This window comes from Perna viridis, chromosome 12 (assembly GCF_037379345.1).
Source record: "Perna viridis isolate PV_CMFRI_1.1 ecotype Kerala chromosome 12, ASM3737934v1, whole genome shotgun sequence".
Taxonomy (NCBI): domain Eukaryota; kingdom Metazoa; phylum Mollusca; class Bivalvia; order Mytilida; family Mytilidae; genus Perna; species Perna viridis.
This window is the reverse complement of record NC_142456.1, coordinates 100,727-172,815: the sequence shown is the minus strand read 5'-3', so window position 1 is coordinate 172,815 and position 72,089 is coordinate 100,727. Positions and strand designations below refer to the sequence as shown.

General features: G+C 33.4%; 2 pseudogenes; one reads left to right on the top strand and one right to left on the bottom strand.

Annotated features, from left to right (window-relative positions):
* Positions 1–45,728: 45,728 nt before the first annotated feature.
* On the top strand, positions 45,729–47,326 carry LOC148600664 (uncharacterized; annotated as a pseudogene).
* A 445-nt stretch (positions 47,327–47,771) lies between these two features.
* On the bottom strand, positions 47,772–50,683 carry LOC148600663 (uncharacterized; annotated as a pseudogene).
* Between the last annotated feature and the right edge of the window lie 21,406 nt (positions 50,684–72,089).

Genomic DNA, 72,089 nt, shown 5'->3' with positions numbered 1-72,089 from the left:
GAATTGAGAATTAATTTGAACCCTTAACGTTACAAATTATCTAAATAGAAATAAAGGGAACTAAGGTAATAGCGGTAATCAAAAGAATGTAACCCAGGGACAAAGACCAGAAATGGAAAACAGACATACACAACAAAGAACATAAAGTAACTGAAATCATACATACAAAGTAATAAAAGCAAATGAGCAACTCGGACTCCACTGAAAAACTGGGAGCATGAACCAGGTGCACCGGTAGGGTATTTAAAGCATAAATTAGTATTGGTTTGTCTAGTGTTGCTTTTAATGGTGTATTTATATCACTCTGTGTTTTTGATTATTTTGCTTCATTTCTACTCTTAATCATTTGCTTAATTTTTGCACTATCCTTTTCATTAATAGTTCTTGTTTTATTTGATATATTACGCCTAATTTATATCATAAAAACGCCCCTTGTAGTCACTTACGTCATTGAATTGGATATAAATTGATTCAAAATCGACGATGACCCAAGCCATATGAATTTGATTTAGCCATATGATCACGTAACCGTGCTTCGTCATTGGTTCTTATTTCATAGATCGAGTGGTTGAAATGCTTGGGGCTTCTACACGTTTCACATGATTTTTACAACTGGGAGTGAAAATTTTGAAAGATTCGGTTTGCCAGCGAATATATACCTACAGTTCTATCAATTTAAACAACTATATTTCAATTTCAAAGTTATGGTTACTGCAAAGCTGAGAGAAAACCCTTGTGTTACTTATTGATATAACAGACCAAAGTAATAAAATACGGCACACATCGTCAATTGACACAAATCTTCTATACCTATTATGTACACAAAAATGTGAATCTTATAAAGATCAATAATACTCCTACCAGGGTTACACGTTGATAAAATACTATATTAAAACATACTATTCTAACAAAATCTACTTTTAGAATGTGTTTATATTTTTCTGTCAAATTTGTGTTACTTGAGTATTCATATGTTTTCTTTTAATTGGATGGTATCTACTTCAAAAATATATAAAAAAAATACATGCAAGTCAATCATAATAATAAATTATTGGTCATTATTAAACATATTCATTAAAAGAAATTGTCGAAATAAAGAACAGGTTTAAAAATATTAACAGAATAATAAGTTAATTGTAACATTTTAGAACATCGATAACAACATGAAAACGATTAAGATAAGTACGGCCTTACTGAAAAACAGAAGTCGTCAGTCAGCAAGAAAACAGAAAGTTTGTTTATAAATATACACATACTTTATTGTACTAATACCAAAAATACAAAAATACAAAAACAAAATCAAAACAAACAGAAAAAATCTAATAGCATTAACCACTTATAACACAGCGGTTAAATACTATAGCTCCAAAGAATTACCAATACATGCATCATGGAAGACACATCACACGCGCAATCACAATACTCAACAAAAACAAAACACAATCCGATATAATCTATAAACGAATTATCAATGTCTCTATTCTTGATTTTCACATTTTTTTAACGAATGAAAACATGGGTAGGTAACGCTCAAACAATTTTCAAAATTTTATACATGTATAAGTTATGAAAGTCATCATAAAAAAATATTTATATATGAAATATAAGCAACGCAATAAAGTCCCTGATCAAAAGCTTAAAGAAAAAACCATTCCAATTGTTTATTGAACGATGTATTTCGGTCTACTTTTAGTCTTTTGTAATCTACATAAAATAATAGAAAATTTAAAACTAAATTATTTTGAAAATACACAGCGTAACAATTTTGCAAGAAAAACGAATCACACCGAAAACAACAAGTTACTGACATTTAGTTCCACAATAAAAATTAAAAAAAATGTTCAGCTGAATATAAATATTAACTGCATGAAAAAGAGCATGAATAGCTTTTAGATATATACAATGTATCTTCCTGGAATATCGTTGTAATGCTTGACCACCGAATGTAATCAAAACTATTAATTCAAACTTATTTTTCGTGAATGTTTTAGATATGAACTTGACCACCAATGAAATCACAAAATTACTTACCATTCATATCATGTATAATAAAATAAAGGGCTTGGCAGAAATGGAAATGTGATAAACTCTTCAAGATTTTAAGTATATTTTAAATTAACTTGTTTGCAATCTCTACTCTAAAGGTCTTACTTATGAATTGATAACAACCATCGTTTATGGAGCATGTTTATAGAACATTTGAACAAAAGTATTAGAAGTTTTACTATATGAATTTTAAGAATAGTTTTTGCATTTACCTAAATACGTCTAAATTAACTATGCAAAATTAAATCATAGTAACAGCATTCAAAAGATCAATTTATCTTCAGTTCATACTTCTTTATTTCTCACGCCCGTAGAGAACCAACAGAAAAATAGTGAGTACATATGTTTTATTTGGTAGTAATACAGCAGAATTGTCGAAAAACAGTTTTGTATGGAAAAAAAAACCATTTGTTTATAAATACAAATACTTTACGTGAAAAATACATTAATGTAAAACAGTAAAATAGCAATTAGGTAATATGACAGAAAGCAGTTATTAATCTTTTTTTGCGTTATTAACTTGAAACACATTAGTTCACAGTAAAGTGTAAGTAGTGCGAAACTAATGTCCAGAACTATATCTGGTATACAGAATCGGAAATGAAGTGATTAAATTCATTTGTTAAATGGTCCATAAACATGATTACAATGAAGGGAAATAATATATTTCATACTAAAATGATTTTATTTAATAAACAAGAACTATGATTTAGCGAATACAACTTTTTTGTACCAGCTGTAAATAGACATTCAGCAAACACTTTTTTTTTTTAAATATTATCAAACACTCGAATAGCCTTCCAATAGGTTTACAAAAAAAATCATTTACATTAAAAAGTTACAGATTTTCTCTTTAAAACAATGAAGATGCTTTTTGTGATTTATGTACTATATCGTACAGGTGACGTACTTTATATTTTATACTTTGTACACCTGGATAAAATAGATCGAAATATATTTTAATGATGCACTCAATCAGTCAAGGGAAGGTAACGCAAACATTATTTGTCATTTTCGTCTACCCAGGACTTGACTTTTTATGAGCAACTCGGCTGGTGTTTCTAGAAAAGCAGAGGACGCTTACCCTACCGATGCACCTGGTTCATGCTCCCAGGTTTTAGTGGAGTCCGAGTTGCTAATTTGCTTTTGTTACTTTGTATGTAGGATTTTAGTTACTTTATGTTTTTTGTTGTATATGTCTGTTTTCAATGTCTGGTCTTTGTCCCTGGATTACATTCTTTTGATTACCGCTATAACCTCAGTTTTCTTGATTACTCTTTCAAATGTAAAATTGACAAAATATGGTAAATAATGTCCTATCACACACACACACACCCTTTTTCGAGGAACTCCCACTGGAACCCTCCTTTTCAAAGTGTGGAACATCCCCTGCAGAGGATATTGCATAACAATCATCAGCGTTGCACATACTCAAACGTCATAAGACATAAATATTGTGGCATCATGCATGTATATGTATGCACATGCACTTGCTTCCATGCAAAGTTCATGGTTCACAGTTTATGTATTGTCAAATTTATTAAGAAATCCAACCTTGTTATGAACCCCCATCCCATTTTTTTGTTTGAGAATTTTTGATTCATGGTTAAATCTTTATCATTGTATTTGAAGTCCAAGAAACATAAAGACGAATGGAAAAAATATGTATGATTTTTGTATGTACAAAAATAAATCTCAAAACTTAATGGTAGACTCTTTAATTTGAGTCTGTTGATTCAACAGCCCGGAAACTAGACAAATTGCCCGGAAACTAATGCAACTAGTACCACTAATAGTTTAAATATGTGAAAAATTGTAATTCAAATTTATATTACGAAGCTCGTGTTGCAGATCGAATTCAGAACGTTGTGTATATTTTATTTGTTATTCAGTACAGAATATTTAGATATACATAGTAATATTCTACAGTATCTTATTATTTCTTTATCACTGCAAATGTATTATATTGCAACCAGTTTTAGGGGCATTTTTGTTCAATGATTAAATAGTCAATATTTGTCAGAAAAAGTGTTATTTTTTACATTATTAAAATTCTATACATGTGATCTTTACATGTAACTTGTTTCTAATGTCTACAATGAACGATTTTAATTAAATTACTTATCAAAGTGTATTGGGGTTAGTTGATCTTTGACCCTCATCTAATTAATGCAAAATTACCAAAAAACTTTACCACTTTTCAGTTAGAAATGAATGATATACAAAAACTACATTGATATATCTTTCCATAGATATACGATGTAGCCGTATACCCTCTAGGCCCATTTCAGTTCGAGAAATCTTTAGCCGTCCGCTGCACTATAGTTAAAATAGGTCATCAAGTAACTCAAAATAAAAAAAAATATGAATAAAAATGTAACAAAGTAACGCATATGTATATTACAATAACAGATAGTCTGTTCTTGAGTATACAACTTTTTAATTTCTTCTCTCAGCTGCAGGAAGAGATTTACATATAAATAGGAAAATAGACAAACGAAGAAAAGACCAGAGTGTTGAAAATGTAACTAGGTTATTACAACACGCAGGCAAATACACATTATAATTATCTCAGAAATATATAATTTGACCTTTCCTTGCAAAAATACCTCTATTCAGATGTTTTACGTGTGCTTAAGAAATGTTAAAAGTTAAACTTTTTGAACGTTTGCCAGATAATTTACATGATCATATTCTATATCCTAAAATATTGTCAAAGACATGACATATTTAGGATTGCCAAACAAATATTGATATACAATGGAGTGCAATATGATAAATGAGAATACACAGACGTGGCATTTTCAACCATTTTTGCATATTGTCAGGGCCTAATGAATTTTGTCTTCAATAGAGATGCATATCATAGTAAAGGGATCAAACCTAATATAACGAGAATAGGTATAGTGTATATTACAAAGGGACAATAACACAATTAGGATGAAAATGTCAGTCCAAAACAACACATTGATCTTCACTGAATGACAAGGACACCCTCATACCAAAGGACTGGCTGCAGTTGGCCCAAAAGATCAATATATACAGGTACGGGGAAAGAGTTGCCCCTATATATATTAAAGTAAAATAAAAAGAAACCTGAGGTAAAAAGAAACAAGACAAGAAATTCCTGACTTGAGACAAACGCAAACAAATGCGACGGAGTTAATTTATTTGGGCGTAATTACAATCCTCCCTTCAAGTCTGGCCACTGTGAAAAATTAAACAAATTAACACACCTGGAATTCAGTCTAAAAAGTCTGAGTCCCTTGCTACAACGGAAATGAAGAAACTGAATATAATTTACAAAAATATGCAAACTATTTTTTACTAGCAGTTAACAGAAATTACAGATCCAGACCAGTTTAAACCTTCAAAAAGTGATGCCCCATCATATGCTTGATAAATCCTAATTCTTCCAATGCGGGGTCGAGAACCACACTTCGTCAAAGTCAAACAATAAGGACACAACGATTAGCTTTCCCAAAAACTGGTTTTAATTTCCCATTCATACCACTAAAATGCTACCCACTAACCATTTGACAACAATATCATGACTATATCTCTTACGAATGAGTCTATTCGATAGTTCAGTTAACTTATTGGGTAAGTATCTCAGCATATCATATCTCACAGTTCTGTCAAAATTGCCAAAATGGTATACATATCAATTCTAAATGATCAACATCAAATGTAACACTGTCGTTATGTATGATTATTTTGAAGGGGAACAATATATTTCTTATAAAAATAATTTTGTCTTTAAATGAAGAAATATATGATTCTATCTATTTTAAGACGTCAAATTGAAAGTTTAAATAACATTGACAGGTTATTTTAATGATGTCCTCTCTCAGTCAAGGGGAGGTAACACCAACATTATTTGTGCTGATAATGTTTTAAATGTCATTAAAATATTATAACAATTTCTCTAATTTATGCCAATCTATCAATTGCAATCATATTCATATAAATCTAACCATTTCATTCCAATTTTTCAAAAGGGATATCCCTGAAAACAAATATTTAATAAATGCATGATCTAACTTTTTTAGTAGAAAAATATAAATTATCTGATTAAAGAAAATGTATCTATAAAACATGAGTTTGATTTTAACATTATGCAGACTAAAACAGAATGATCATTTTTTAATTGTAAAGATGTATATAAAAAAAGCTTAATTGACATTTGAACTGAAAACTTGTGAAAAAGTACACGATTCAGTTGCGATGAGTCATCAATTAATTCAAAAGACAAGTTATCAATGCAAATTGTAGCCATATTGACAAAGTAGATCATTTGTAAATTCCTACAACAGATTGGCTCTCCTGAAATATAAAACATTATCATTTCTCCCATTTGCAGTGAGTTTGTTGATTTACAGAAAAGGATAACCACACAATGAAGAAAAGACTAGGATTTTGAATGTGTTAGTAGTTTTTATACCACTCAGGCAAAAATACCTTTCCTTGCAAAATTATTACTATTCAGATGTTGTTTCATGAGTTGTAGAAATTCTAAATGTGAAACTGTTTGAATATCTGCGAGAAATGTAACATGATAAAATTTTATAACACAAAGCATATGTCAAAGGCATAATGCACCTTCATGTTTGCCTGATATATGTTTATATACAATTTAGCACAATATGTATCTATTGTATCATGAATGATAACTCATACATTTAAATGTATCTTGACATTTCAACTATCAGAATCATATGCACTAAATAAGTGTTTGCTATGAGAATACGCATCGTTTTACAAATTGTTTTGCATATTGTTAGGGACTATTTCATTTCATCTTCCTTTGTTATATATCATAGTTAAGGGATCCAACCTAATATAACGATGATGTGTATGGTGAATATGCCAAGGAAACAACAACGCCATCGGGATGAAAATGTCATCCTAAGACCACCACAGGTCTTCAATGAACGACGTGGTCTTCAATAACCGACAAAAAACTCTCAACCACAGGGCAGACTGAAGTTTGCCTCAGAACATAATTATACACAGGAACATCAAAAATAGTTGCACCTATATACTCAAGTAACATATAAATAATCTAAAGGAGAAAACGAAACTAGGCAAACAGTGGAGGAAACTTCTGATTATCTAACGGAAGAAGTTAAGGTAGTTGCCTAAGTTGAATCTTTAATAAATGTATAGAAGAATTTGTTATTAGTAGAAACAATTTCTGTCATTTCAACACATAACTTGTAACTATGATACATGATTTAGATTTTTAAAACATGCGGACTAAAACTGAATGATATGGTCGTTTTAAATTGTAAAGCTATCTCAAACAAATGGCTTAAATGGACTCTTGAAAAAATATTGGGAGAAAGTACACGAGTTAGTTAAGACGAGTCACCATGTAATCAAAAGAAAAGTCATAACAAAAGAATAGTAAGACATATCGACGGATTATCACATTTGTAAATTAAAACAACAGACAATCTGTCCTGAAGTACGATACACTAACCCGTTCTCTCATTTGCACTGAGTTGGTGAATGCACATCCTACATGACAGAAAAGGATAACAATGGAATGAAGCAAAGACTAGAATTCCGGATAGGTTAGTAGTTTTTTATGACACTCATGCAGACAAACGTTATAAATCTTTTTACAGAAATATATATGTTTTACGTTTCTTTGCAAAAAATATCACTGTTCAAATGTTGTTACATATGCTGCAGAAATACTTAATGTGAAACTGTTAATTTAATTAATTGAATCAAATTCTATATTTCAAAATATCTGTCAAAGGCATCTTCTGTTTTGCCGGACATATGTTTATATACAATGTAGTGAAATCTGCATTTATTAAATAAATAATTTCGGCGGGTGTTTCTAGAAAGCAGAGGACGCTTATTCTACCGGTGCACCTGATCCATGCTCCAGTTGTTAGTGGAGTCTGAGTTGCTCATTTGCTTTTGTTACTTTGTATGTATGATTTTAGTTACATTATGTTCTTTGTTGCGTTTGTCTGTTATCCATATCTGGTCTTTGTCCCTGGATTACATTCTTTTGATTACCGCTATAACATTGGTTCCTTTGATTTTTCTTACAAATGATGCCGGTATGATGAATATACCAAGGAGACAATATCTCCATCGGGATGAAAATGCTAGGCAAAAGCCAATCATTGGTCTCCAATACACGACTCCCACAACATTAGAATACACTGGTGCAGCGAAAGAGTTGTCTATGTATATCCAAGTAACATAAAAATAATCTAAAGGTAAAAATGAAACAAGACAAACAGAGGCCAAACTTTCCTACTTTTTAAAGGATTACTGCTGAAGTCTGAGTTTTATCAAAATAATTTGCTTTTAGTAGAATAAAAATCTGTGTTATTTAGATATAGGAAATGTATTTATAAAACATGATTTAGATTTTTACATCATGCAGACTAAAATGAATGGTATGGTCATTTTTATTTCTTAAGTCAATTATAAAAATATGGTTAAAATAGACTCTCGAAAAATAAATACTGGGAAAAAGTACACGATTTGGTAAAGATGAGTCATCAAGTTACCCGTAAGAAAAGTTATTTATACGAATTTTAAAACATATTGAGACAGAGTTACAGATTTGAAACTTCTTATAACAGATAGTCTGTCCTGATGTATAAAACATAAACCCCTTCTCTCATCAGAAGTGAGTTTGTCGATTTACAAGAAGTCACGATGACTTAAGTTGCAAATCAACAAACTTAATATCTGGATTAGAATGCAACTTATGTGGTTTAATATATGTCGGAGAAACACAAGAACGATTAAACAAAAGAATGTGCGGTCATCGTTCGGGAATTAACACCACCAAATTCCCGACAGTTTATCAACACTTTAATCAACAAGATCATTCAGTTCTCTCCATGAAAGTTCGTATTTTAGAAAAAAATTTACCATCCTACGAACAGTCCCGTTCTAAGTAAAGAGAGGAGTATTGGATACGCAGACTAGGTACTGCAATACCTTACGGATGCAATGACAACATCAAAATTATAGGAAACCTTTCAAGCCAACATAACAATAACATAAATGTGATGAATTTATTTGACAAAAATCCAAGACGGGAAAGGAGTCATGGCCATCGCCACTATACGTCACCTAAGTTACATGATGTCTCCATAGTTGGTCTCCTTCCTTTCATACAAAAACCTCTTGGACTTCATCACATTAGAACCAAACTTTATTCTATACCTCTCACTCTACTACACTCCCTTTACAAAACAAGTCTTGACACTTCTGTTTCTGACCCCACTTCATCATTATACAGACTTGTTGCCATCATTTTGGATATTGGTTTCCACAGACTCTTTAAACCAGTTTGTGTGAAAAGTCAAGATGAAGAAAAACGATCATTTCTTCCACTACCGTTTGTCAACAAAGATATAGATGCAATTAATTTGGCTAACATCCTCCATCACAAAAACGTTACCAACAAAATTCCCCCATATTTCAAAGACAAATCCATACCAATTATTTCATATTCCTATACTTCACCCATAGCATCCAAAATTTTCAATTATAAAAGGCTACTGCAGAACCTCGAGATTGAGGACTTCAAGGCTAAACCACCTGACTGTTCTTGCAAAACCTCTCCATTCAAGTATGGTCCTCCTGGTCACGTCGTTACGGGAGATTTAACCATTATCGAAAACGAATCTCTACGTGATATCCTTTCTAAAGGTCCCAAGTACCGTGAACCACGCTCCATAAATTGGAATTATAACTTTAAAGTTCTTATGGATGCCGTCGAGGACTATGCAAGAAAACAGATAGCACGAGAACAAGAAGACATTGATTCTCTGTCAGAGTGGTTAAAGGCCGTGATGTCTTTAATTTTGAAACGAATGAAAATTTTAAGTAGGTCAATGAGTGCCAAGGCTACATCAGTTTTCAAAGACCCCGATGTAGCAAAAACATTGTCTACTATACATGACAAATATGTTGTCGTACCAGCAGACAAAGCCCAAAACAACATTGTTTTTGTCTGCTAAACGTTTTATATCCAATGTTTATTATCAGAGGTAGACGTAGAAAATAATAGCAGTGATACGACCTATACTGCTACCATTCTCTCCAAAGAAGAGATTGTGGAAACCCATAAATCTGTGCTATCCTCTTTTGGTCTCTCTACCAAGGACGATGGTTGTGATTTACCGTCTATGTACTGGATTCCTAAACTTCACAAGAATCCATACAAACAACGTTTCATAGCTGGATCTGCAAAATGTACCACCAAACCTCTTTCAAAACTTTTAACTTCTATACTCACAACTATCAAAGAGGGTCTGCAGTCCTACCACAACACTTGTTACTCCCGTAGTGGTATTAATTCAATGTGGATCCTGAAAAATTCGAAAGATCTTTTCGAGACAATCAGTTCAAGACTATTATCTAAATATAATAGCATTAAAACCTATGATTTTTCAACACTGTATTCTTCTATTCCTTATACTCAGTTAAAATCCCGACTTAAAAACATTATACATCGTTGTTTTTCCAAAAAACAATGGTACATCTAAATACAAATATATAGTTCTTGGTAGAGATTCCTCATACTTTGTAAGAAATAATTCCGAATCATCTTCCAAATATACAGAGGAAGATGTTTACAAAATGTTGGAATTTTTAATCGACAACATATTTGTCCAATGGGAACAAATTGTGCTCCTTTACTTGCTGACCTATTTCTTCACTCTTATGAGGCTGACTTTATAGCTGATTTGATCAGAAAGAAAGAATATCGTTGGGCTAGATCCTTCAATCTCAGTTCAGCTATATAGATGACGTATTATCTTTAAACAATCCTAATTTCGGGGATTTGATACATCGCATCTACCCAAAAGAACTTGAGATAAAGGATACTACAGACACTGTGAAGTCAGCCTCATATCTTGATCTACAGTTAGAAATCGATGGTAAGGGAAAACTATTGACCAAACTTTACGACAAACGTGATGACTTTTCATTCAGAATTGTAAACTTTCCTTTCATCTGTGGCAACATCCCTTCGGCTCCTGCGTATGGAGTGTTCATATCACAACTCATACGTTATGCCAGAGCTTGCCGAAACTACGCAGACTTTTTGTATTGCGCTAGAACTCTAACAAATAGGCTTCTGGAACAGGGTTATGTTGCTACAAGATTGAAGTCATTACTACAGAAGTTTTATGGTCGTCATCATGAACTCGTGGATCGTTATGATGTATCCATCAGCACCATGAAAACTGATTTATTCAACGGGTCATAGTTCACCTTTCCTCGTTTGTCTACCCCGGACTTGACCTTTTATGAGCAACTCGGTGGGTGTTTCTAGAAAAGCAGAGGACGCTTACCCTACCGGTGCACCTGGTCCATGCTCCCAGTTTGTATGTATGATTTTAGTTACTTTATGTTCTTTGTTGTGTATGTCTGTTTTCCATGTCTGGTCTTTGTCCCTGGATTACATTCTTTTGATTACCGCTATAACCTTGGTTCCCTTGATTACTCTTACAGAACAGGGCAGACAATGATAACAACAGAATAAAGAAAAGACTTAAAATTTGAATAGGTAAGTAGTTGAACAACACTCAGGAAAGCACACATTATAGTTGTTTTCACAGAAATATATACGTTTTCTACATTTTCTTGCAAAACTGTGACTATTCAAATGTCGTTACATGTGCCGTAGAAATGCTAAACATTAAACTGTTTGAATGTGATATGATCATATTCTCTCAAAACATCTGTCAAAAGCATAATGCGTATTGCCGAACATAGTAATTCTTACAACAGTCTGTCTTGAAATATAAAACAATGCCCCTTTCTCATATGTGCAGTAAATTAGTCGATTTATATTCCACAGGACAGAGATAACAGTAGAATGAAGAATAGACAAGAATTTTAATAGGTTAGTAATTTTAAATTGACTCTGGCAAACAAGCAATTTATATTTCTTACACAAATATACAATTTTTGACCTCTCCTTGCCGTGCAAATATATCACTATTCAGATGTTGTTACATGTGCTGTAGAAATGCTAAACGGGAAACTGTTTAAATGTCTACGATAAAATTTACATAATCATATTCTATAACTCAAAAACTCAGTCAAAGGCATTAGGCATATCTAGGGTTTCGGAATGTATTTTATATACAATACAAAGCAATATGTATTTATTAGAATTTGTCAAAGGCATAAGGCGCCGTCTGTATTCACTGACATATGTTATATACAATGTAGCATACTATGTACTTATTATTTCACGAATGATACGTCATAACTTCCAATGAATCTGTATAATTCTATAAGAATCGTATGTACTAAATAATGATTTGTTTGCTATGTGGATGAGAATACGCATCGTTTTTCAAATAATTTTGCATATTGTTAGAGGCTATTGAATTAGGTCTTCTTTAGATATATATCGAAGTGAGGGGATCCAACCTAATATTATGAGAATATGTATTGTGATATGCCAAAGTGGACGACAACGCCAACGGGGTGTATATGTCAGTACAAGGCCACGTATCGGTCAATGACCGACGAGGAAATCCTCACACCACAGGGCAGGCTGCAGTTGGCCCCACAAAATTAATATATACAGGTACAGGGAAAGAGTTGCCCATATATACTCAAATTAAATAGACATGAACTGAAGGTAAACCAGGAACAAGCCATAGAGATGCAGGAAATTCCTGACTTAGGACAAACGCAAACAAAAAATGCTGCGGGGTAGGTACTTTGGCGTGATTACAACCATACTCCCTAAACGTCTGGCCACTGTGAAAATATCACACAATTTAACACACCTGAAAATCAGTCCAAAAAGGTCTGAGTCCCTTGCTACAACGATAATAAAGAAACTGAATATAAATTACACAAATGTACAAACATTTTTTACACGCAGTTAACTGAAATGCCGGTCCAGATCTTGAAAAAGTTATGTCCCCACACTAGTAGCCGACATTTTTACTGAATCGGCCATTTCCTACTTAACATCTACTGAAAACTCTTGTCAAATTTAATTTCGGTAGTTTCAGTGCCTTTTCAGTGGAAATTCAGTGCAAATTCAGTATCTGTCGTTAAGAGTTGTCAAGAGCAATTTCAGTAAATTCAGTAGCTTCACTCAACATCCATTCAGTAGTGTTAAGAGTATTCAGTATTTTCTGTCAAGGGAAAACAAGTATACGTCTAGTATTGTTAAGTGCATAAAATTTCAACAGACTTAAAATATATTTATACTAGAATTATACATTAAATCAGATTGAGTTACACCCTTTATTATATGTATTTTAAAGTGGAAATTTAAAGTGTAGTTACTAAGGGTCTCGTAATGACGGCTAAATTTGATGGGCTCTAAATCATAATAATTTTTCTGATTTTCTTTATCACAGTAAGATAAATATATAAATAAATAAACTAACAAATTAATAAATGAAGAAAACTTATTAATATTCATTAGTAATAAAATGATTAAAATTGTAATTTAGGGAAAAAAATAGAATATTTATGAGAACAAAAACAATTGAGCTAAATGAATATTTTGAAAATGTCAACAGCTCCGTAGACCTATGGAAGCCTATAATAATAAAATCTATATAAATAATTCAGTAGTTGTTTTTTTTTACAAGAGAGCTGATTTTTTTTAATTAAGTCATTTTAAAAAAGTTACACCAGACGTTTATTATTTAAATCAAAGGGGCAATATATATGAAATGGATTATTATAAAAGAAAATTATAGAATAATAAGGTTACATTTATTTGGATGTTATCGACCTCCTAGCATAAATATAAATTTAAGGCAAAAAAATGTCCATAAGTTCTAAAAAAAATCTGCTTGTCTTATATGAATGTGAAAAAAATGTGTGAGAAACTCAGCCAGACTTAAACAATCATCTTTGTCATATATAGTAACGTTTGGTAAAATGTGCTATTTAGATGTTCTTTATTTCAAAAACGCGATTCACCCCCGTATTAATCATTTCAGTGAACACGCCCTGGGGATACATTTGCGTATATAGGGGACAGGCGGAACAATAATCAAACGTGTCAACTTTCCATTAATTAAATCACAACCCTGTTAATTAGTCTGACGGTGATATTAAATGTATCGAAGCACCTTCTTTTATCTCAATGAAAAAGAAAAAAAAAGACATTGAAAATGTCTAGACATATTCTTTTTTTTCGTATTGGATCTATTTTCCTTAGGTGCTGATTAGATACATGTACAATGTAATAATAAACGCTGGGTTACTTGGAATATTTCATCTTCTTAAAAATTGCTTTAAAAAAAGGTGTGAAGGCATCCATTTAGTTAACCTAATACATTTTCCCCAGTCAAGTCTGAGTGTGAAGTTGCGTTTCATTTTTCAAACGAAAATAAACTCTCAAAATGTAAATACTTCCATTAAATAGAACTAAATCAATTATTATTTTATTATAATTGGACATTTAACTACATGTATGTTGTGGGGCACCGTCTTTGACTCTTCTAATTCCGTGATAATTTTCGGATTAAATGTGCAGATTATAGCTTTAATTCCTTTCCATGGAAACCTCTGAGCCCCTTTTTCAAATACCCCCGTTCCGCCCCGGAAGGTATCTTGAAAAAGAATCTGAAGAGTCCTGGGTACACACAGAACTAGATGAAAGCAATCAATTGACTAGATACCTGTATGTGACGTTCATCATTATGCTTGAAAAATATTAATATACGAGTAATAAGTAACGCTATGTAGACAATATACCGTAAAACCGCTACGGTACGTGGCAGAGTGCTTACGGTCCGCGAAATCACAATATATATACCTATTACTTTAATCTCATATGAGATTAACATGGTGACGTTTAAAATGATAATGTTATACCATTGGCCTTCAATTTTGTTACAGATCTATGGTGATATATCATGTTCCTATAAAAGATTAATTTAAAAAAAAAATAATTCTCTTCTTTTCTCTTATTTTTGTGTTTTTATGTTGTGTATGTTTTATTTATCTATTAATTTTTAATTAACAAAAAGTACAAAAGAAATGAGTAGGTTACAATCCAGAATAATCATATGTTTAAAGTCAACAAATACTATCAACTCCGGTAAAGAAACAAAAATATAATTCAGGCCTTAAACTAAAGATATGAGATGGGAGATGCATACCCAACGTAGGAGAAGAAAGGAAGTACGGACGGATGGAAGGACGAACATCCCATCACTGTATTTCCTCACTTGCAAGTTGGGGTATAAAACGATCTACAAACATCTGACCATTTACTAATATGGTTTAACTTCCCTTAGCAGAAAGAACGAGGACGACTTCCCCATTCGAACAGACCCTTCTCTGAACTAGACGTACAGTTAAAATAAAGGAAGTTGACAATTTCGCTTGCACCGAAAACAATATTGTGCCTGGCTAGGTTGGCAGAAAGAACGAGAACGACTTTACCAATTGAACAGCCCTGCTCTGAACTAGTCGTACATTAAAAAAAAAGGAAGTTGACAATCTCGCTTGCACCGAAAGCAATGTGCCTGGCTAGGTATTTATAAAGATATATAATAAACAAGTTTTACGGGACGTATATTCAAAATCTGTAGCGGATGTTTCACGTGTGGTGTTTAGATGCAAAACTTTGCATGATAACGCAAAAATTAATAATAATAAACTGTGTAGTTGACGCTAATACGCCTCCGTGGTTACATGTTTGACATCTGCCTACACTAAAGGTTTGTGAAATATCTTACTTTTTGTCCAGTAAGAAAATGTTGAATCGATGTTGCAACTTGTTAACACAAAACCGATCATCCTAATAACCTGAATTGTAAGCGGATTCCTTCTATGGTTTATAAGCTTGTCATTTTAAAAAACGGTAGTTTAGGGGGACTACTAAGATTTTAAGTGAACATGTCTTTTGTGTTTATTGATTTCATCAAGGAGTTAGTACCATGGGAGTATAGAGGTTAAAAATGTCTTTTCTTACATAGTATAGTTATTGACCTTTAATAAATTAATAGGGACTTTGTGTATATACATGTATTTGTGTAATAAATTGTCAATGTGACGCTGATGCACATTTTTATTAAACTGTGTTTCTATATATAAGTCTTTTTCATATTACACGTATGTTTTATTTCTAAATTTAAGGCGATCATTTAAAGATTGTCAACATATTATAATCAAAGTACTCGTGTACTGAATCAATATCGATTGTTTGAATTTTTTCGCCTCAAATAATCGTCAAATTGCAAAAATATTGGATAAAGGCAGGGATAAAAGGAAATTTCAGGAATCGAATGCAAACGTTTAACTAAACACAAGCCTATGTGAATTCCAACAACACATTCAACTTACTGCACAATTGGACTACAAACTACAAATAGGCCTTTCCATGTTTATAAATTTTCAAGTCGAAATTCAACATAAAGATCTCCGGGTCGAAACTATTTGTCAAATCATTCAAACTTCAGCCACAGTCATAGAAATAAAGCATCCCCTTAGATACATGTCTTTCTCAACTCTCTATATGTCTCAGTTGATAAGCCATATGTAAACGTAAGGAAATTTTATCCTAATCACCATCATCGGTCAACCTACTCTCAGACCAATAAAGCAGAGGACGCATGGGGTCTGGGATTAGGTCAACGGCAATGTTACAGGAATCATACATCGGTACATATACAAGAATGCACTACATACAAACCCCAGCGCGCTAATTAATTATGAATATGAAAGATACATGTGATGTACCTCCGTAGCCAGTTGTTTCAAAGGCTGAGTTCTGCCACCAACATCCGTTGGGTGTCTACTAACAGCCAAATATACCCCCAACCCAGGTAAGGGGCGGACGTGAGAGATCCGAAAATCGTTCAAGACTTACAGGTTCTGACACGAGTATTTATTAAAGATCTTATAGATCGCTTCCGCGACTGTGAAAAATTCTAAAATGACGTCCTTAACAGGTTTTGATATCATAACTGTGATTGATTTTCAATTGCCATATGAGCAGCACGCGACTTATTAGGTGTGGCTTTGGGCGTGGCTTGTGTGCTTGTAAATTACTGTCCAATTTAATCATGTAAACAAACACACGTATCATTCCGATGTTGTTCAATTGTTTTCATTCCTTTCAGTAGCTTAAATGAACATCAGATTTATACTTAATATTTGATATAGGTATTAAACATTATGTTTTAGAAAAACTATAATAAACATTTGTTAATGAATGGAACATTGTACATGTCCATGTGTGAATACTGTGACATTATAATGCAAATGACCATTGCCATATCTAACAACGTTCTACTTAATTCGCCTTTTACTTCATTAAAAATACAAAGCAAAGTTTCACTAACGACCATTTCAACTGACATAGCTAGCGTAAAGTGTGCAAATGATAAAATGGAATTTCCGTGATTTATTTCTTAATTCTGCCTTTTGACGAGTGAAGCACAACGAAACGAGTGATAAAACAAATTCTGACACGTTTATAGGTTATATACCCTACATATTGAGTATGGCTTTATAGGTATGCAAGAATTAAAACCATATTTCATATGTGTGGAAATGCGCTTTCTAAATCAAGGATCTTTCCTTTGATGTTATACATGCATAAAAACATTAAAACTTTTCTAAAAAAACTTTTTTTTCAAAATTGAACATTAATTAATGGTACTGTATTTTTTATAAAAAAAGATGTGCGGAAATGAGTCAAAACCATGTGACACAGGTGTTACATATAATTGGAGAATTTATTAGGCCTTAGTTTTCGAAAGTGACATTACTCAGCATGATTACTTTTAGGAAAATACACGTACAATGTGTACTAGAATAAATTAAGCGAGTGTACATGTTATTGCTCTATATTCTTGCAAGTCTTTCATTAAAACAAAGACAGACAAATGAATGGAAAACAATACGATTTTGATAAAGAACATTTTAGTATACAAGTTGGGGTCAAAGTAATTGTTTTGTTTTATGTCGGTTTTAGATTATTTCATTATATAATTGTCGGAAGTTGCTGTTATAGTATACCGTTTTATACACAAGAATATGAAGAAAAACCCTTGTCTGACCTTTCCCTATATAAAAGTGCCCCCCATCCCCGCAATTAAAATTAGTAGGTTGTAAGAAGATGGAATTATAATGGGAATAATTACACTTCATGAAACAGAACACCAGTTTGAATGCGTTATACGGAAAATGGTTTGAACTCAGTATGTATTACATGTACATGCAACGGTGTACTTGAAGCAGGGTGTTATTATAAACCTAACTGGTTTCACTTTCGATTGCAATTAGAAATAACATGCAGTCCGACCTCTTATATAGACCTAGAACAAGAAGTGATTTTAAAATCATGATTGTACGAAGGAGTTTGATATATGCCATATTGACATAGATTTAATGATTCCTGCACAAGCCACATATTAAACTAGCCCGACTGTGGTCGGCTCGTATTTTCCCGAGGGGTACATACATCAGAAAACCCAGATTGGTAGCTCGTTTTTTTTATTTTGTTTGATATTGAAATATGACTCAATCCCGATAGATTAGCACTGAATTATGCTAGTCGAAACAATTCAGTCGAGCAAAGAACTTTTAAGATGTGCGACACACGATCAGCTGAGGATGAGATTTATTTCGTTATCATTGTCCGATACTCGGACAGAGGCAACACACTTTTTGATGATATTCTAGTGACTTTCTGACACTGAAAAATTGTGTGAGTATAAGCAGTACTAACTTGTGGCAAACTTCATCACAGAGAGTTATTGCAGAAGAACTGTAATCTCTTGATAATTCAAATATTTTCTTTTTTGTAATTTTAAGTTGAAAACGTATCACTCTTACAAAACATGTATTCAAGTTCGAATTAAAAGTCTCAGTTTTAAAATGTACAAGTATTTATATTTTCAACATGATAGTGCTCCTACACTATTTGCTTCGTTAAAAGTTGACAACCCTCCCCCAATTTTATAACTTACGCCTTTAAGTTTCGCTCATTCCAATTTTTTAATTTTCTTTTAGTGGAGTCCGAGTTGCTCATTTACTTTTGTTACTTTGTATGTATGATTTTAGTAACTTTATGTTCTTTGTTGTGTATGTCTGTTTTCCATGTCTGGTCTTTGTCCCTGGAGTATATTCTTTTAGTTACCGCTATAACCTTGGTTCCCTTGATTATTCTTTCTAATCATGTAGACAGCTTGGTTTTCATTTAAGTTCTGAAAGATGTGTGATCGTACAAATGTATATCTTATAACATGTACCTTAAAGACTTAATATTTAAATACGACCTCGGAAAGCAAATTTTAGGTGACGAAGAAATGTTAATTAGAGCAATGGAAAGTCTCTATATCCCAATATACCATATAGTCTTAAAATATACATGTATATCATGGGCGGATACAAGATCTTAGGTGTGTGTGTGTGTGGGGGGGGGGGAGGGGTGGGGGCTAGATAAAATTAAAGAAAATTTAGTGGGTAAAATTTGTGAAAAATCAAGATTTTATTTTTTTCTAATTCTAGGGGGGGGGGGGCTTACGTCCGGTACGTCCGTCCTTTAATCCGCGCCTGTATATTTTTGTCTCTGTCTGTATATAAATATAAAGCATAAGTACTTGCAAGGAACCTACAGATATTTTCTGTCTATAAAAAGGTCATTTTAAATGTATGTGTAGTATTTGGAAATATGTCCATGAGCAATAGACGATTATCTTGGGATATTTAATAGTGCAATACACAAACCTTGGATTTAATCATTTTGCATAGCAAATTGCGTTGGGATAAATTTATTACTATCATGCTTTCTAATTAATGTAGGTCTATCTAGAGCTACATTTGTAAATATTTGAACAAGATTTAATAATCACAGTTTCTCAAATAGATACTTGATAGAATCAGTTCTGGTAACTTAAACTAAAGCGCACTTATTTGATAAATGTACAGGGTGGCAGGGTTCCTTGGAGAACCGCAAACAGAAACTCAAATTAAAAAAAGTTCTTAAAAATCATTTAAAATTAAAGTGGCCTCAACACAAGATTATAACTAATTAATCTTAATAATATTGTAATCTTTGTATTGCAGATCTGGTGATATTTCTAAAAAAAAATCTGTAAGGCTTTATTATTGGTAGAGTGGGCGGCTTCTTTTATCTTTGCACGGTTCGGCAGTCACATGGTAAAAACAAAATCGACGTGACGCCATGAATTCAGTACGCAAAATAAATTGACATTAAATAATTCACTCCGGACATTTCGAAAACAGTACATGTACATGTACATTTACGATTTAATACGTTTAGTTAACGTTTGAAACAAAACGGCATTTTGTCAAAATCGAAACCATGATAATGTAATTAACATTAATTACTTATATCTCAAATGACTGCACGTGGAATATTTTAAAGATTATTCGGCATTACAATTAAATTACAATTAAACAAAAACAAAAATAGATAGAATAAAAAATACAAACAAAAAATTTAAAAAAATAAACAAAATTAAAAAAAAAAATAATAAAATAAAAACAAATACAAAAACAAAAACAAACAAGCACAAAAACAAAATATTAACAAATAAGTTGTTTGTGTAGCTGGCATATGTAACTTTGCATGCCTGTACATTATGTACTATTTAATTGGAGGTCAAAGGGAGATAACAAAGCTATAATTTTCTTATACTGAATCACACGGAACACTCAGGCTCTTGTTTCGTACTGAACTCAATCACTGAAAATTACTGAACAGCTACTGAACATACTAAATTTACTTTGAAGCGGAATACTGAACACACTGAACAGTATACTTAATACAATGAGCACGACCCGAGCAAAATGCACTGAATTTGCACTGAATAACTAAATTATATTGAACGATTTTATGTTCAGTAATTTTGGCCGTTTCAGTAAATATATGGCCTACTAGTGCCATCGTATGTTTAAAAAATTCCAATTCTTCCAACTTGGGGTTGAGAACAACAGTTCATCAAAAGTCAAAGAAGAAGGAGACAACCCATTTCATTCCTAAAAACTTCTTTTAAATATAGTGTTTTAATTTCTGTGTAAGGACCCCATGACCGAATCAATGTTAATAACACTAAAATGCTACCCACTAAAGATTTGACAACAATATCATGATTATATTTCTTACGAATGAGCCTGTTCAATAGTTCAATTAACTTTTTGGGAAACTATCTGAGCATATCATATCTCAAAGTTCTGTCAAAATTGCCAAAATGGTATACATATCAATTATAAATGAACTGATCAACTTCAAATGTAACACTGTCCTTATATATGATTTTTTGAAGGGGAACAATATACTTCTTATAAAAAAATAATTTTGTCTTTTTAATGAAGAACTATTATGAACCTATCTATTTTAAGACGTCAAATGGACAGGTTATCTTAATGATGCCCTCACCCAGTCGAGGGGAGGTAACGCCAACATTGTTTGTGCTCATAATGTTTTAAATGTCATTAAAATATTATACAAATTTCTCTAATTTATGCCAAACTATCAATTGCAATCATATTCATATAAATCTAAGCATTTCATTCATATTTTTCAAAAGGAACATCCCTGAAAACAAAAATTTAATAAATGTATGATATTATATTTTTAGTAGAAAAATATAAATTATCTAAATAAAGAAAATGTATCTTTAAAACTTGAGTTTGATTTTAACATTATGCAGACTAAACTGAATGATATGGTCATTTTTAATTGTGTATAAAAAAGCTGAAGGTAATAGAACAGAAAATTTGTGAAAAAGTACACGATTCAGTTAAGATGAGTCATCAAGTTATTCGAAAGAAAAGTTATAAATGGAAAGTGTAGCCATATCGACAAAGTAGTACATTTGTTAATTCCAATAACAGATATGCTCTCCTGAAGTATAAAACATTATCATTTCTCCCATTTGCAGTGAGTTTGTTGATTTACAGAAAAGGATAACCACACAATGAAGAAAAGACTAGGATTTTGAATGTGCTAGTAGTTTTTATAACACACAGGCAAAAATACCTTTCCTTGCAAAAAGTATTTCTATTCAGATGTTGTTTCATGTGTTGTAGAAATTCTAAATGTGAAACTGTTTGAATACCTGCGAGATTTCTAACATGATCAAATTCTATAACACAAAGCATTTGTCAAAGGCATAAGACACCTTCATGTTGCCTGATATATGTTTATATACAATTTAGCACAATATGTATTTATTGTATCAAAGGGCAGGCTGAAGTTGGTCTCAGTACATAATTATACACAGATACATCTAAAGTAGTTGCACCTATATACTCAAGTAACATATAAATAAACTAAAGGAGAAAACAAAACTAGGCAAACAGTGGAGGAAATTCCTGATTATCTAACGGAAGAAGAGTTGCTTAAGTTGGATCTTAATAAATGTATAGCGGAATATGTTATTAGTAGAAACAATTTCTGTCATTTCAACACAGAACTTGTAACTATGATACATGATTTAGATTTTTAAAACATGCGGACTAAAACTGAATGATGTGGTCATTTTAAATTGTAAAGCTATCTCAAACAAATGGCTTAAATGGACTCTTGAAAAAAATATTGGGAGAAAAAAAACGATTTAGTTAAGATGAGCCATCAAGTTAGTGAAAAGAAAAGTCATAAATACAAATAGTAAGAGATATCGACGAACTATCACATTTGTAAATTAGAACAACAGATAATCTGTCCTCAAGTACAAAACACTAAATCCTTCTCTCATTGCCAGTGAGTTGGTCAATGTACATCCTACAGGACAGAAAAGAATAACAATTGAATGAAGAAAGGACTAGAATTTCGAGTATGTAATTAGTTTTTACAACACTCAGGCAAACAAACATTATAATGTTTTACCAAAATATATAATGCTTACGTTTTCTTTTTCAAAACTCTCAATGTTCATGTGTTGTTACATATGTTTGAATAACTGCGATATAATTAATTGGATCAAATTCTATATTTCAAAACATCTGTCAAAGGCATCAGACACCTTCTGTATATGTTTATATATAATGCAGCACAGTCTGTACTTATTAGATTACAAATGATGCCTCATATGAACAAAATGTATTTTATATGTGACAATTTAAACATTTGCAGTCGTATGTACCAAACAACAATTTCTTTGCTATGTAGATTTGAATACGCAATCGTTTCATTTTTGAAATATTTTTGCGTATTATTAGTGGCTATTGCATTTGTCTTCTTTAGATACATATTGTAGCAAAGGGATCAAACCAAATACAACAATAATCAGTATGATGAATATACCAAAGAGACAATATCTCCATCGGGATGAAAATGTTAGCCAAAGGTCAATTATTGTTCTTCAATAAACGACGAGAAAAACCTTTCACCACAGTGCAGGCTAAAGTCGACTCCACATCATCATGATACTCTGGTGCAGCGAAAGAGTTGCCTATACACACCCAAGTAACATTAAAATTGACAAACATAATTTTTCAAATATTTTTTTTCATATTTTAGGGGCTATTGAGTTTGGTCTTTTTTAGATACTAATCGTACTGAAGGGATCAAACCTAATTTTTCGAGAATAGGTTTGGTGATGTACCAAAGGGAACGGAACGACCACGACAACGCCCACGCGATGTACATGTCAGCCCAATGCCTCCCGAAGAAATCCTCACACCACGAGGCTGGTTGCAGTTGGCCCAACAAGGTCAATATACCAAGGCACAGCAAGAGGTTTGCCCTATATGACTTACTTTTGACTTAATTCCTTTTCTCCTGAGGGAGATTAGGGCTGTAAACGAGTCTTCCCCATCCTTCACAATTTTGAGTTGATCTTGCTGCCTCTGTCCACGTTCCTACTCCCAAATTTTTGTCTTTCTCTCTCTATGGTTCGCCGCCAGGTTTCTTTTGGCCTTCCTATTTTTCGTCGTCCTGCCAGTGTCCATGTCAGCGCAGTTCTTGGATGCGAGTAGTTGTTCATTCGTAATACATGGTCTAACCATTTCCTTCTTCTGGTCTTTATATTCTGGCTGCTTGTTTCCACATTTCCTTGTTCTCTCAAATTTTCATTACTTATCTTTGAGGCCAGTAGATCTTGTATATGTATCATATGTATCTGAGACATTTGTTTTGGAATGTGTCTAGTAGTTTTCATCTCCTTTGGTCATTTGCCATGCTTCCTAGCCGTATAAAAGGATGGATATCACGTTCGATTAAACGATTTGATCTTGGTCTTTCTGCTCATATGGCCATTGTTCCATATTTACTGAGCTTATAAAATCCTGTTCGTGGATGCCCAATTCTCCTATGTATGTCCTCATTTGTACCTCCCGTGATGCCAACTGTTGTACCAAGGTAGACAAAGTTGTTCACGTCCTCTACCTCCTTTCCAGCAATCATAATGGGTTGATCGTTCTTGACGTTAAGTTGCATAGATTTGGTTTTTGCTGCATTAATTTTTAGCCCTATTCATGTTGTATGTCTGTTCAGGTTGTCTACTTTTCGTTGCATTTGATCTTTCGTGCTAGAGAGAAGGGCAATGTCGTCTGCAGTCTAAATCAAATAGCTTTGTGGTCATTTTTTAAATCGAATGCCAGTGTTGTTATCTTTGGTTGTTTGTTTCATGATCCAATCGATGATTAAAAAGAACAAAACGCCTGACATGTTGCACCCCTGCTTGACTTCTGACTTGATGTTGGATCATTTATATATCCCTGTGCCATCAACAACTGAACATTTGTTGTCTTCATACATGATGTTTACCTTTTCGATAATTTTTTTCTGGTATGCCATATTCCTTCATAATCGTCCATAAGGTTTCACGATGGACACTGTCAAATGCTTTTTCAAAGTCGATGAAGCATAAACAGAGACTTGAGTTCCATTCGATAGCCTGCTCTAAGATGTTACAAAGACCACAAATCTGCTCGGTGGTACCTCTCCCTGTTCTAAACCCTGTTTGTTCTTCCCGTAAGTTTTGGTCCACAGCTGGAGCTAATCTTTTGATGATAATGTTGCCCATTAATTTTGCTGATGTCGCCATAAGTGTTATTCCTCGCCAAATACCACAGTTTGTAAGGTCTCCTTTCTTGGCTAATTTAATGATTAGGCCTTTCTTCCAATCTGCTGCTTCTTTACCGGTGGTCCATACTATTCTGAATAGGTTGTGTAGCTCTTTTACAGTTGCTTTAATGTCTTTGTTAGTAATTCTAGTGTGATGTTATCTACCCAAGGTGCCTTTCCTTTCTTCATTTGTTTTAGGCTTTTCTCTATTTATATTTTGCTAGGTGACTAGGTGTTTATTTTCAACAACTCAATATGACTTTCAGAAATATCTGGGGGATTCAGTGGAATGGGTCTATTTAGAACCTTGCTGAAATGTTCTTTCCATCTTGGTCTCATTTCGCCTTCTTGGGATAGTAGTTTACCTTGTTTGTCTTTTACTGAGTCTACTTGCTTTAGTCTTTTGTTACAAAGTAGCTTGGTGATGTCATATACTCCGTTTCATATTTCCGTTGTTTGCAGATTTTTGTGCTTCATTGGCCATCTCATCTACCTATTTTCTTTTGTCATCCACCATACATTGTTTTACCTCCTTGTCTTTCTTGCTGTACTGTTCTCTGAATTTTGATTGAAGGCGCTCTAACTTTGTGTCATTGATTTTTTGTTTCAATGATCTTCTCTCTTCAACACATTTCCAAATTTCTTGACTTATCTATTCTGAATTTCGTTTCTTCTTATGGCCCCGAATGTTCTTGGCAGTTTCATTGTAAAAAGTTTTGATGTTGTTCCATCTTTCCTCAACTTCTCCCTGTTCATCTAGTTGTTCATCCTGGAGAGCGTTAAACCTGTTCTTGAATTCTAGGTGAAACTGGTGTTTGACTTCTGGTACCTTTAGTTTGCATGTTTCATATCTTGCTGTAGTTGTAGAAACTTTTTCCAATTTTGTGCTGTTTCAGCTTTGATTTTGTTACGATAAGGTTGTGGTCAGAACCAACGTCAATTCCTCTATGAACTCTGACATCTAAGATAGATATTCTGAATCTTCCATTTACAGCCACATGCTCAATTTGGTTGTGATGGTTTCAATTAGGTGATGCCCAGGTGTTTTGATAAATATCTTTATGGTTGAATATAGTTGATGAAATTTCCAGGTTGTTGATTGAACAGAAATATGTAAAACGTTCACCATTACCATTCCTATCGGATTTCAAACAATGGATATCTACTATTCCATCTTCGCCATCTGACTTGTTGCCAATTTTTGCATTCAGAAACCCTATGATGAAGATAATGTCGTGTTTTGGGGTATTGTTGAAAACTTGTTGTAGTGTTTCATAGAAAATGTCCTTCGTTGCATCTTCTGCGTCATTGGTTGGTGCATATACTTGAATAACTGTGGTTTTGATGTATCTTGACCAGAAACGGGCAGTTATGATTCTATCGCTATTGGTGACAATCATATAATGACTATGATGTTTTTTTCGACTTGGCTATTGCAACTCCATTGATATGATGATCATCGTGTCTTTCTGAGTTAATGATGGTGTCGTCTGTTTGTATCTTGGTCTTTCCTGATCCTGTCTATCTGCATTTGCTGATTCCAAGAATGTCTAGTTGATATCTTCTAATTTCAGCCATTTCTTGAGCTGTTTTGTCAGTTGCGTACATTATTCTTACATTACATGTGGCAATTCTGATGATATTTTGGGAATTTGCAAGGGTATCCATCTGCCTGCGTAGATCCTTACGGATTTTGTGCGTAGACGTCATGCTTGCAACTATAAAATCGTCGTCTGAAGAATGCTGGATATCTTGACTAATCCCTTGGTTTCTGATTGACTCATTTACAGTTTCTTTAATCATTTCGCTTTTTATGATTTTGGATAATTAGTCCTACGGTCAACCTCAATGAGAATAGGTTTTTCTTTTGGGAATTTCCTTCCCTTAGATGATTCCATTGAGGATATGTATGGTGAATATGCCAAAGAGACAACAACGCCACTTGGATAAATAAGTCAGCCCAAGTCCACTCGTTTGTCTTCAATGAATGACTAGAAAGTCCTCATACCAGAGGGCAGGCTGCAGTTTGCCCCAAAACATCATTATACTCAGTTACAACGAAAAAGTTTACCCTATACATTCAAGAAATATAAAAATAAACTAAAGGTAAAAAAGAAACAAGACATACAGAATTCAGAAATTCCCCAGTTTTAAAGAAATACTGCTGAAGTCGGATCTTTAAAAATGTTTTAAAAATGTGTTGTTAGTAGAAACAAAATGTATCTATCCGACATCATATATTATTTTTTCATCGTGCAGAATAAGATTAAATGGTATGATCATTTTCAATTCAGTTATTTATAAAAAGAAAGGTTAAAGAAGACTCTCGAGAAATAAAATGGGGAAAAAGTACCAGATTTAGTTAATACGAGTCATCAAATTACTCAAAAGAATAGTTATAAATACGAATTTTAAGATATATCAGCGAATTAACACATTTGTAAATTCTTATAACAGATAATCTGTCCTGAAGTAAAACATATAACCCCCACTTTTCTCAATTGCAGTGAGTTGGTCTATTTACATCCTACAGAACAGAAAAGGATAACAATAGAATGAAGAAAAAGTACAATTTTGAATAGGTGAGTAGTTTTCTTAACACGCAGACAAACCAACATATAGTTCTTTACAAAAATATATAATTTTTGTATCTTTCTTTGCAAAAATGGCAGTATTCAGATAGTGACACTGTTTGAATGTCTGTGAGACAGTTTACATGATCATATTCTATAACTCAAAACATCTGTCAAAGGCATAAGGCATCTTTAGTATTGCTGGACATATGAACATTAGTCAATATACAATGACGTGCAATCCATATTTATTAAATTACGATTGATACCTCATATGAACAAAACTAATTAAAATATATCTTAAGAATTTAAATTATAAGAGTCGAATGTTCTTAAGATAGATTTGTTTGTTATGTCGGTGGTTATGCACGAAAGTGATCTTTTTCAAGTGTTTTGCATATTAAAATACATATCATAGGAAATGGATAAAACCTATTTTGACTAGAATAAATATGAAGAATATAGCAAATAGACAACATCTCTCTTTGGATGAAAATGCTAGCTTAAAGCCAACCATTAATCTTCAATAAACGGCGAGGAATTCCTCAAAACATAGGGCAGGCTGCAGTTGTCCCAATTACATCATTATACACAGTGTACAGTAGAGGTCTTTTCCTAATATAATCAAGCAACAAAAAATAAACAAAAGGTGAAAACAAAACACAAAAAGAGACCAGACATTCCTGATTTTTAAAGGACTATTGTTAAAGTCGAATCTTTTGTAAATGAATGAAAGCATTTGTTTCAAATACAAAAACAAAATATTAAAATAAAGAAAATTATCTATAAAGCTCGATTGAGTTTTTTACTTCAAGCAGACTAAACCTGATTGATATGTTCATACTTAACTGTAAAGCTGTTCATCAAAATGGCTAAAATGGACTCTTGAAAAAATATTGGTAAAAAAGTACCCGATTTAGTTAAGATGAGTCTTCAATATACTCGAAAGAAAACTTATAAATACAAGTTGTAGAAAATATCGATGAAGTTACAAATTTGTAAAGTCCTATAAAGATAGGATGTCTTGAAGTACAAAACATTACACTCATCTCTCATTTGCAGTGACGGTCGATTTACATACTATTGGACAGAAAAAGATAACAAGAGAATAAAGAAAAGACTAGAATTTTGAAGAGGTTAGTAGTTTTTACACCACTCAGGCAAATTAACAATATATTTTTATTTCAAAAATATATAATTTTTTACCTTTCCATGGAAAAATGTGTTCTAGAAATGCTGAACGTGACACTGTTTGAATGTCTACGAGATGATTTCCATGATCATATTCTATTACTCTAAATATTTGTCAAAGCATTAGGCATCTGAAGTATTAACTGACATATGTTTGTATGCAATGGTGCGTAATCTGTATTATATAGATAGTGACACCTTCTGTAAAAAAAAAATCAAATGTATATTTACAATTCAAACTATAAGAGTCGTATGTACTAAAAATGCGCAAACGTATCATTTTTTCAAATATTTTTACATGTTGTTAATGTTGCATTTTGTTTGTCTTCTTTAGATACATGTAATCGAAAAGGGATTAAACCTAACACAATCAGAACAGGTAGATTAAATATGCCAAAGAGACAACAACGCCACTGAGTAAATATGTCAGCACAAGGCCACTCATTTGTTTCAATGAATGACGAAAAAACCCTCACACCATAGGGCAGGCTTCTACAATATAATTTTGTGCACAGGTACAGCGAAACAGTTTACTCTATACGCTCAATGAATATTAAAATAAACTGAAAGTAAAAACGAAATGAGACATACAGATTCCAGAAGTTACCGAGTTTTTTTGTAAATGACTATTGCTAAAAATGGATCTTTGATATATGTATGGAAGAATTTTTATATAGAAAAAAATCTCCATTATTTAAATAAAGAAAATGTACTATAAAACATGATATAATATTTTACGTCATGCACACTATAAATGAATGGTATGGTAATTTTAAAAGTAAAGCTATTTAGAAAGACTTAAATGCAACCTTGAAAAAAAAAAAAAATTGGAAAAAGTACACGATTTAGTTAAGATGAGTTATCATATTACTAAAAAGAAAGATTATGAATAAGAATCGTAACACATCAACGAAATAACACATTTGTAAATTCTTATATCAGATAGTCTGCCCTGAAGTTAAAAACATAACCACTACTTTTCTCATTTGCAGTGGGTTTATCGATTTACAACCTACAGGACAGAAAAAGATAGCAATAGAAAAAAGAGAAGACCAAACTTTTGAAATAGGAGATTTTTTTCCCACAACACTCAGGACAATAATCATTAGATTTTTCACAAAAAAATATACTTTGAACTTTCTTTGCAAAAATGTCACTATTCGTATGTTGGAGCATGTGCTGTCGCAATGTAAATGTGAAACATTTCGTTTGCGAGATAATGTACATAATTATATTCTATAACTATACAAATATCTGTCAAAGACATAAAACACCCCTAGTATTGCCTACCAAATGTTTATGTACAATGTAGCTTAATCACTATTTATTAGATTATAAATGACATCTCATATAAACAAAACTATTTTCAAATGTATCTTAACAATTTTAATTATACAATTATATGTACTACAGAACGATTTGTTTGCTATGTACTAAACATAGAATACCTAAACGTGTCATTTTTTCAAATATTTTTGCATATTGTTAGGGCCAATGAATTTTGTCTTCTTTATATACATTTGATAGAAAAGGGATCAAACCTAACGTTATGAGAATAGATATGTTAAATATATCAAAGATACAACAACGCCACAGAGTTAAAAATATCAACCCAAGGCCAACCATTTGTCTTCAGTGAATAACGAGGAACCCTTCACATCACAGGCCGGGATTCAGTTGGCAACACAACATAATTATACACAGGTACAGCGCAATAGTTGCCCCTATACACGCAAGTAATATAAAAGTAAAATAAAAGTGAAAACGATACAAGACATACAGAATCCAGAAATTACTAATTTTCAAAAGGATTATAGCTAAAAATGGATCTTTAATAAATGTATGAAATAATTTTAATAATGAAAAGAAATCTCAATTATCTCAGTAAAGAACATGTATCTATAAAACATGATATAGATGTTTACGTTAAACACACTAAAATTGAATGATATGGTCATTTTAATTGCAAACCTATTCATTAAAAAAGGCTAAAATGCAATCTTGAAAACAATATATGGAAGAAGTACACGATTATGTTAAGATGATTAATCAAATTACTCAAAAGAAAAGTTATGAATACGAATTATTACACATATCAACGAAGTAACACATTTGTAAATTCTTATAGTCAGTCCTGAAGTTAAAACATAACCCCCACTTTTCTCATTGCAGTGGGTTAATCGATTTACATCCTACAGGACAGAAAAAGAAAATAATATGTATGGTGCATATGTCAAAGAGACAATAACGACACTGGGATAAAAATGTCACTTAAAGGCAACCATTTGTCTTCAATGAACGACGAAGAAACCTTAACACCAGATGACAGGCTGAAGTTGGCCCCAAAACATCTTCATACCTAGGTATAAATTTTCATTTGTAAAGTTTTACAAAACCAATGGCTGAAAAAGACCCCCGACAGAAAAAAAAATACTGGGAACAAAATCACCGATTTAGTTAAGATGAGTCATCAAGTTACCCAAAAAGAAAAGTCATGAATACGAATTGTAAGAAGTTACTCATTTGTAAAGTCTTAAAACAGATGGTCCGTCTTGAAGTATAAAACAAAACTACCATCTTTCATTTTCAGTGAATTGGACGATTTATATCCATCCCGTGCAGGCCCGGGTGTCAAAAGAATAGGCCTGCAGCAATGCTAAGCTTGTCGTAAGAAGCGACCAAATAGTGCTCAGAAACCTATCCTGGGGCTAGGCGCTCTGCCCACAGAGCAACAGGGTTGTGTGCCCCAGATGGTGTAATGGGGTATCCCTGGCGTGTGATATGTTGGGGTTGTCAGGTTATAATACAGAAAACATTACCGCAAACCATAGTGGTGCACCGTGTTGGGAGAGATGCCACGTTCCTCGCACGTCAAAGAAGCCTGCTGTGGTATTCGATAGGAGTAGGAACCTTTGCGCTCCGCCACAGGACGCTAAATTGCCCGACCCTACCCATCCCCCCATTTTCTAGTGGCAACCGAAATTTCTCGACCCTATTGTCGCATCCCTTGTTTCTTTGCATCATCATTCATGTTCATTTTATCATCCATTTCATGTTCATCGTCTGAATATAGCTGAAATATTGCTGTTCGGACGTTTAACACCAACAATCAATCAATCAATCAATCAAACGATTTACATCCTACAGGACAGAAAGGATAACAATAGAATGACGGAAGAACTAGAATTTTCAATCGGTTAGTAGTTTTTACAACACCCAGGCAAGCAAACATAATATATTTTTTTTTCACAAAAATGTTACTTTGACCTTGATTCCCTTGATTTCTCTTTGGCCTTTCTTTGCAAAAATGTCACTATTCAGATGTGATAGTGCAGAATAAATGCTTAACGTGAAACTGCGAGATAATTTACATGATCATGTTTTATAACTCAAAATATCTGTCAGATACATTAGGCATCTTTAGCATTGCCGGTCATATGTTTTATACAATGTTAACGAAATGGTATTGATGCCTTTTATAAACAGAATCAATTTCCATTATATAAATGAATAAAAAATATTTATAAAACGTGACGGTCTTTTACATCATGCCGTTTAAATCTGAATGATACGGGAAATTTTATTTGTAAAGCTGGGATAAACTTCCCATTGTATGGGACAATGGGGCAATGGAGAATGGGGTATGGGGAATGGGGTATTGGGAATGGGGTATATAAATAGGGCAATAGATAATTTAAATTGGTTAATCAAACAAATTGTTCTGCCTTTTTCCGCAATCAACGTACATATCATGATTCTATGACAGCAGTTTTAAGATTTTTTTAAAACTTGTTTTAGAGTAATTCTTAATGATTACAGGTGTCGTAGTTCACGATTCATTGACATTTGTTTGTATTTAGTACATTTGTACAATATTTAATTTCTGGTGATTATAGATTAAAAATGTTCGTCCTCCTACAATTTGAAACATAAGTCATATTTGAAAATTCGTAGTGAAATAATTTTGTGTCGGAGACAATCGCATTATTTTAATTGAGTAATAATAACAAGACCATTTTTAAGAAATAAAATGTTGATTCATTTTCAATTTGCCGAAGAGTAATTAAGGGAACCAAGGTTATAGTGTTAATCAAAAGAAATATGTCATTTGTCGCAGCCCCGAAAAGGATAATGATATTTCCATTTTTGATATCTTAAACAATGAATTTAGACCATTATTGAAATTAAGACTGTTCGCAAGATAAACAATTAGTAAAAATGTCATTTTTAAGAAATTGAACAGAAATTAGTGTGTCACAGCCACATATATGATGCTTATTTTAAAAATCATAACATTTTAAATTATAATATCAAACAATTGAGGTACTTTCAAGTGTTACCACTCATTAAATTTTCAAAAATTACAGCAATCCACACAATGCTTGTATTAACAATTTTAACATTTTATACAATAGTTTTAGACTGAGAGGCGTATTAACAGTGTTCGGACGCATACACTATGCAAAAATATATTATTTAGAAAATTTTGGACTAAAATATGAGTGTTGCAACAACCAACCGGATACTAATATTGCCATTTTTAATATTTTAAACAATAATTTTGGAACATCATCAAAATTTAAATTCTTCGCACACTTACTATTTGCAGAAATATATCATTTTTGAGAAATTATACTGAAATAATGTGTCGCAGCCACACATATGATGCTTATTTTGACATTTTTGACATTTTAAACAATAATATCAATCCATCATTGAAATTAAATTTGTTTGCACTCATACAATTTACAGAAATATGTTATTTTGTGGAACTGTCCTGGTCGTGACAAAGAAAATACGAAAAGCTGTTTTAAACTGTCATACCCCTGGACAGTTCCTGTCATAAAATTTGTCTATTCAGTTTGACGTATTTTAGAGCAGGAATTCCGCGATTAATAAAAAAAACTGTGCGACTAATGTTAATTAGCAACTCCGATTAGGAAAAAAAACTCTTCATTTCAAAATTTACATTGAATTTCCAATTATATAGAGCTCGTCTTGATCATCGCCCCACAATCACTCGATCGTTGTTCATATTCCAGTTTTCGTCGATCACGGCTCAATGATTCATCATTTGAAAAGTATTATTGTTTACATGTATACTTTTTTTTTACATTCTGTCATAGACCTGTAATTAAATTAAATTATTCAACTATAAAATTAAAAATTATGGTTCTGTTCTAAACGTAAAATCAATAACAGATTATTTTCACATGCTTGCTTATTCTCACGAAGTGCAAGATTGACAAGGTATTTTTTGAGTGAAAGCTACTATTAAATAACATCAGGGTCACACATCATTCTACAAAATGTTAACATCGACGATTTACCATTAAATGGGTGACTGATACCTAAATATTTCGGTCAAAATTCTTCCAAATGCCATTTTAGTGACGAATATTAGAGTGAGCCCGTCCAATTTACCTTTATGGTCTTCTATGTGGAAAATCTGTTAAGGAAAAATTTTAAAGAAAATCTGTTGTATTCGAGTCTATATTTTTTAAAAGAAAACAAATGACAAATTTTCCGTTGGACGATCATTCATTTTATCATTCCCACAAAATCTCTTCTTTGTTAATGTAGAATAATGAAAGAAATCAGTGTAATTTTTTGTGGAGAAGAAGAGACTTACCATCACACATGGTTTTAAATGGCCGTCACTTAAAACGTTCTGGGATGGTATCGACAGGACATTATTAAAATGTAATATGAATTTTGAGATAAACTTAAAATATTTTGTTTTTGGATTTTAATTTTTGATAAAGTGTATTTTTACTTTAATCATTTTTTTCAATTCATAAATCGTATTGTGTATCCGAACAAAAAAAAAATGTGAATACAATTTTTAATTTAAAAACAAGAATTAGAATTGAGGAAGAATCGTAAATTTTGGTTTTTTTTTAAGAAAACTATTAGGATTGTATGTGATTTGGACTTTTATTTTATACTACGGCTGACTAATGTTCTGGTAAGTCTGTGGAATACACAAGAAACACATTGAAGGTTTGCAAAAATTGGTGATATTGTAACAAGCAATTGTTTGATAAATATTTATTCTGTTGTTTCAAAAAAAAGATTGTTAAAAAAACGGGGATTTGATACATCGCATCTACCGAAAAGGACTTGAGATAAAGGATACTACAAACAATGTGAAGTTAGCCTCATATCTTGACCTACACTTAGAAATCGATGGTAAAGGAAAACTATTGACCAAACTTTACGACAAACGTGATGACTTTTCATTCATAATTGTCAACTTTCCTTTCATCTGTGGCAACATCCCTTCGGCTCCTGCGTATGGAGTTATCTTATCACAACTCATGCGTTATGCCAGAGCTTGCCGAAAGTACGCAGACTTTTTGTATCGCGCTAGAACTCTAACAAATAGGCTTCTGGAACAGGGTTATGTTGCTACATGATTGAAGTCATCACTACAGAAGTTTTATGGTCGTCATCATGAACTCGTGGATCGTTATGGTGTATCCATCAGCACCATGAAAACTGATTTATTCAACGGGTAATAGTTTGTTTGTCTACCCCGGATTTGACTTTTTATGAATAACTCATCGAGTGTTTCTAGAAAACCAGAGGACGCTTACCCTACCGGTGCACCTGGTCCATGCTCCTAGTTTTTAGTGGAGTCCGAGTTGCTCATTTACGTTTGTTACTTTGTATGTATGATTTGAGTTACTTTATGTTCTTTGTTGTGCATGTCTGTTTTCCATGGCTTGTCTTTGTCCCTGGATTACATTCTTTTAATTACCGCTGTAACCTTGGTTCCCTTGATTACTCTTTGAACGTTAGTTTTGTTTTGGAAAATTATTTAACCTGAACAAAGTTTAAAGCAATTGAGCTCATAAGAGTTATCTGAACACTTTAAACCTAGGTATGTGGCATTTTTTATGCCACGACAATATCAAATTTTCTGATCTGTTACTTTTTACATCTATAATTGCCTATAACTAATATACCGCTAGATGTCTCTTAAGATACAAATTTTATTTTTCAAGATAGCCACTTCCAAGTTAGTTGACAAGCGGTTTTATTATACACTTGATATAGGTTGTTGTTTTTGTTCGTTTTCCAACAATATCGAACAGGAGACAGGGCCAAATTATTTCTTTATTTAATATGCACCTTCTTTTGTTTTTGTTTCTTTTTATCATATCTTTAAATATAGCTGCCAATATGAGGGACATGTTGATAGATCCTATGGATTTGAGATTATTCAGTCAAATAAAAAATATTTCTTATTCTAATTACAGCCCTTTTGTCGAAGTATTTGCAAAAGAAGAGTCAAACTGTATTTCAACCTGACCGATTTGAATTTATAAGTTTTACGTGTTCTAATATTAACAGTTTTATTTGCAATTACAGCCGAACTCTAACCTTATATAATATCAATGCAGTGTAGCAATAAGGAACGCATCAACTGTCAAATGATTTGAAATCTTTTTTCTATTGGAGATTTTGGTTTCAGTTTTGCCTCGCAAGGGTATTTAAAAAAAAAAAAAAACAATCAAGGGAACTAAGATTCAAAGGGTAATCTAATGGTTTAATTTGCAATTGGTAGGTTTGAAAAATGTTATTCTATAATTGCTACAAATAAGATTGACTTTCAGAATAATTTTGATAGATACATCATTATTTGTTGTTGATGCATTAAATTTGATTTTCAACGCATGTCTTGTATACTTATAGATTTAAAACGATTTCTATGGCGACGAAAGAATCTAGCAAATTTTTCTTCTTAGTGTTAATTGTGATGTGTATCCCATTTACTGTATTTCTCAGTATAATCCTTAAGGACATCACCTACAATGCAAGATACATAATTACAGAAGATTTAACAACAGAAACTTACATCCAACGTTTTAATGATAACAAGATAGTTTATGATAACATGACGTGGACAACACCTTCAGCTTTCAAGATAGTCTGTGTCGCAAATGCAACTATTCTTAATCCATCTGGATTAGTCTTCAACAAATCACAACCCTTTACCTTCAATAAGTGGTACTGGCGTAAAGATGAAAATAAAACAAAGCTGTCAAAATCGCCAAAAATATACAATGTTATGGCTTTCAGTCTAGTACAAATTTATAGTCATGTTTTTCAACATATAGTTTTCGACAGTTTATCGCGTGTAGTGTTATCTTGTAAGTGGCTTACGCAGTATGGTTGGATTGTTATTGTTATAACGAATAAACTTATGGGAGAATTAGTAAAAGAAATGTGTGACTTAGACATTGACAGGTTTCATGTACTTACTACGACTACATCATTTTCCTCAATTTGTGTACCTTATTTTGAAGTGAGTGACTTACAGCTGGGAGAAGTTCCACCAAATTCAATGACATCATTAGGATCACAAACAAAAGTCGGAATAGATATACTTTATATTGCTAGAACACACGGAACCAAAAGATCAGTTTTAAATGAGAAAGACGTTTTGTCAACAATAACAAGAGTGTGGCCAAATGTTAAAGTCGTTTATCCTAAAAATAATTGGAAAAAAGACAGGAAAATCTTCGAGAAAGCCAGAATTATAATTGGACCGCATGGTGGTGCTTTTAGTAATATGATATTTGCACCAATTAATACAACAATTATTGAATTTTTACCTTTGAAATCTTTCAAACGTCTTAATAAGCTCGAAAGACCGTGTTTTTTAAAATTAGCATATGCTCTGACATTCAAATATTTTACTGTAGAACCAAAAGTGTATTTCCACTTCTATAGACCCATAGTAGTGTCAATACCAGAACTTGAAAATGTTTTAAACGTAGCAAATGCATCTTTATATACATAAAGGTGTTTTAGTTTCATCATGTAATACCTTTCTTAACAACTTATGTTCGGATTTTCAATACATCTGTTATCGTGGCGTAACCGTTAGTGCTAGTTTATCACAAAATTGAATATTTATTCTTATGTAGTACGGGAATTATATTGCTAAGTTATTACGATATGATTAAACGGAATTCGCACACATTTATTTCAAGAACAAAAGCAATCGTTAAGAGATAAACAACATGTTTTTTTACATAAAAATGTCTAAGAGGTGCAATCGATAAATGCAATATTAGTTATCATTTTTTCATCGCGCATAGATGAAATTATAATTTTAAGAACTGATGCTTATAACTAAGATTACCTTCAATTTTAGTTGCAAAAAAGCGATGCTTCAATGCAGCATTCCAATGATAACAAATTATACTCCTCTACTTGCTGACCTATTCCTTCCACCAAAAAGAACTTGAGATAAAGGATACTACAGACACTGTGAAGTCAGCTTCATATCTTTACCTACACTTAGAAATCGATGGTAAAGGAAAACTATTGACCAAACTTTACGACAAACGAGATGACTTTTTATTCAAAATTGTCAATTTTCCTTTATCTGTGGCAACATCCCTCCAGCACTTGCATATGCAGTGTTCATATCACAATTCATACGTTATGCCAGAGCTTGCCGAGACTACGCAGACCTTTTGTATCGCGCTAGAATTCTAACAAATATGCCTGTGGAGCAGGGTTATGTTGCTACAGGATTGAAGTCATCACTACAAAAGTTTAATGGCCGTCATCATGAACTCGTTGATCGTTACGGTGAATCCATCTCCGCCATGAATACTAATTTGTTCAACGTTTCATAGTTTTCCTATCGTCTTTCGTCTGCTCCGGACTTGACTTTTTCTGAGCAAATCGGCAGGTGTTTCTAAAAGACGCTTATCCTACCGGTGCACCTGGTCAATGATCCCAGTTTTTAGTGGAGTCCGAGTTGCTCATTTACTTTTGTTACATTGTATGTATAATTTTAGTTAATTTATATTCTTTGTTGTGTATGTCTGCTTTCCATGTCTGGTCTTTGTTCCTGGATTTCATTCTTTTGATTACCGCTATAACCTTGGTTTCCTTGATTACTCTTTCAACAGAATAACAATATAATCATACTAGAACTAGACATTAAATCAGATTGAGTTACCTCCCTTAAATTGCAAATTTAAAGTGTAGCTACTAAGGGTTTTTTAAATCGGCTTTGACTACCCATTTCGGGTCTCGTAATGACGGCTACATTTGGTGGGCTCTAAATCATAATTATTTTTTCTATTTTCTTTATCATAGGAAGATAGATAAATAAATATATAAATAAATAAATTGAAGGAAAACTTTTTTAATATATTATTAATAAAATGATTTATATTGTAATTTAGGATAAATAAAGAATATTCATGAAAAAAAAAGCCAATGTAGATAAATGAAGCATATGATAATAAAATCTATATAAATAATTCAGTAGTTGGTTCTTTACAAGATAGCGTTAACCTAGCTGAAAAAAAAGATAACAAACCGATTTTTTTTAACTAAGTAATTTTAAAACGTTACACTAGACATTTATTTATTATTTTTTTAATCAAAGTGATATATGTCAATATATATGAAATGGATTATTATAATAGAAAATTACAGAATAATAAAGGCACATTTATTTGGTTGTTATCGACCTCCTAGCACAAATATAAAATTAAGGCAAAATAAATGTCCATAAGTTCTAAAATTTGCTTGTCTTTTATAAATGTGAAATAATGTGTGTGAAACTCAGCCAAAATTAGACAATCATCTTTGCCATTTATAGTAACGTTAAGGCAAATGTGTTATTTAGATGTTCTTGTTTTTTTTTTTTTTTTCAACGCGAACGAATCACACCGTATTAATCATTTCAGTTCAACACGTCTTGGGATACATTTGCGTATATAGGTCAAGGGTCGTATAATAAACAAACGTGTCAACTTGCCTTAAATTAAGTCACAACCCTGTTAATTTGTCTGATGATGATATTAAATATATCGAAGCACCTTGCTTTATCTAAATTAAAAAGAAAAAAACATTGAGAATGCCTAGACATATTGTTTTCTTCGTGGATCTATTTTCCTTAGGTCCTGATTAGGTAAACGTACAATATCGAAATAAAACGCTGGGTTACTTACAGATGTTTCATCTACGTAAAAATCGCTTTCAAATGAAGGTGGGAAGGCATTCACTTAGTTTACCTAACACCTAATACATTTTCCCCCATTCTACACTGACTGTGAAGTTATGTGTTCATTTTTCAAACGAAAATGAATTCTCAACATGTAAAAACTTCGAACTCGTGGATAGTTACGGTGTATCCATTTGCGCCATGAAAACTGATTTGTTCAACGTGTCATAGTTTTCCTTTCCTCTTTCGTCTACCCCCGACTTGACTTTTTATGAGCAACTCGGTGGGTGATTCTAAAAAAAGGACAGGACGCTTGGTCCATGCTCCCAATCTTTAGTGGAGTCCGAGTTGCTCATTTACTTTTGTTACTTATGTTTTATCTCAGTTACTTTATGTTCTTTGTTGTGTGTGTCTGTTTTTCACGTCTGGTCTTTGTCCCTGGATTACATTCTTTTTATTACCGCTATAAACTTGGTTCCCTTGATTACTCTTCCATTTAATAGAACTAAATCAATCTTCATTTTATTATAATTTGAGATTTAACGGCATTTATGTTGTTGGGGGCTGTCTTAAGTGATATCTGATTTTGCTTTGGTTTTGTTTTTGTAATGTCCCAAAAATCTGTACTGCTGTGGAAAATTTCCCCGCACGGAATAAGTTTTTAATTTTTGATTTTTTCTTTTGATAGATAAATGTCTCATTGAATTAACTGATATGTTTATATTGCCGAACTTTGTGTAAATAGGTGTATTTTGAACGTCACAAAGAACGTCCTATATCCTGGTGTCATCTGTTCTTGATATCATTTCAATGTTATTTACCTGTTTGTTGAACAAATAGCTGACTAAATAGCTACAATTTGAAAGTCATTATAAGAAATGATCTTTGTTTTTATTTTACTCAGAATATTGGCGAGATTGCATGTTTACATTGTGAGAAAAACACTTTTAGTTAGGTGACCTACACTGTATTAATGACTTCATGGGCACTACGTCATCAGTTCTCGATAGGGATATGACTTTCTGTATGGAGGGCATGACAGAAATAATTTGGAAGTGAAAATAAAGAAAATAAATAATTCAATATATTTTATTGATATTTCATATTTTTATTTCAAGGGTTCATCTATTACTTCCAATGAATGTTATAATTGATTAACTTTGATATGGCTAAAATTCAATCATATCTTAGAAGGCTATTCGTATTATAATTCGCCCAAAATTAATAGGATTTTCATATAATTGCTCTTCTTTATCTCTTAAAACATTTATAACGTAATGATGTTTCTGAATGTTTTCAGGTAAGAGATATTAATATACGACCAGTACTGCGCACCATACATTTTTTTATTGACATAGCCATGCTTATATCTTGACTGCGCATGACCGCTGAATATATGACCTACCACTTTCAATAAAATTTGTTTACATTCAAAATGTGTGTTGGGAGAGGAAGGCGCTTAAAATATGTGCTTTTTGTGGTTTAAGAGATAAGTTAAATTAAGGGGTACTAAAGTTTATTGGAATTACACATACCTTTATACGCAACATACCGAATTCAAAGCTCGATAGAAGGAAGGAAGTGTTCAGTTGGTTAATTCTTTGTGAAAAGACCACACATGCAATTTCGCGTTTTATGTCATATTGCTTATGCACATAGCTATCGAGAACTCACGACTATCAATAACAGATGAATGCACGATAAAGATAATAGTGTAAATGATGCGCCACATGCTGCTATTGAAATATATCAGAGCATATCTTTATCAGTATGCGTATTGTCTTACAAACGAACGTCCTAGATATTAACCCGGTCATCACTAGTTTGCCAATGTTTACATTCAACTTAACGTTAATTCCTGACCAAACTTAATACTTTTAAGGTATGTGTCAAAGGGAACAACTATCTTCTGACTAAATAAAGACATTTATTGTCAACAGTTTACAATTATTTTGAAGTGTGTATTTTCCATTTTTCATCGTCATCATAGTTGTATGAATATTTTGATTATGTGATGAGTACTTAAGCTGATATTTTGCATTGCATCTGATCAGGACATTTATTTTTAAAATTTGGAGTCCGAGTTGCTCATTTGCTTTTGTTGCTTTGTATGTATGATTTGACTTACTTTATATTCTTTGTTGTATGGAAAACAGACATACACAACAAAGAACATAAAGTAACTCAAATCATACATACAAAGTAACAAAGGTAAATGAGCAACTCGGACTCCACTAAAAACTGGGAACATGGACCAAGTGCACCGGTAGGGTAAGCGTCATTTGCTTTTCTAGAAACACCTGCCGAGTTGCTCATAAAAAGTCAAGTCCGCGGTAGACAAACGAAGAAAGGAAAACTATGACCCGTTGAATAAATCAGTTTTTATGGTGCTGATGGATACACCATAGCGATCCACGAGTTCATGATGACGACCATAAAACTTCTGTAGTGATGACTTCAATCATGTAGCAACATAACCCTGTTCCAGAAGCTATTTGTTAGAGTTCTAGCGCGATATAAAAAGTATGCGTAGTTTCGGCAAGCTCTGGCATAACGTATGAGTTGTGATATGAACACTCCATACGCAGGAGCCGAAGGGATGTTGCCACAGATGAAAGGAAAGTTGACAATTCTGAATGAAAAGTCATCACGTTTGTTGTAAAGTTTGGTCAATAGTTTTCCTTGACCATCGATTTCTAAGTGTAGGTCAAGATATGAAGCTGACTTCACAGAGTCTGTAGTATCCTTTATCTTAAGTTCTTTTGGGTAGATGCGATGTATCAAATCCCGAAATTAGGATTGTTTAAAGATAATACGTCATCCATATAGCGGAAACTGAGATTGAAGTATCTAGCCAAACGATATTCTTTCTCTGTGATCAGATCAGCTATAAAGTCAGCCTCATAAGAGTGAAGGAATAGGCCAATAAGTAAAGGAGCACAATTTGTTCCCATTGGAATGTCGACCGTTTGTTGAAAAACACGTCCACCACACTGGACAAATATTTTGTCGATTAAAAATTCCAGCATTTAGTAAACATCTTCCTCTGTATATTTGGAAGATGATTTGGAATTATTTCTTATAAAGTAGGAGGAATCTCTACCAAGAACTATATGTTTGTATCTAGGTGTACCATCTGTTTTGGAAAAACAACGATGTATAATGTTTTTAAGTCGGAATTTTAACTGAGTATGTGGAATAGAAGTACGCAGTGTTGAAAAGTCATAGGTTTAAATGATATTATGTCCAGATAATAGTCTTGAACTGATTGTCTCCAAAAGATCTTTCGAATTTTTCAGGATCCATATTGAATTAAAACCACTACGGGAGTAACAAGTTTTGTGGTAGGACTGCAGACCCTCTTTGACAGTTCTGAGTATAAAAGTTAAAAGTTTTGAAAGAGGTTTTGTGGTACATTTTGCAGATCCAGCTACGAAACGTTGTTTGTATGGATTCTTGTGAAGTTTAGAAAATCAAGTGCATAGACCGTAAATCACAATCATCTTCCTTGGTAGAGAGACCAAAAGAGGATAGCACAGACTTATGGTTTTCCACAATCTCTTCTTTGGAGAGCGTGGTAGCAGTGTAGGTCTTATCACTGCTATTATTTTCTACGTCTACCTCTGATAATACCTAAAACATTTGATATAAAACGTTTTGCAGACAAAAACAATGTTGTTTTGGGCTTTGTATGCTGGTACGACAACATATTTGTCATGTATAGTAGACAATGTTTTGCTACATCGGGGTCTTTGAAAACTGATGTAGCCTTGGCACTCATTGACCTACTTAAAACTTTCATTCGTTTCAAAATTAAAGACCCCACGGCCTTTAACCACTCTGACAGAGAATCAATGTCTTCTTGTTCTCGTTTTATCCATTTTCTTGCATAGTCCTCGACGGCATCCATAAGAACTTTAAAATTATAATTCCAATTTATGGAGTACGGTACTTGGGACCTTTAAAAAGGATATTACGCAGAGATTCGTTTTCGATAATGGTTAAATCTCCCGTAACGACGTGACCAGAAGGACCATATTTGAATGGAGAGGTTTTGCAAGAATAGTCAGGTGGTCTAGCCTCAATCTCGAGGTTCTGCAAAAGCCTTTTATGATTGAAAATTGTGGATGCGATGGGTGAAGTATAGGAATATGAAATAATTGGTATGGATTTGTCTTTGAAATATGGGGGAATTTTGTTGGTAATGTTTTTGTGGTGGAAGGTGTTAGTCAAATTAATTGCATCTATACCTTTGTTGACAAACGGTAGAGGAAGAAATGATCGTTTTTCTTCATCTTGACTTTTCATACAAACTGGTTTAAAGAGTCTGTGGAAACCAATATCCAAAATGATGGCAACAAGTCTGTATAATGATTAGGTGGGGTCAGAAACAGGAGTGTCAAGACTTGTTTTGTGAAGGGAGTGTAGTAGAGTTGATAAAATGTTGATAAATTGTCGGGAATTTGGTGATGTTAATTCACGAACGATGACCGCACATTCTTTTATTTAATCGTCCTTGCGTTTCTCCGACATATATTAAACCACATAAGTTGCATTCTAATCCATATATTAAGTTTGTTGATTTGCAACTTAAGTCGTCGTGACTTCTTGTATGGAAGGTTTTGTTTGTAAGGGAACTGGAGAAGTAAGGGTCCGTTATAAGAATAATGCATGTTTTGCAATTTTTAATACCACATTTTGATATGGTACAATGTGGTTTGTCATCGTTGTAGTCAAGTATATCGTTTAAAGTGATGGAATATCGTTTGATAATTTTACAATAGTGATAATGTTTGTACTGGAATAGATGGTCTGCATAATGAACATGTGAATGGGTACTTTTAGTTGAATTGATCAGGGCACTTTCCATACCAGATGTGAGTGTGCTAAGATTCCCATCCGGGGACACCACATACTTACAAGACAACAGAGTGTCTGATCTTCTGTCAGGTTCGGACCTTTTTTATACTGGGCGACGTCCGAGCCAGTTTTTCTTTCATTCCTCTTGTAAAAACCATTAATTTTAACAAAATGTATTACTGGGTTGATGATACCCTCGGGGGCAAAATCCACCAGCAGAGGTATCGACCCAGTGGTGTGAAAGAGTAATCAAGGGAACAAAGTTTGTAGCGGTAATCAAAAGAATCAAATCCAGGAACAAAGACCAGACATGGAAAACAGACATACCCAACAAAGAACATAAAGTACCTAAAATCATACATACAAAGTAACAAAAGTAAATGAGCAACTCGGACTCCACTAAAAACTGGAAACATGGACCAGGTGCACAGGTAGGGTAAGCGTCCTCTGAAACATGGCCTTTGAAGGGGCTCACTATTGGTAGTATCATTAATTTTCTATAAAATAAAATTATTTTTTTTTCAAACATGAGGGAGACCCTGGGCCCCTCCTGGATCTACCTCTATTTTTCAACATTATAAAATTTTAATTATAGAACACATGTAAGAAGTTTGGTTCCACAGGTGCCCACTTCCTGTTTTTAAGAGGACATACATTTTTAAAAGACTGAAAACATCTTTTACAAATGTATTTAAAACGTAAAAATGTGTGATTGCAGAATCGTTATAATATTGTTTTTAACAATTATTCACAATAATGTTATTATAATGTTTTTCAACAACATTTTTTTCAAAACAATCTAAGTTATGAATATTTTAATGCAAAAGTTGCATTCACATACAACAAGTTTAACATGAGATAAGAAATTTGTAGAGTTCTTTATATTTTCTAGACAGAGCAATAAACTAAACGAAATAGGGAAGTTTCGAGTTACGTCTATACTGGAAATTTTCGGTTTTAGAATTGACTAAAGTCACGTGATTTTATAAAAAAAAAGTTCAGCATAACAACTTCCGGTTTATTAATGAGGACGATGGAAAATGACAACAGACAAGTTCAAAGTTCAAAAGCGTACTGGTGTGCAGCAGAGGGGTGTAATTCTGATAATAGAAACACAGGAAAATATGGTTACATGGCGGGTGTTGGAGTTTTTTCCCTTCCCCACCCAGATCAAGGCACCTAAATTGAGGAAAAAGTTGTTGGAATTTGTTAGGCGTCAAAACTATCAGCCCAAAAAGTCACATCGTTTGTGTTCCAAACATTTCGTTGAAGGCAGACCAACACAAGAGCATCCTTACCCAGAACTTTTTGCCTACAATAATAAAAAACAACACGAGAATGTACGATCTGATAGAAGCATTAGGAAGTTGGTATTGTCCAGAGCTCAGCCTAAGTGTCTAAAGAAATCCACAACTGTGTGTGAACAAGTACAGGAGAAAATAAACATGGATACTTTTTATCATTGCAGTGAAATTCCTTCTTCAGAGAGTTAGCAGTTTTTTTTTGTTTGTTGGGGTTTAAAGCCGGAGCAGCAATATTTCAACTATATTCAGGTGATGAATATGAAGTGGATGATAAAATGAAAAATGGGATGGGACACAAGGATAATGGGGTCGAGAACTTTTTATTGCCACTGGAAATAGAGAGAGGTGGGTAGGGTCGGGCAATTTAGCCTCCTGTGGCGGCGCCCTATGGTTCCTACTCCTATCGAATACCACAGTAGGGTTTTTTAACGTGCGAGAAACGTGGCATCTTTCCCAACACGGTGCACCACTATGGTTTGTGGTCAGGTTTTCCGAATTTTAGCCTGATAACCCCAGCATATAACACGCCAGGGGTACCCCATTCCACCATCAGGGACACACAACCCAGTTGCTGTGGGGGCAGAGCGCCTTAGCCCCCGGCTATGGTTCTGAGCACTATTTAATCGCCTTTTACGACAAGCTTAGCGCTGCTGCAGGCCTATTCTTTTGATACCCGGACCTGCACAGGTCTATTATATAACATTAAATGAAGTTAAATATGCATTTGTACTTAATTGTCAGTTTTGATACATGCTGTACACGTGTTGTGAACAGAGGTATACCTGTATCTGAAAACCTCAATCTTACATGTCTTAAGATATAGAATAGTGGTTACTTCTGACAAGGGAATACCTTGTACTCATTTTATTTGTAACATTAATGCACTAGTAAGGTGTGTAGTTATTTTTGAAATTAAAAATCTAAATCTTAGAATCATTGAGATTAAGAGGAACATGATAAGGAATTACTTTCTATAAATTCAAAAAGAAAAAAAATGTTATCATTAAAACATGCTTCACCCAATTTTTATTACAACACATTTAAAGTTTTAGTAAGTACAACTCCGTTAGGTGCATTCAATTTTATTTCTGACCTGTGGGGCAAAATATATCAGATAGATTTATTACGGAAAATAGTGGCTTTCTTGATATCATTCGTCCAGGAGATGAAATTATGGCAGAGGTTTTACCGTAAGAGATCTTTTATTAGACAGGCGAACTCTGGTTTTCCTCTTTTTACAAGGAACTGTAAATGGGGTTAAGGTCGTCAACTTACATCAGCAGAAGTAAAACATACTAAAATATTGCTTGTCATAGAACTCATGTAGGAAGGGCAATACCGGGATTGAAGAAATTTCAAATGTTATCAAGTGTGTTTCATTTAAAATATAAACCACTGGCCAATCAAATGGTAAAAGGAGCTGGTTTTTTTTTGGCAACCTTGACAAACCACTTGTGAAGTTATGCTACATGTACATCTAACCTTGTGTATTTGTATGTTTTTTCAGGTTTTTTATCATTATTATTTGAACATCGTAAAGAGTTACACATTTTCATCAATTGTGCGTGCTGTGGTTTTTACGCAACTAAGGTGTACTTTATGTTACTCCCACTATAGTTTTTAAACTATAAAATTTGCATATTAATGTTAATGCAGGTAGAGACATGTTTTAGTTCCATCCTTTTGCCATTGATAATTGAATTTCAAGAAAAAGCTAATATGGCTTCAAATTGACTTTTTCAAGAAACTCAAGAAAGGAATAAAACATATAATTAGTATAGCATACTGTATGAAGATGCATGTAGATCCAGTAAAAATGTACATGTAAGTGTCACATTCCTGCTCTGATAACTTTATTTCAAATTAAATGCTCACATTCATATTTATTTGTTAACATATTGTGAATGTACTCATGAAAGAACTTATCAAATTTGTTTACTATCTGTTGAAAGAATTCTGGGTCAAAATAAATTCTGTCGGAAATCCATGACTTCTTTGTATAGAATATAAAATCACACCAGTTCACTTGACACACACCCATCTGTTCTTGAATTTGCACATACCAGGAAGATACATTTTTTTAACTTAATTGTATGATTTTCATCAAAATAAAGATGATATTTATTGTGACTTTGGCTGCAAGTTTCTTCTGGAGTCAGATCGCTATACAAGTATGAGCACTTAATTTCAATTATACATTTACAAAAGGCTCTAAGAATTGGTTTATTTGAATTAACAAACGATCCACACAATGAGAGTTTAGCACATTTATGCTCTGTTTTGTATTTCTTGAAATATAATTGTCTTACTATGGGTTTACGAGTTACTCCATACTCCATAGATGTAGATTTGATAGGTGTATTTTCAGGGTTCAAAATCTGCTTGGCAATATAGTTATCCAAATTATCACCAAATTTGAAATGCATAACAGATGCAAACAATGAAGCTGTTATTCTTCCCGTTCTATATAGAAGCCAGTCAGTATTGTTTGCTGGCCCTCTTGTTCTTTCTTTAATTTTGTAATGACATTTGAATTGTGATAGGACAGGAGTAAGTCTAAAAATTCAACATTATTATTTTGATTTTCTCTGCAAGCTGTTTGATAGTCAGTGGAATTTCTTCTTCTTTCGTTTTCACTTTCATCACTGGAATCAGAGAGAGTATGTAAAAAAACAGACTGATTACTTTTACAAATATTGTAGATGCGTTTCTTTATTTAATGATTGGTAAAAACTGCTCTAACTGAAGGTTGATAACGTTAGGTTCAACTGGCATGGTAGCTGTAGGAACAGTTCTAACATCGATATGATTTACAGTTGATGGTTTTGACAAATTTTCTTGGCTAATTTCAAATACATGGGATATCAGTTCCAACTTCAGTATATCTGGCTTTGTTTCTGCTTGAAAAAATCTCCAGCGAAAGGCGAAGGGCGGTACAGTGCTTACATGAGAAAAAAAAAAACAATACAAATACAATTTATGTCCATATATAAAATATCCTAAAATGTATACATACTTTTACATGTACATGTATGTATCATTAGTATAAGTGGATCTGAAGGAGCAATAAGGCCACTGTCATGGAAGTAATTTTTTTCAAATACATTTTTATGTAATACCCAGCAGTTTAGCTAATTAATTTCTCAAGTGAATTTATTTTTAGCAATGTACTATATGATGTAGTTTTCTTGAAAAAAATGGGGCTCCTGATTTGGCCCGTTTAAGTCTGCCACCGTATACACTAAGAAATTATGCAAGGCGTGCCTGTATTAAAACTGGCAGTTTTTGTTATGTTTGAGAACAAGGGGCTAGAAACTGGTCTATGATGATTTCATTCCTTTTTGGTGGTCCTTTCCATTGCAAAAAGGTCTAATGTACATGAATTATAATACAGAACTTACACAACACATTTACAGCCTCCAATCAGACTTGACCAGTACCCAGGTTGTGTATGGCTTTTCTGACTGCCTTGTTTCTGGTATGCAGCTGGACTTCACATACATAAATTATGTGTTAAATATCTGTGTGATTTCTACATTCTGTACATGGTTAGCCAAATGCAGTTTGTAACCAATATCATCTTTCAGAGATGCCAACCTATCTTCACTTCAGTTACTATTCTTCATCAAATAAATCAGAACATCATAAGGCTCTATCATTAGAAGTGTTCTGAAATCAGTGGACCAGTTTTGGACATCGTTTATGTTAGATAAAACCACTTATGACCCCATTCACCTGAACTGTTCGTCGTGTCATGTCCATATCGTGATAATTGTCTGCTGTTGTTATCACTTCCAAGTCTAATTCCATAGCTGTTTCACCCAAACGAACCAAACCCGACCTTCTGTACAATGAACATGAAATACCTCTGTCCATTAAATACGATTTCAGTTCGGATACTAGCATCCGACTAAAATTTCCAGCAAAGCTTACGCGAGACATTGACATTGTTTACGTTGACAACTATAAACCGGAAGTAAGGGCGCTGAACTTTTCTATCGGCTAATATACGCAATGCTTCTCCGAATAAGAGAGGTAACATAACTCGAAAGTTCTTTATTTCAAAGATAGGTTTTGTCAATTCACATATTTATCTACATGCATCTGAAGCAGTGTACATTTTCGTTCTTTGGTTTCCTAAAAAAATATTAATGGTATAGTCACAATATAAAAACCTACAGTAGTTATAATTAAAACTAAGGAAAAAAATATCCATACAGATGCGATCACTTCTAACCTCTCTTAAATTCTGTCAGAATCTGTCAGGAAAACTGTTATACGACAGTAGTTAGAACAGACATCCTGACAGATCCTGACAGGTTCTGACAGAGGCTGTCCTGGGCCAAGACACATTTTGCCCTATTCCCTGACAGATCCTGACAGGAACTGTCCTGGTCGTGACAAAGAAAATACGAAAAGCTGTTTTAAACTGCCATACCCCTGGACAGTTCCTGTCATTAAATTTGTCTATTCTGTGTGACGTAATTTAGAACAGGAAGTCCGCGATTAATAAAAAAAACTGTGCGACTGATGTTGATAAGCAACTCAGATTAGGAAAAAAACTCTTGATTTCAAAATTTACATTGAATTTCCAATTATATAGAGCTCGTCTTGATCATAACCCCACAATGTCTCGATCATTGTTCATATTCCAACTTTCGTCGATCACGGCCCAGTCAGTCATCATTTAAAAAAACAATCATTGTTTACATGTATCATTGTTTTTTTAACATTCTGCCTGTCATAGCCTGTAACCTGTAATTAAATCGTATTGTATATCCGAACAAAAGAAAAAGAATGTGAATACAATTCTTAATTTAAAAAGAAGAATTAGAAAAGAAGAAGGATCGTTTAATAAATTTTGTTTTTTTAAGAAAAGTATTAGGAATGTATGTGATTTGGACTTTTATTTTATACTACGGTGACTAATGTTCTGGTAAGTATGTGGAATACACAAGAAACACCTTGAAGGGCTAGAATAATTGTTGATATTGTAACAAGCAATTTTTGGCAAATATTTATTCAGTTGTTAAAAAAAAACAATTGTCAGTTTTGTTTTGGAATGTTATCTAACTTTAATATAGTTTAAAGAAATTGAGCCCATAGGAGCTATCTGAAGACTTTAAACCTATGTATGTTTTGTTCCACGACAATATCAAAGTTTCTGATCTGTTACTTTTTACATCTATAATTGCCTATCACTAGTATACCTCTAGATGCCTCTTAACATACAAGTTTTATTTTTTAAGATAGCCACCTTCAAGTTAGTTGACAAGCGGTTTTATAATACACTTAGTATAGGTTGGATTTTTTTTGGTCCCAGAGTTTAAGATGGCTCAATTGTAGTATTTAAATAAATTTTGTCATATTTAGAACAAATCTGATATTTTGTCGTCTTTTTACCCCTAAAATGCCTTCCTTTTTTAAGGTAAAATAATATTGAATGTTGACTTTACCAGTACAATGTTTTTCCCGTTTTCCAACTATATCAAACAGGACACAGGGTCAAATTATCTCTTTATTTAATATGCATGTTCTTTTGATTTTGTTTGTTTTTATCGTATCTTTAAATATAGCTGCCAATATGAGGGACATGTTGGTAAATCCTATGGATTTGAAATTATTCAGTGAAATAAAAAATATTTCTTATTCTAATTATAGCCCTTTTGTCGAAATAGATGCAAAAGAAGGGTCAAATTGTAATTCAACCTGACCGATTTGAATTTCATTTTATAGTTGATAAGTTTTACGTGTTCTAATATTAACAGTTTGATGGTATTTTTTGTTCCTTTTATTTGCAATGACAGCCGAACTCTAACCTAATATAATATCAATGCAGTGTAGCAATAAGGAACGCATAAACTGTCAAATGATTTGAAATCTTTTTTCTATTGGAGATTTTGGTTTCAGTTTTGCCTCGCAAGAGTATTTTTAAAAAAAAAACAATCAAGGGAACTAAGATTCAGAAGGTAATCTAATGGTTTAATTTGCGATTGGTAGGTTTGAAAAATGTTATTCTATAATTTCTGCAAGAAAGATTGAATTTCAGAATAATTTTTATAGATACATCATTATTTGTTGTTGATGCATAAAATTTTATTTTCAACGCATGTCTTCTATACGTATAGATTTAAAACGATTTCTATGGCAACGAAAGCATCTTGTAAATTGTGCTTCTTAGTGTTAATTCTGTTGTCTATCCCATTTACTGTATTTCTCAGGATAATCCTTATGGACATCACCTACAATGCAAGATACATAATTAAAGAAGATTTAACAACAGAAACTTACATCCAACGTTTTAATGATCACAAGATAGTTTATGATAACATGACGTGGACAACACCTTCAGCTTTCAAGATAGTCTGTGTAGCAAATGCAACTATTCTTAATCCATCTGGATAGTCTTCAACAAATCACAACCCTTTACCTTCAATAAGTGGTACTGACGTAAAGATGAAAATGAAACAAAGCTGTCAAAATCGCCAAAAATATACAATGTCATGGCTTTTAGTCTAGTTCAAATTTATAGTCATGTTTTTCAACATATAGTTTTCGACAGTTTATCACGTGTGATGTTATATTGTAAGTGGCTTACGCAGTATGGTTGGATTTTTATTGTTATAATAAATAAACTTATGGGAAAATAAGTAAGAGAAATGTGTGACTTAGACATTGACAGGTTTCATGTACTTACTACGACTACATCATTTTCCTCAATTTGTGTACCTTATTTTGAAGTGAGTGACTTAAAGCTGGGAGAAGTTCCACCAAATTCAATGACATCATTAGGATCACAAACAAAAGTCGGAATAGATATACTTTATATTGCTAGAACACAAGGAACCCAAAGATCAGTTTTAATGAGTAATCAAGAGAACCAAGGTTATAGCGGTAATCAAAAAACGCAATCCAGGGACAAAGACCAGACATGGAAAACAGACATACACAACAAAGAACATAAAGTAACTAAAATCATACATACAAAGTAACAAAAGTAAATGAGCAACTCGGACTCCACTAAAAACTGGGAGCATGGACCAGGTGCACCGGTAGGGTAAGCGTCCTCTGTTTTCTAGAAACACCCGCCGAGTTGCTCATAAAAAGTCAGAAATGAGGAAGACGTTTTGTCAACAATAGCAAGATTGTGGCCAAATGTTAAAGTCTTTTTTCCTATCAATAACTGGAAAAAAGACAGGAAAATCTTCGAGAAAGCGAGAATTATAATTGGACCGCATGGTGGTGCTTTTAGTAATATGATATTTGCACCAATTAATACAACAATTATTAAAATTTTACCTTTGAAATATTTCAAACGTCTTAATAAAAGACCGTGTTTTTTTTAAAATAAGCTTATGCTCTTACATTCAAATATATTGCTGTAGAACCAAAAGGGTACTTCCACTTCTCTAGACCCATAGTAGTGTCAATACCAGAACTTGAAAAATGTTTTAAACGTAGCAAATGCATCTTAATTTAAATAAATGTGTTTTAGTTTTATCATGCAATACCTTTTTTAATAACTAATGTTCGAACTTTTGATATATCTGTTATCGTGGCGTAACCGTTAGTGCTGCTTTATCACAATATCGAATCTTTATTCTTATGTAGTACGGGAATTATATAGACAAGTTATTACGATATGATTAAACGGATTTCGCACACATTTATTTCAAGAACAAAATAATCGTTAAGAGATAAACAAAAATATGTTCTTTACATAAAAATGTCTAAGACGTGCAAAAAATTACCATCGATATATGAAATATTAATTTTATTTTATCGCGCGAAGATGAAATTATAATTTTAATGACTGATGCTTATAGCTAAGATTACCTTAAATTTAAGTTGGAAAAAGCGATGCTTTAATGCACATTCCAATGGGAACAGATTGTGCTCCTTTACTTGCTGACCCATTCCTTCATTCTTATGAGGCTGACTTTATAGCTGATCTGATCCGAAAGAAAGAATATTGTTTAGCTAGATTCTTTAATCTCAGTTTCCGCTATATAGATGACGAATTATCTTTAAACAATCCTAATTTAGAGGATTTGATACACCGCATCTACCCCAACGAACTGGAGATAAAGGATACTACAGACACTGAAAGGTAAACTACATATCTTTACCTACACTTAGAAATCGATGGTTAAGAAAAACTATTGACCAAACTTTACGACAAACGTGATGACTTTTCATTCAGAATTGTCAAATTTCCTTTCATCTGTGGCAACATCCCTTCAGCACCTGCGTATGGAGTGTTCATATCACTACTCATACGTTATGCCAGAGCTTGCCGAAGCTACGCAGACGTTTTTGTATCGCGCTAGAACTCTAACAAATACGCTTCTGGAACGGGGATATGTTGCTACGAGATTGAAGTCATCACTAGAGAAGTTTTATGGTCGTCATCATGAACTCGTGGATCGTTATTCTGTATCCATCTGCACCATGAAAACTGGTTTATTCAACGGGTCATAGTTTTCCTTTCCTCGTTTTCCTACCCGGGACTTGACATTTTATAAGCAACTCGGCGGGTGTTTCTATAAAAGCAGAGGACGCTTACCCTACCGGTGCACCTGGTTCATGATCCCAGTTTTTTGTTGAGTCCGAGTCACTCATTTGCTTTTGTTACTTTGTATATGTGATTTTAGTTACTTTATATTCTTTGTTGTGTATGTCTGTTTTCCATGTCTTGTCTTTGTCCCTGGAATGCATTCTGTTAATTCCCTTGATTACGTTTACCTACGAACCGGTTTACTCATTTATTTTCAAGTCTATTTTGAAGTTAATTTGTTTTATTGGTGAGGTTTGTAGTGTTTACATCCCTTGATTACGAATATCATGTTTCTCGTTCTAGTTGTGGCTTTGTTTGCTTTACTCTCTAAAATCACGATTTGAATGTCAGTCTAATCTTAATTGTTCTTTTACTCTGCTATCATAATGTTTTCGATGTTAAATTGGGTTTTGTATGGCTAGTCCCAATACGTGCGTGATGTATACATCGAAAAAGACTATGTGGCTGTTGTTGTAAACCAACATTGCATTATATGTCTTCTGATATCAACAATGGCGTGATAATTATTTTACAGTTTTGAAAACAAACGTGTGGACATATATTCACTCACTTCCCATATTAAGTTTTACTTGAATGTTAAGTTTCAGTACGCACCTTGTTTTTGGCAAATTCTGACTACTTCTAATAATGTTCATGAAGTGGACACGACAACTAGTTTTATACAGCTTGTCTTAAAAAAAAAAGGCGAAACAAAATATGAACTCTTGATCAAATTCAAATGTTTACAAGTAGTTATTTTGAATAACTATGTGCTATTATTTTTGAAGCCAAATGATTGAGAAAACATGCCGATTTGTTCCGGTAACTATTGTTTCAAGAAAAATATACCAAATAAAACAGTAATAGGAGGGTATTTAGTCTGCGTGTTAACATTTTGGAATATAGTCAGTTTAGCTGGAACTACTCTTCCTTAACTCACACCTTAACCCTCCCACATGCATCCATAACTAAATCGCCACTTCGCATGAGACAATATTTGTTTGTGTCAAAAGTCACCATAGATGGTCACAGAATTATTCCTTAAGATTAAAACAAATCATAGATCGTTTTCCGTTATTCTTCAAGCTGTGTTGTAATGCCTAAATAAAATAATCCCTTAAACCTGCATTTGGTTCACTTCCAAACACATTGTGACAAGTATATGATTCATTTTATTAATCTATTTGTCAATAATTCCAAAGTTTTCATGTTTCGATACAGATAACTCTTAAAAATTGACATTACTTATATTCTACACGATATCCAAGTATCGGTTTGTAATTTATTTCTATTTTGTCTGACGTAGGCCAAAGTTTATTAGAAATATTTCAGCGGTTTCTTAATATTTTATCTTATGTATGCTAACGATAAGATTATGATTAGAGTTCAGGTTAAGATTAAGAGTTTATTCAAAGAAATTAAGTGCAAACCTAGGTGTGCAAGACTTTAACCTTTTTAGTTGAGATTTTAATGAATTGTGTTATAGTTTCTGAGATGAAGAGATTTATAAATTAATAGATCTATATTTTTATTCCCCGTAAATCAGTTCCAAAGAAGCGCTATTTAAGGGTCTTGGGTACATTTTTATTCTGACCTGAAATTAATTGCCCTTTGGCTTAATCAGTTCGTCGCTTTAAGTATATGTCTGTTTTACTCAGATACGTCTAGAGTGAAAAACACGTTCAGGAAATCCAAAGTGAGTAGGCCACGAAAAAATGAAAAGAAAATCGAAATAAACAAAAGGGCGAAATAGGGATAAATAGAACATAATCATAGACACCACGAACGTCGTTTTATAAACAGGTGTACGTTTAGGTGCTCTATAATCGTAGAGACCTGTTCCGCGTCTGATCCGTCGAGAAGTCACCTATAACAATTTCAGTGTCAAATCATTCAATCTAATTCGGTATAGCCTCACATTTTGGAGAATGATGGGATGATAGTGAAAATATGATTAGCGTTGGATCCATGGAAAGGGTTTGGATTAGGGTAAGAGTAATGGTTTAAGGTAAGGATCAGGGTTACATGTAGGGGTAGGTGTTGAACTTGGTAGACAAATATTTCTACCAAACTGGGGAAGGGTATATGTAGGTATATCATATGTTTGTGTATGAACATATCTAGGTTCCCAGGTAGCAAGAAACTTTTACGAAATATTTTATTTAGGGTTTATAAGTAGTTTGCTAAAACATTTTGAACAAAACATTTTAAAATCGTTTTTAAAAGATTTTTTTTCAAAATGTTTTGATAACGTTTTTTAACATTTTACCGTTAAAGTTGGAAAACGGTTTTCAGAACTGTTTATTGTCATGTTTTTGAATTGTTTAAATAACATGACACTGTAATGTTTTTGGATCTATTTTTTAAACATTATTTGGATATGTTATAAAAATGTTTCTTATAAGTTACGAATAAATATTTTTTGATAATGTTTTCATTACATTCCTTTGAAACAGGTTAAACCATTTCCAGATATGGTTTCAATATTGTTTTCTAAATTTCTACAAAAAAAATGTTCAATAAATGATTGTAGAAATGTAAGAAAAACATTTTTATGTATTATTTTTTAAAAACGTTTAAAAACGAATTTGAAAATGTTTCTAAACTATTTTAAATTATATATTTAAAAACAATTTTCTCGTAAATATCAAATATTGAATAAAAAATAAATAGACCATGAAATTAAATTTCTGATATTCTAGCACTATTAGACAATAGAGGATATATATTATTACATCATTATGTTAAAATTTTAAAAAATGACCGAAGAAGGATACATGTACATTGTATAATACACATGCATTATACATGTACATGTACTACTAGTCTTCTTAATTTGTCATGCATATTTGATTTACAATTAATTCATCCCATTTTACTGTTCCTTGTCTTTTAATTAACCAACATCGATGGTATATTGATGATGGCATCTCCATTGAAATTATAAGACAATAGTGTAAATGGTGTGCCGCATGCTGCTATTGAAATAGGTTAGAGCAAATCTTTAGTCAGTGTACGTATTCTCCTACACACGTGTGCGATTAGCACACACTATTTTGAAGATGATTTAAGGACCTGATCTGTCCTAGAAGATGTAAGTACAATTGTCTGTAATTAGATAGGTAAAACCTGTATGCTTAAGTGCTTTGAATAAATACAAGTCGGTGTAACCTTGTTTTATAAGCATAGCTGGTCAATTAGTTATTTTACCAGTTCCCAGTCACTAGACAACATCACGCTGTAAAGAAAAACACTCAAGCACTTGTATCCGAAAATGTTACTGAATCGGCCATTTCCTACTTAATACCAACTGAAAACTCTTAACAAATTTAATTCAGTAGTTTTAAGCGTTTTAGTGTTTCTTCAGTGGAAGGTCAGTGCAAATTCAGTATCTGTCGTTAAGAGTTATCATGAGCAATTACAGTAAATTCTGTAGCTTCACTCAACATCGATTCAGTAGTGTTAAGAGTGTGTCAAGAGTGTTCAGCATTTTCTGTCAAGGGAAAACAAGTTTATGTCTAGCATTGTTAAGGTCACACAATTTCAACAGAGTAACAATATACTCATACTAGAACTAGACATTAAATAAGATTGAGTTACCTCCCTTAAATTGCAAATTTAAAGTGTAGCTACTAAGGGTTTTTGAAAATCGTCTTTGACTACCCATTTCGGGTCTCGTAAGAACGGCTACATTTGGTGGGCTCTAAATCATAATTATAATTATTTTTCCTATTTTCTGTATCATAGTAACATAGATAAATAAATATATAAATAAATAAATTGAAGAAAAACTTTTTTTTTAATTTATTAGTAATAAAATGATTAAAATTGTAATTTAGGATAAATAAAGAACATTTATGAGAACAAAAAAATGAAGATAAATGAAGCATATGATAATAAAATCTATATAAATAATTCAGTAGTTGGTTTTTTACAAGAGAACGTTAACCTAGCTGAAAAAAAGATAACCGAATTTTTTTAACTTAGTAATTTTAAAACGTTACACTAGACGTTTATTTTTTTTTAATCAGAGTGGCATATGTCAATATATATGAAATAGATTATTATACTAGAAAATTATAGAATAATAAAGGCACATTTATTTGGTTTTTATCGACCTCCTAGCATAAATATAAAATTAATAGAAAATAAATGTCCGTAAGTTTTATATGTGAGAAATTGTGTATGTGGCACAAAAATCTCCTGTAATAAACAACTTTAACATTTGCCATATACAACAAATGTATTTCGAATCTTTGTTGAAACTGGTTTGATACATGACAAAGAAAGGACATAAGCTTTTCAGGCTATAAAACAGTAATCATGGTAGTAATTATGTGTAAACACATCTCCAAACATCAAAATGTCTGAAATGCTTGTATTATGGAGGTATCTTAAAATATACTGTGTAATAATCGATTCAACTTTCTGTTCCATTGGCTCCCATTGCAACGTCTCTGATTTTAGGCCTGTCAACCACAGTTGACTTCCACAGAAATGAAGATCTTTTCCTGAAAGGAAGTGTATGCAAAATGCCCCTACGCTAAAGGTTAACACTTAGAGGAAATGCATGTACTTTTCTGTTCTCTCTGTCTATTACTATAGACGCAAGCAGGGAAACATTGTAGGTGAATCTTTATAGAGCTTGAAAAGTCAGGAAGAATTCCTCTATCATGTCTGTTTGAAAGATTTTATTCCAACTACACAATATAAAGATAAAGTACAAAGCACCAACTTTTAAATATCATAAAGTGGGACAAGTAGAATTTCTAGTGTAATGCGTTTTCAAAGCATATATACATGTATCAGCAGAGAACAAGCATACTTTCCAATTTCTGAAAATCCACAAAGGTGTAATGTATAAGTACTTATAATAAAGCGAATGTTACTGAGTACAAAAAAAAGCGTGGCGTTTTTTGGGTTTCATGCGATCTGTCGTTACAAAGTGCAGTCTCAAATTCGTCGGTTAACAAATAAAACAAGGAAAATACTTATCTGACTAATTGTTGGTCATTTTCTTCGGCAAGAAGGTCTGCAATTCACAACTCGTTCACAACACAATTTGTCCGTGCACATTAAGGCTAAAAACCACTAAGTCCACTTCCCATAGGCTTCTATGCTAATTTCACAATATTCAATGGCTTCTCTGGACTTTACCTTAACTTTAACCTGCAGAGGACTATATATCAGCATGATTCTACATATGTCAGCTCACAATCCTCAGAATGGCATGTGGGGTTAGCAGACTTGCAGTGCCGTACTGGTCACCAGAAGTGAAGTGTCTATAAATAGCATGGGAAATCCCAGTGTTTTCACAAGATAGGGGTATATTTAGAAATCATTATGGAAATTAGGCTTCACATCACAAGAAGCAAAATGCACCTATAAAATGTACAGAAATGTTTTTCCTTTCAGAAACTGTTTAATTTTTTTAAATGAGATAAGAACTTTTTTTTCACAGCACTATGAGGAACAGGGGTAATTTCTGCGTAGGACTATTTTTGCGTACGTTCCAAATGCTCATTGGTTGAATTGGTGGTCTGTAACCTAAAGGGTCACTTTCTGTCTTAGAAAAAATAAATAACTATACAAGTATCTTCCTATACACATACTGAATGCATTTGCAAAGTTTCAGTGAAATGTGACAAGCACTTTTTTAAATATTTTGATTTTTAAATATAGGGTAACCAAGTTGCGATAAAGGGAACATGGGGACCTTTTGATGTAGGAAGGGGGGGGTCTTAAAATTTGGGAGGGGGAAAACGACCTCCATATCCTCATTAAGTGTCCTTATTAGTGTACTTATATAGTATACTATAAAAAGGTAAGTATAAAAAAGGGGGTGTATTATGACAAGAATTATCTTTCTTTGTTATATTGTTTTTTTTTATTGTTACATTTTCATTATCGTTTATTGTTTTTTTTTTTAATTATTTTTGTAAATTGATTGTATTTTCATTGTCTTTTTGTAATAATGTCAAATTGCATGGGCACTGTTTCAACCATCTGTCCAATCCGTGAGACATCTATTCAAATTACACAATCAATTGAACATTGCAAGGAGAAAATTAAATCAAAATTTAGAATCTATTCAAAGTGCCCATTCATTTTGATATCATTACACAAAAACAATGAAATTACAATTAATTTGCAAAAATAATTTAAAAAAAAACAATTAACGATAATGAAAATGTAATATTAAAAGCAATATAGACAACAAAGAAGATAACTTGTGTCATAATACACCCTTTTTTTTATACTTACCTGTTTATAGTATACTATATAATGACATTAATTAGGAAATTTAATGAGGATAGCTATGGAGGTCGTTCTCCCGAACTATTTGGCATGTGGGTAGATCACCTAAAGCATGTGTGTCATGCACCACCATGGATAGTGGCCTATGACTTTACACATTGACCTCAAGGTAAAAGTTTTGTTCTTTTTTCAGTGACAAACTTGTGTCCAGACTGTAACTTGTTTGTCTTTTAATATGGGCTTCTGATATTTGGCTTGGGGTAGATCACCTAAAGAATGTGTGTCACGAATCATGGATAGTGGCCTATGACATTGAACTTTGACACCAAGGTCAAATCCCTTTTTTGTCAGTGAGAAACTTGTGATTGGAATATATGATTTCATACTTCTTCTTCAACTGGTAAATGTTTCTATTAAATATGAGCGCTGCATTATAAACAGAAAAACTTGAATTGGTAAACTGTTCCAAAATCCATTTCATACATAATTAATTACCCAGGGAGTGAGGGGGCGCGAGGTGGCCAATGAAATGAATTCCATCTCAATGATTTTTAGTTTCTTGTCTGATATCATATTGAATGACAGCTGTAAAGTTTGAATATTGTTTCCATATTCCCAACCGTTTAGTCATTTGAGACATTTCAATATGTATCCCACAGAACATTTTATCTTGCTAAAACTTGCAGATCTTATGTTGATTTTTGTTTGATGTAATTGTAAATAAAGACAGATTCGACATTATTATATGATATTATATTAATGTATCTATACTGACAGATAAAAGCAGATAACAATTGTGATATACGAATTGCAAATATGGTTGGTTATAAATGAATGGTACTAGACACAAACAAACAAATTATATTGCCGAATTTTGCCTTTTACTACAGATAATTTCAGATGCAACATTTTTACTTGGTTTAGAGTGGATTGAGTGTCTTCAGTAAAATTGGCCAAGCTTTGGTTAAAATAATAAATTTAAAAAAAAAAAATTAATTAATAAGTAAGTAATGCATCAAATACGGTGTTACATGTATACTCATGTAATCTCCCATGCTTTCTTTTATAAGGTAAAATATAAAAAATTCATATGTATGCTTAGCTCTCCTTGACAACCTGAAGCATATATGTATAAAGCCAGTAGCAACAGTGACCATCTATTGAAAAATACAACTTTTGAATGAGTAATCAAGGGAACCAAGGTTATAGCGGTAATCAAAAGAATGTAATCCAGGGACAAAGACCAGACATGGAAAACAGACATATACAACAAAGAACATAAAGTAACTAAAATCATACATACAAAGTAACAAAAGCAAATGAGCGAGTTGGACTCCACTAAAAACTGGGAGCATAGACCAGGTGCACCGGTAGCGTAAGCGTCCTCTGCTTTTCTAGAAACACCCGCCGAGTTGCTCATAAAAAGTCACGTCAGGGGATGACAAACGAGAAAATGAAAACCATGACTTGTTGAATAAATCATTTTTTGATGGTGCAGATGGATACACCATAACGATCCACGAGATAAAACTTCTGTATTGATGACTTCAATCTTGTAGCAACATAACCCTGTTCTAGAAGCCTATTTGTTAGAGTTCTAGCGCGATACAAGGAATCTCTGGCATAACATATGAGTTGTGATATGAACACTCCATTGGCAAGTGCTGAAGGGATATTGCCAAAGATGAAAGAACAGTTAACAATGCTGAATGAAAAGTCATCACGTTTGTCGTAAAGTTTAGGCAATAGTTTTCCTTTACCATCGATTTCTAAGTGTAGGTCAAGATAAGAGGCTGAATTCACTGTGTCTGTTGTATCCTTAATTCAATTCTTTGGGGAAAATGCGATGTATCTATAATCAGATCACTATAAAGTCAGCCTCATAAGAGTAAATGAATAGGTCAGCAAGTAAAGGAGCACAATTTGTTCCCATTGGAACGCCGACCGTTTGTTAAAAAAACACGTCCACCACACTGGACAAATATGTTGTCGATTAAAAATCCGTATTGTAAACATCTTCCTCTGTATATTTGGAAGATGATTTGTAATTATTTCTTACAAAGTACGACGAATCTCCACCAACAAGAACTATATATTTGTATCTAGGTGTACAATTTTTTTTGGAAGAAACAACGATGTAAAATGTTTCTAAGTCGGGATTTAAACTGAGTATGGGGAATAGAAGTATACAGTGTTGAAAAATCATAGGTTTCAATGCTATTAATTTCAGATAATAGTCTTGAACTGATTGTCTCCAAAAAATCTTTCGAAATTTTCAGGATCCACTTTTGAATAATGCAATATGTACATGTATCCTTTAATAGCTGACTTGCTTATAGATACAGTGTCTAAAATTTATTTAAGTAATGTGCTTGTACATGTATCCGTACTTTTTCCAAATATAAAATTTTGTTCACTATTGTGTTTCAATATGTCTTAAAAGACAAGTGAATGTGATCTGCAGATGCCTTAAGACATGAAGTTCATGTCTCAGGATGTCTTAAAACATGATTTCAAGGCATTTAATCATGTTTTAAGATGTCTTGAAGACATGTCTATAAGACGTACCTTTAGACGTGTTTCAAGATATTTAATTTTAACGTGTCTAAAGACATCTCAAGATGTCTCAGGACACTGAGGTCTATCTGCTATGTAAGTTTGCAAGGTGTAAAAATGGAGAAAAAAATACGTTGCAAATGTTTGTACGATCAGATGATGGTCCGTTCATTGCTCAAGAAACTAAATAAGTGTCAAGGTTTATGGCAAGAGTGCCCCGTGCAGGTCCGGGTGTTAAAAGAATAGGCCTGCAGCAGCGCTAAGCTTGTCGTAAAAGGCGAGTAAATAGTGCTCAGAAACCTAGCCGGGGCTAGGCGCTTTGCCCACAGAGCAACTGGGATGGGTGCTCCAGGTGGTTGAATGGGGTAACCCTGGCGTGTTACATGCTGGGGTTGTCAGGATATAATACGGAAAACCTGACCGCAAACCATAGTGCTGTACCATTTTGCGAAAGACGCCACGTTCCTCGCACGTTAAAGGACCCTACTATGGTATTCTCCCAGAGTAGGAACCATAGGGCTCCGCCAGAGGAGGCTGAATTGCCCGACCCTACCCACCTCTCCCTATTTCCAGTGGCAATCAAAATTTGTCGACACCATTGTCCTTGTGTCCCATCAATTTTTCATTTCATCATCATTTCATGTTCATTTTATTAATTTCATTTTCATCGTCTGAATATAGCTGAAATATTGCTGCTCGGACGTTAAACCCCAACAAACAAACAAACAAACTCTATCGTCTACCCTGGACGTGACTTTTTATAAGCAACTCGGTGGGTGTTTCTAGAAAAAAATAGAGGACACTTACCCTACCGGTGCACTTTGCCCATGCTCCCACATTACATTTATAAGTGGAGTCTGAGTTGCTCATTTACTTTTGTTACTTTGTATGTATTATTTTGGTTATTTGATGTTCTTTGGTGTGTATGTCTGTTTTCCACGTCTGGTCTTTATCTCTGAATTACATTCTTATGATTTCCGTTAGAATCTTGTTTGTTTGTTTGTTTGTTCGGGTTTAACGTCTGAGCAGCGATATTTCAGCTATATTCAGACGATGAACATGAAATTGATGATAAAATGATATGATGAAATGAAAAAGGTATGGGACACAAGGACAGTAGGGTCGACAAATTTTGATTGCCACTGGAAATAAGGAGAGGTGGGTAGGGTCGGGCAATTTAGCCTCCTGTGGCGGAGCCCTATGGTTCCTACTCCGGGAGAATACCACAGTAGGGTTCTTTAACGTGTGAGGAACGTGGCATCTTTCCCAACACGGTGCGCCACTATGGTTTGCGATGAGGTGTTCCGTATTATAGCCTGACAACCCCACCATGTAACACACCAGGGGTATCCAATTCCACCACCTGGGGCACACATCCCAGTTGCTCTGTGGGCAGAGCGCCCTAACCCCCGGCCAGGGTTCTTAGCACTATTTAGTCGCCTTTTACGACAAGATTATCGCTCTGCAGCCCCGTGCAGGTCTGGGTGTCAAAAAATAGGCCTGCAGCAGCGCTAAGCTTGTCGTAAAAGGCGACTAAATAGTGCTCAGAAACCTAGCCGGGGGCTAGGCGCTCTGCCCACAGAGCAACTGAGATGTGTGCCCCAGGTGGTGGAATGGGGTACCCCTGGCATGTTACATGCTGTGGTTGTCAGGCTATAATACGGAAAACCTGACCGCAAACCATAGTGGTGCACAGTGTTGGGAAAGATGCCACGTTTCTCGCACGTTAAAGAACCCTGCTGTGGTATTCGATAGGAGTAGGAACCTTTGCGCTCCGCCGGAGGAGGCTGAATTGCCCGACCTTACCCATCCCTCCCTTTTGCTTGTGGCAATCAAAATTTGTCGACCCTACTGTCCTTTTGTCCCATCCCGTTTTTTATTTCATCATCATTTCATGTTCATTTTATCATCCGTTTCATGTTCATCGTCTGAATATAGCTGAAATATTGCTGCTCGGACGTTAAACCCCAACAATCAATTAATCAATCAATCGCTGCTGCAGGCCTATTTTTTTAACACCCGGACCTGCACGGGGAGTTAGAATCTTGGTTTCATTGATTACTTTTTAAATGATTTGACATGATTTTATAGGAGATTCTTTTATAACAATGCTGACCAATATTCTAAACTATCCAAAAATTATATACATATACTTGTACAACACAAACTAAAGAGTAATCAAGGGAACGAAGATTAAGGGGTAATCATAAGAATATAATCCAGGAACAAAGACCAGACATGGGAAATAGACATACACAAGAAAGAACATAAGGTAATTAAAATCATACATACAAAATAACAAAAGCAAATGAGCAACTCGGATTCCACTAAAACTGGGAACATGGACCAGGTGCACCAGTAGGGTAAGGTCTATTAAAGAATGTCTAAACAAACAATGAGTTATTCTAAATGTACATGTATATTGTTAAGTTATACAGATAACTAACCGGGTTATGTCGTTTTTGTTGAAAATAAGCATGTACATGTACATGTACAGAAGCATGAACATGTGTGATATACTTAGACACCGTACTGTATGTCTAGTTATTTGATTTACAATTGCATATAGAAAACAATTAATGAAGACTCCAAGAGGAAACAATAATTCCAACAAAACAGTACCTAAGACCTTTCAAAGATCATCACATTTTGTACTTCTATTGATATTTTATGGACTATTTTTTATTGTAGTAGAAACAGAAAGAAAAGGGACGCATTCAGGCCATCTTACGGAAGACTATGAGTTACAGACTCATGTTGGTCACAATTTGCCAGTGATAGCACATAATTTAACGGATTCTGAGAAAACTAAACATGACATTATAAAAGATTTAAGTATGGAAAATTTTGAAGAAGTAGTTTTAAACCCAAACAAATTTAATATTACAAATTTGGTTCTGAATGTTACCAATGATGATGTGGCAACTAATTTCCAATGGCTGGTAAAATCATTTAGCAAAAAAAAAATACCCCCCCCCCAAAAAAAAAAAAAAAAAAAAAAACCGAGAAACACCAAGAATGCTGATTTTCTTTCGCCGAATAAACAAATGAAATTTATAGGTAAAGTTTTCGTACTTTTTGAAACATCACCTGGTAAGGATACTTATGTGAACTATAAAGAAGGTGGATCAGTTGATGATGTTTGATATGAAAAAGGATGAACTTGTACGATCAGATCATTTGTACATCATACCAAGACCCTAAAGGTAACGACCCGTGCAGGTCCGGGTGTTAAACGAATAGGCCTGCAGCAGCGCTGTGCTTGTCGTAAAAGGCGACTAAATAGTGCTCAGAAACTTAGACGGGAGGCTAGGCGCTCTGCCCACAGAGCAACTGGGATGGGTGCCCCAGGTGGTGGAATGGGTACCCCTGGCGTGTTACATGCTGGGGTTGTCAGACCATAATACGGAAAACCTGACCGCAAACCATAGAGGTGCACCGTGTTGGGAAAGATGCTGTGGTATTCGATAGGAACCTTTGCGCTCCGGCACAGGAGGCTAAATTGCCCGACCTTACCAATCCCTCCTTTTATCTAGTGGCAATCCAAATTTGTCGACCCTATTATCCTTGTGTCCCATCCTTTTTTTTTATTTCATTATCATTTCATGTTCATTTTATCATCCATTTCATGTTCATCGTCTGAATATAGCTGAAATATTGCTGCTTGGACGGTAAACCCCAACAATCAATCAATTGAAATTATCAATGCTTTACGGCCCCATATTCGAGTGAGAATTTATTAATGACTTTCCAATTTGAAAGTGTCTCGACTTCTTTTTCTTCCTTGCTTACAATAACATCTTATCTTATGTAAACAGCAACTATGGTACACCAAGCCTGTCCTTGGCCGTTACCTGTGAACTTTCTCATGAGTAATTAAGTACGCTTAGTTTAAAATTTTGACTATACATGTACAGTATTATCTTTATTCACTAAAACAGAAGATTAGGCAAAGAAACACAGACATTGGAAAAATAGATAAATATGAAAATAAACGTAACGCACAAAGATTCACGTATTCTTCCAGATTAAACAAAAAAGCTATAGAGGATAGAATAATGCGATGACTACCTGGGGGATTATAATTTTGTGTAAATCAAACATATACATTTGCATAATTTGTTAAAATCTGTAAGACGTTGTTCATCGGCTAATCAAATTTTATTGTATTAGGTCGGTCCTAAAATCTTGATTTCAGATATAGTTTCCCCTCGTTGCTAGGTGATATGCACATGAGTATATAGTGATTTTCATCGCGAATATCTTCAGAGTCGCATAAAATGCATTTCCCTTTTTCTCAGCAAGTGCTGTGCCATATACCAGATTCTAAAGGCATCTTATGATAAAGAGTTCAAAATCTGAAAAAAAGTAATATATTTTCTAAAATAAAAAAGATAGTTTTAAACTCTAAATTTGCCTTGAAAAGTTTGTTATTAATAACGCCATGGTACATCATAATAGTATATCGGATTTATCCTGGTTTCCTAAAGAGGGTTATCCTAGTGTGGTTTTGATCTTTTCTCCAGATATGCCTACTAGACTCGAACCTTCTTCTGGTGATAATGTGCATGTTTTCCTGATTGCATCTACTGAAGAGGTCCTAATTAAGATTTTTTTATTCAAAAATCTGAAAAATCCTCCCAAGGTACTGTATGAAATGTGGATTGTTTCTTCCACAGTCACTCTTTAGTACTCCAAACCATACAACAGAGAAAAAATAGCATTAATGGTGTAAAGTTTTAATTTAATACGTGTCCTACACTTTTGACATGTGTTGCTTAATGACAGTAGCGGTACCATCATCTACTCAGAAAATTTTGCCGAGATAGGAACATGTGTAAATGTATCTGTGTTAGAAATAATAATGGTGAGTTTATGAAAAACAGTTTTTTTTGGTATTGACTCAAATGCTTTTTTGATTGAAATATGTTTTGATGTTGACTGGCGAATCGAAACGGTCGGTATTCCAATGGGAACAAATTGTGCTCCTCTACTTTCTGACCTTTTCCTTCACTCTTATGAGACTGACTTTATAGCTGATTTGATCCGAAAGACAGAATATCGTTTACCTAGATCCTTTCATCTTAGTTTCCGCTATATAAATGGCGTATTATCTTTAAACAATCCTAATTTTGGGGATTTGATACATCGCATCTACCCCAAATAACTTAAAAGAGATGAAGGGTAATACAGACACTGTGAAATCAGGCTCATATCTTGACCTACACTTAGAAATCTACGGTAAAGGAAAACTATTGACCAAACTTTACGACAAACATGATGACTTTTCAATCTGTGGCAACATTCCTACAGCAGCTGCGTATGGAGTTTTCATATCACAACTCATATATTATGCCAGAGCTTGCTGAAACTACGCAGACTTTTTGTATTGCGCTAGAATTCCAACAAATAGGCTTCTGAACAGGGTTATGTTCCTACAAAATTGAAGTCATCACTACAGAAGTTTTATGGTGGTCATGAACTCGAGGATCGTTACGGGCATCCATCTGCGCTACGAAAACTGATTTGGTCAACGTGTCATAGTTTTCCTTTCCTCTTTCGACTACCCTAACTTGATTTGTATAAGCAACTCAGCGGGTGTTACTAGAAAAGCAGAGGATGGTGCACCTGGTCCATATTCCCAGTTTTTAGTTGAGTCAAGTGCCTCATTTACTTTTGTTACTTTGTATGTATGATTTTAGTTACTTTATGTTCTTTGTTGTGTACGTCTGTATTCCATGTCTGGTCTTTGTCCCCGGATTACATTCCTTTGATTACCGCTATAACCATGGTTCCCTAGATTACTTTTTGTTTTACTTCTGTTTTACTTATTTGGAATACTGTGGAATAACATATGATCTTAAAACAAAATTGCCTGCTTCATTGTAATAAAACACACAAAAAAAAACAAAACAAAACAAAAAAAAACAAAAAACAAACAAAAATCGAGTAAAAATATATCCAAGTTTTAGTGCATGTACAATTTATGACTGAAAAGATATTAGTATATATTTGCACCAGCAATTACAGTACATAATTTTGCTTAAAGGATAAAAAATGTTGTGTATGTTTTTCAGTACGAGCCGACCTTTCATAACCCAAATTGTGATTGTGTAGATTAATTGCAATATATATGTATTTACAAGTTATTATGTGCAACAAAATATTGCATTTTGCACAATTACAGCATCAATGATGATCGCCAAAAAAAAATGATCGAAGTGTAAATGAAACCTCTACAAAGCGGAATAAAGCGATTTATTGATTGGATAGCTTTATACATGCTAGTCATTTAATTCTTCAAAATTAAATAATTGCAACCATTATGAACAATGGGCAGTTTAGAAAACAGACAGAAATAAATGATTGCTTGACATAAATTTTTTACTCCTGTCTGCACTTAAAATACGTTTTTCTATTGTCTGTCGAGGAATTTGTTTAGAATGCGTTTGTCTAAATATAAAAGACGAAGTCGATGCGATGATGCTTGATTCACTCGATACCGCGTGCCATGTACCATCATATGATAAACAATCCAATTGTTGAGCTTTCGTGACCTGGATGGTTGATAAATCTTTGTTATCCAATTATCAGCCCACCAGTTTTCGAATTCAGGAGGATAGTAATAACCGACAATGTCTAAATGTGATCTGTGTACCAAATCATGGGTCAATATTTGAGTGTTTCCCTGAAAACAACTTGTACCTATGACTCCGATATTTGTGGGATAGAAATCAAATAACACTTTAATTCCACTATTTGTCCAATGTCCATTTCCAAAAAATGTATCATCGTTAATACGTACAAAATAAATATTCTTTTCTCTATATTTCTCTATAGGCTATTTCTGCAAGCATATTAACTGTTTTAGTAAACGTTCCACCCTTAAATATGACAACCTTTATGTTTTTAGACAACAACTTCAAGAAATTATGCAAACTTATGGCCTACCCAGATAGCCCTGCCTACAACTGTGTCCTTAATCCTCTTTATGTCGACATTTATCGAAAACATGAAATCAAAACCCCTCCTTTTGGAATTCGAATAAAACCTCATTTGGAAGCAATTCATCTGGAGACCAATGCAGTGACACCTGTTGTTACTTCGAAATGCCCTCCATGGGAGCTTCCACACCCTTCTTTCATTTTTGATCTGCGTGAATATAAAAAGTCCGATACCAATCCTTTATTTTTACAACAAACATTTTCTGAAATTAAAGCAAATTATCCAGATTTTTCGACGATGTATACAGATGGCTCAAAAGATGGCGATAGCGTTGCATGTGCTGCTGTCCATGGTGACAGAACTGTAACTGAACGGTTGCCATCAAGCGCTTCCGTATTCACAGCTGAAGCTCGAGCCATCTTGTTAGCACTTAAATTGATTACTCAATCTGATCTGTCACAGTTTATTATTTGTTCTGACTCTTTGAGCTGTCTTTTGGCAATTAAGAATCACAAACTGAAAAACACTCTTATTTTACAAATTTTATATTTTATTCATCGACTTCGGGAATTTGATATAGAAATTGTTTTTCTCTGGGTACCAAGTCATGTTGGTATTCAGGGTAATTCAGTTGTAGACAGGGTTGCCAAGAAGGCATTAAATGAAATAAAAAAAGACGTTAGTTTGCCATACACCGATTTTAAACCTTTAATAAGGAAATATATTTTAACGATGTGGCAGGACTGATGGGACGGTCTTGAACACAACAAACTCAATTCCATAAAACCCGATCTAGGCGTTCATCAATCCGGGTCGGGCAATCCCAAAGAGCAAGTGGTCATGACTAGATGCCGCATTGGACATTCTAGATTTACACATGGCCATTTGCTTGTTGGTGATCCTCCACCTGAGTGTATCCCATGTGATTGCCCCTTCTCTATCAAACATGTTCTTCTAGATTGTGTGGATGTTGCCAACAACAGGCAACATTATTTTGACTGCGCCAATATGTTTGATTTGTTCAAGACCGTTTCATCTAAAAACATTATCGATTTCTTGTGGGACATCGGTTTATCTAATAAAAACTAAATTGGATACCTTCCTTGATTGTTCAGTATTTTAAATGTTTTATCCAAGTTATGTTTCTATATGCATTTTATGTCTTAGGTTCACCTTTTATGTACCTTTTTATATGTAAACAGCTGTTGGTTTTAATTTAATTATTTTATGAAGAGACTTTGATCTTGCTTTTAATATTTTTCTTGCATTAAATGTTCTTGCCGTGATATGGCCCTAATCGCCGAAGCGGCAATAAACAACAACAATCAACCATCAATCAAGAAATTCGGAAAAAAAGTTAATACATCGCCTTTATCAATCCCAACGTATGTTGTATAAGTGTATCATTGCTATCATTGTCTGATGTTTTCAGAAACGATAGTAAGGATATTTTTACTAGAGAAAATTCGTGAATAGAAATGTTTCAAGTTCTTCGTTGTCGAAGGTATTAGAATTGCTATTTTTGAACCATTTGTGTAGTTTGCGTCTATAAATGCATGGGAAAATTCAAAGTGGTAAAAAAAAACTTTGATCCAACAAAACTACAACTAACACTGTCATATAGATACATATTGATATCATTCTGAGCAATGGTTATCTAATTTTAAACATGTAAATGCATCAGCAACTTTATTTAAGGTGATACGTTACTAAATGACAATGCCGCTAGAGCTATCTTTCTGTGATTGTAAGTTCTGTGATAAAAAAAAATATC